Raw genomic sequence first — 72,089 nt, 5'->3', positions numbered from 1 at the left:
CTGGCGGGCTGCTCACACTGTAGGCTTACACACACACACACACACACACACACACACACACACACACACACACACACTGGCACTCAGCTGGACTGTCTTTCCCAGAACACAGGGGTAACCCGGGACTTGCTCTGTTCAGAATGAGGTATTCTGCTTCCTCTGACCCAGTAAAAGTCCTGGGTGTCTCCCACCCCACTCTGCTCACTAGGTGGCACAGGACCCAGATAGTCCTCTCTAAAAGATGAAATCACAAACAAGTAGCCACATACCAATCATTCGTACGCACAGGACTGTGAACTTGGAGAAAGTGAGAAATGAAGTTTTGTTTTCGTAAATTGTAAAGTTGAGGTTTTCTATTTATTTCGGTAGCTCTCAATGCATTCCCTGTTGCTACTCTTCTTTGTTTTGCCCCTCGGTCTCGCTCCTATTGTTTCTTATAATGAGTTCCTCACTCTGCCTCTGCCTCCCCGCCTCTCGTGTGTGTGTGTGTGTGCGCGCACACACCTGTGTGTGCGTGTGGTAACCAGAGGTTCCCTTATCACTCTCTCCATTCAGTTACCCTGACTGGCTAATGAGCTCCTGAGATCCGCCGGTCCCCATCCCTGGGACTGATTTCCAAATGTGCACCACTGTGCCTAGCGTTTACATGGGTGCAGGAACTCAGGTACAAATACTTCCATGTTAAGCATCTTACCCATGGGACCTCTCCCTAGACTGTAGTTCTTTCTTCATGACTAAATTACGGCATACGTTGGTGGATGTAGGATTAAAGCCTTCACTGTGTTAAAATGATAATCACACAGTTTAACCAATGAGACTTTTTACAAAGTTTACGATTTCAGTATTTGAGATAATTTTTTTGAATAGCTGCCTGAGCGGATAGGAACACAGACCATGTAATTCCCTTGTGGGGACAGGGAGAAAGGCGGCTATCTCCGCAATAATGACCCAGCAGGTGTGGATGTGACAACCCTTTGCTGATAAGCAAGAACACATGTTATGCTTTTGGTCCTTTAAGGGGCAAGCCACACCCATTCCTGGTGACTCCTGACCTCTCCCTGCCATCTTGGATCACACTCTTACTGTCCTCTCTTAGGGGTTGCCCACATCTCCCTGTTTTCTCTCTCTCTCCCCCTCTCTCTCTGCACCCCTTTCCCTTCCCCTCCATAACCCCCTGAATAAATATTTCAATCTCACTCTACATGTTGTGTCTGTCCACATCTCTGTCTTCCGCCCGCTTGCCATGTGTCTGCCTGCTGTCACATGGCCCGCTTGCCGGGATCTTGCAGGGACCCACAGCCAGTCTCGAATGTGCTGCAGGGATTTTTTAAAGTGTAAAAACACCAATATGCACGGACTTGCAGATCAATATTCATCTGAGCACTCTGCTGACTTTGAATGGCTGTGTGGCTTCTGGACCTTGTAGCTTGGTGTCAAGTTGTAAGTGCTGCCCAGAAAGACATCGGAACTGCTTAGGACTGGATGAGGCTCCCGAGTGAATTCAAGAAGGCAGAACAAATACCACTCCCAGCTAATGCTCCCCTGTGACCTGGCTTAAACCACATTCTTTCAGCTGTGGTGTGGCAGTTAACCCTTTCTCCTCTTGGCTTCTTGTCCCAAGCTGGTAGCTCTGTAATCGGATTCAAGGTAGTTCCAGCCAGAGGCTTTCCCACAAAGTGGGCCCCGGATTCAACTAGAAAACCTACATTTTGATGTGCCTTGAAAATTGCGTTTTATTTTTGTTTGAGAGTGGGGAGACCCCATGACCATACCATCTCGTTAGGTTTCATAAGAATACCGCACCAACGCCTAGACTCGGTCTCGCCCACAAGGAGTGATGTCCTTATCTGAATCTACAGCTCTTCACTTCCTGAGCCCCCACATGATCCCACTCACCTTCCACTGTCTTCACTTTCTGGATGTCTCATAGACACCTCCTCGGAGTATTCCTGGAACAGAGCACCTCACCCCGCCCACTCCTCCATCTTAACTGATGACATCACCATCTTCCCCATGACTTTGCATAAAACTCTGAACTGTGCTGACCTGTTATCTACTTCCTCTACATCTAGCCAGTCCTGTGTGTAAGCTGCCCTAATTAGCTCTTAATTATCTCTCCCTCTCCACCCCTACTGCCTCTGCCTTAGTGTGGGATCTGGTCATCAATCTTCATCCTCCATTACAAGACTCCAAGCAACTCTGACAGCCTGATGCCTGCCCTGACCGTTCCCTAACCTACAGAAGACTTTCTAGTACTTTCTATCTAATTGCAACTTGGTAGTTAACAAACTCCTTTCTCATACATTCTCACAGTTAAACTTCATAACACTCTATTTTTGGTTTTCTTTTTGAATATGATATTTTGTTGATTTTTGAAAATTCCATTTAATATATTATGATCACGCTCACTTTCCACTCCTCCCCCTAATTCTTCTGAGATCCACCCTATCTCCTGGAGTACAATGGGCTGTACCCTGCCACTTTCATTTTAAATAAACACTGATTGGTCAGTAGCCAGGAAGAAAGTATATGCGGAGCGACCAGGCAGGAAGTAGAGTCACGGCAACGAGAATTCTGGGAAGAGGGAAGTTTCAGTCTACAGTCGTTATCCAGACACAGAGCAAGCAAGATGTGACTGCCTTGCCAAAAAAGGTACCAAGCCACGTGGACTAACACAGATAAAAATTATGGGCTAATATTAGTTATGAGAGTTAATAAGAAGCCTGAGCTAATAGGCCAATCAGTTTATAATTATTGTAGACTTGTGTGTGTTTCTTTGGGGCTATACAACTGCGGGACCAGGAGGGACAGAACCTCAGTCAACTCCCATCGCTACTACTTGTTCTCTTTTGAAAATTAACCAAGTCAGTTTGTGCCAGGCCTCCAGGATGTGACCGACCTACCAGGGGTGACACTGACTCTCCCTCCCCTGGAAGCCATCCACTGTTCATGGCTTCTCAGAGAGGAGTGGGGGCTCATGATTCCCTCCCCAGCTCTAAACTAGAACGTCGAATGGCTTTATCTCCAGCACATCTATTACAGACAATCACGGTGCTGTGAGTTCATGAACATAGAGGTCCTGCTGTGTCCAGAATAAACTCTTTGGCTCAGGTCCTCCTCAGTTTTTGGCTCTTGCAATCCCTCTGTCCCCTCTCCTCTGATGGTCCCTGAGACATTGTGGAGGAAGGGTGTGATAGCAACGTAACCTTTGTGGCTGAGCACTCCCCGACTGACACTGTTTTCTGCACTTTGGCCAGCCGTGGTCTTCTGTATTAACCACATCTCTGGTGAGATCTGAGAGCTGCACCAGGCTATGTGCCCAGCAAATGGAACTCAGATGGAAGGTGGATAGCATGCTTCAGCAGAACGATAGTGAAAGGCTCACTCCAGGAGCCTGGAGCTCCCCAACCATTGTATGCTGGCTAGTAAATCTCACATTTTGTTAAGAAGTCATTGCTGTTATTCTAATTTAGACTGGGAAACTGAGGCGTAAATTATTACAGTGACCAAGGAGTCTTGTAAAGATACAGAGCTCCGAGATTTGAAGCCAATTCTGAAGACTCTGTGTGTGTCCACGACACTGAGCCACAGAGCCAAGCATGCATCACCATTTCCTTCAGGAGAATTCCAAAGTTTCCAGTCCAGAGAAGATCTTTACAACTGTGCCATAGAGCTTGAGTGGGAACTCACATTCTAGCATGAAACCTTGGATCAGTCACGCAAGCTCTCTCAGCCCCCACTCCTTAATCTGCAGAGGAAAGCTGGCAATATAGTGTATCCCCCCAGAATTGTCATGGGCCTTCAGGGAGTTAGGGCACACGATGCTCTCTGCGTTCTGCTTGCATTGACATGCTCAGTCCTGCTGCATGTTGGTTCTAATTTAACAGTCTCATTGTGTTGACTAGTTTTATGTCAACTTGACACAAACTAGAGACGCCTAAGAGGAGGGACCCTGAATTGAAAAAAAAAAAAACTGCTTGCATAAGATTAGACTGTAGGCAAACCTGTAGAGCAGCAGTTCTCAACCTGTGGGCCATGACTGCTTTGGGCACTGCATACCAGATATCTTGCACATGAGGTATTTACATTTCAATTGATAACAGTAGCAAAATTATGGTTATGAAGTTGCCATAAATAATTTTATGGTTGAAGGTCACCACAACACGAGGAACTGTGTTAAAGGGTTACAGCATCATGAAGGTTGACAACTACTGCTTTAGGATAGTCTTTTAATTGGTGATTGATGAAGGGGGGCCCAGTCCTTTGTAGGTGATGCCACACCTGAACTGGTGATCCTGGGCTCTATAAGAAAGCAGACTGAGCAAGTCGCAAGTAGCAAGTCGGTAAGCAGCACCTCTCCGTGGCCACTACATCAGCTCCTGCCTGTGGGTTTGAGTTCCTGCCTTGGCTCTCCTCAGCAGGCTGGGAAAATGCAAGCCAAATAAACCCTTTCCTCCTCAAGTTACTTTTGGACACAATGTTTCAACACAGCAACAGTAACCTTAATAAGCAAATCGTCTCACACCATTTCCTTTCCGTCTTCTACCTCCCAATCTGTTACTGTCTCTATGAAGCCTTAAAAATACCCTTGATGACCAGCTCTCCCCAACAACACCATATGTATCTACCTCTATAGTTAGATACATGGTCAGACAGCAAAGTCCTTAGGATCAGCATAGAATTTCTTTGGCGACTGCTCAATAAGTCTTCAGGAATGGTCCTGCCTAGAAGAGATCTGAACTGCTCTTCCTACAAGTGATTCCAGACTGGCTTGTTCTCATTTCTTTGGTCTTTCCACTGCCTTTCCTTGACTCCTCCTACTTCTGACCTCATGTTTGTCCTTGAGACTCTTTCTTGCCCCACGTTGCCAGTTCTGACTGTCTGGGCACAGTTCTCATACCTCAGCCCCAGGCCAGCACGCGTCTCCAGGCAAGGCTAGTGTGTCTGCCCTTACTCTGTCCGCTGCTCATAGGGTTTTTGCTGCTGACGATACCCAAGGACTGACCAACAATGGCTCCAGTAAGATGGTCTCAGTTTATCTCTGCTGTTATTTCTTTGTCTTTCTTGTCTGACAGCTGAACTCTCCCAGGACAAAGAGACCTCGTCCTTGATATCAGTAGCTCTTCCACAGTACCTGCCTTGGAATAAGCTTGTGCCGAGTGCTCGCTTATTGAATAGACAATTCCTTCCCAGCCTAGTGGTGGTGGCTCTGTGTTCTCCAGACCACAAGGAGGCATCTCCTGGCACAGGTGCTGCAACTTCAGTTACACGGCCAGGTTCAGACAAACGGAAAGAGCAGACAGCGATGGCGCTGGGGGCTTAGGATTTTCACCACAGTGCGGAAGTGCACTATCATCTTAACTATGGAAGGATTTTCTTACCCTTTCCCCTTATACCACTATACATCATTTCTATAGGCTTGGATGCTATCAGCATCCTATATTCATTTAACTGTATTATATATATTTCAGAATTAATGCTGTGCTCTTTACCAAAGTGATTTGTTAATATTAGTTTCCCACTCTTGTCTTGTCCATTAGTTCCCTGAAGTAACTCTTTTCTGGTTTTCCAGATGTGTGTGTGTGTGTGTCCCTGTTGAGTAGTCTATTGTGAGGTATGTATTATAAAACGTTGATTAAGTTGAAAGACACAGGGCCGTTTTCAGCAATAAGCCAACTTCATTTTCTGTTTGATTCAACAAGCATGGCTCTCACTGAATACGTTTTTCCATAATTATTTTTGACTCTACAACAATAGAGATGCCTAGACAATCACATTTCTTTTCACTTCCAAATGTTTGTGATGTGTGGTTCTGAGACTGAATTTAAGACCATGATGCCTCCTTGTTTCTGACGATCTCGGAACTAGTCAAAAGATTTTAAAATGCTATTATTTTACTAAAAGAAAGATGCACTTTGAAATTACTGATTGCTAAATTTCTAAGATCATCACGGGGCCATACCACTTCTTACCTACCCATCACTGAAAAATATGCATTATCATTATCACCTCAGTGAGATACTACAAGCTGCCTGCCTGGGTAAATTATTCTTGATGCTGAGTGACACTACTGGACGTCAGAGCTGAGGATGTAATCTGGTACAAGCTTTGCAGAAGGCAATTTGATCATCTATGCCACCACATTTAAAAGTGCATCTTTAAAAAACGCATGTGCCTTTTTAGTTGTTGTGATAGAATATTCTCCTAAGCGTATAGTTGATAGAGGGCTAAAGTTTTAGTTAGATGGTAGTCCTAGGAATTTAGAAGAGGGTACAAACTCATCACAGGGCTGTGGACTGGGGACTGGGAACATGGCTCGGTTGATAAAGGGTTTATAAGATGAACGTGGGGACTGAGCTCAGATGCTGGGCTCCCACATACGGAGCCGAGTCTGGTTTCGGTTGCGAACCTAGCCTTCAACAGATCTGGGGCTCTTTCCCTACTATTGGGTCGCCTCATCCAGCCTTGATATGAGATTTGTGCCTTGTCTTATTGAACATGTTATACCGTGTTTGGTTGAGATCCCTGGGAAGCCTGCTCTTTTCGTAAGGAAAACAGAGGAGAAGTGAGGAAATGGGAGGGATGGGGTGGGGAGGAGAGGTGGGGCGGGAAACTGAAGCTAGGTTATAATATATGAGAGGAAGAAAAGGAGAAGTCAAGTATGGCACCACATGGCTGTAATCACAGCCCTGAGGAGACAGGAGGGTCCATGCGGTCTTGTAAGCCCGTCCAGTACAACTCAGTAAGTTCCCAGTTCAGTGAGTGTCTGAAATACAAGGTGGGGAGCAATTGAGGAAGACAGTAGCCACCACGCGCAGGCACACACACGTGCACACAAATACCATGCAACACACCCGTAAGTGCATGTTTATACACACACACACACACACACACACACACACACACACACACACACAGAGGTGCACTGTAAAAGATCTGTGAATCGAATGAAGTAGCGTTTCTCAACGAAAGGATAAGATACTTAGGACTACTGCTCTCTAAATAGGGTGTGCCTCGGTCCATGATGGGCCAGAGATGCGCAAACACCTTTGGGGAAGTGTTTCAGGAAGGACCACTTTCCTGCTTCCTTCCCCAGCTTCGTTATAGGTCAAATTAGAGTCAGTTGGACATCTCATAATTTGAGTCAGTGGTCTGAAGAATAACTCGGATGGGGAGAAAATGAGGGGAGTTAAGAGGAACAAAAAGGCAGAAGGTGACAAAGGCGGTCTGGGCAAAGGTAGCCGCTTCCAGAGTAGTCAGATTCCAGCATTCCAAGGAAACTCTCTTGCGCCACCTACTGGGTATCACGTATAAATGCATCAAACAGAAAATTTTGTTCTCATGGCCTGTACTTCTCCTTTAGATGGTTAGTGGACAGCTAAGAGTTTAGAACAGCAAACAGGAAACAGGCTTATATCGCCTTCATTCTCATGGAAAAATGTGTAACATAAAAACTAATAAAAATAAATATTTTTACAGGTACTAATTTGCTTAAAATAAATTTCTGAAGGATATTCCATCATGTGGAATATGTTCCTTACTTAGTATTTTGAAAGGCAAGCTACAAAACAATATACGCAGCACATAATACTATTATGAAAAAAGTGTAAGTAAATGCATATGTTATATTTAATATAAAGAAAAATGGGGTATATGCTAAACCAAAATGTAATATTGGATAATCACGATATGTTTTTCTTTTTAGTTATGCTGTTTTGTATTTCCTAAAACTTCTACAGAGAATATGTACTATTTTGTAAGTTGAAGGATATTTAAATGTATATTGACTGCACTCAGACAGAAAACAGTGCGCTAAGGGTTAAAGGTCTCTAACTGTCCTAATGATATAGAAGAGACAGGGCCTCTTCCAAGGAATCACCTGACTTGGTGCAGCGCTTGGAGGGGTTCCAGAGTCTGATTTTTCTCCTCTAATGATCTGAACAGTAATTTCTTTAGCACCAAAGAAGGCTCCATCTTTTGACAATACAATCTAGCTTTCCTTATTTCCAGACAAACCTTACCAGGGTAACTAATATATGTTCGTATGTTTGCGTGTATTATTTACATATGACATAGACCCTCTAAGCCAGTGGTTCTCAACCTCTGGGTCTGATCCTTGGGGGGGGGGTCACATATCAGATATCATGCATGGCAAATATTTGCATTACGATTCATAACAGCAGTAAAATTACAGTTATGGAGTAGAAACAAAAAGAATCTTATGGTTGTGGGGTCACCAAAACATGAGGAACTATATTAAAGGGTCGCAGCATTCAGAAGCTTGAGTCTAAGCCATGTTTAGAGGAATTCTGGATCACACTGGCTGCAGTTGTTGAGTAGGAATACAGCCTAAATCACATCAGTCCTGAGGGAACTTTCCAGAGGAGGGCTGGCTGGTGACCTTGGACCTTCCACAGCACTGTTATCTGGGTCACAAATGAAAGGGGTCAGCGGCCACTGAATAGGCTTAATAAGTCCAGTGAATTAGGATATTGTGAAACAGACAGCGTCCTAAAAACAGAGTGGAGACTGATCTTTAACACTAAGAACGTTAATCCTACAGGGTTTCCAGAGAACGTCAGAAGCTGGGCAGTGGGAGAGATGAGACTGGCTTTCTGTTTGAGGCGTTCCTGGAGGGGGCTTGTGATGAGCTATGCGAAGGCTGTTCTGGAAGGACTCTCAATCTTTGTGGGTCTAGAAGCCCCTTTTTAAAGCTTTCTTAGGCTTTATGTAAATATTCTTGTCACATATTTGGTCTCCATTATGAAAATGGAGACTGCTTTTTTTGTTTCCCGGGTACCAAGACCTGAATAATCGCACAGAAACTATATTAATTACAGGACTGTTTGACCTATTAGTTCAGGCTCCTTATTAACTAACTCTTACATCTTAAATTAACCTATTTCTATTATTTTGCATTTTACCATGAGGCTTGTGGTTTGTTATCTCTTGCTCCTTGGGTGACTACATGACGTCTGCCTGACTCTGTCTTCTTTCCTCCTCTATCTCTGCTTAGATTTCCCGCCTCGCTATATTCTGCCCTGCCATAGGCCAAAGCAGGTTCTTTATTAACCAATGGAAATAAAACATTCACAGCATATAGAGGGACATCCCACATCAACTTAAGGCAAATTCACAGAGAAAGAAGGGAAAATGTAGCTCTGTCTATTTTTGAATGGGATGCAAATGTCTCTAGAAACTGTACCATAAAGTATATTCTACAACAGAACCTCAGCTCCTCCTAGGAAAAGCATTATAGTAGAGTAATGTCCTGATTGTTAATTGAACATCTGCTAAATCATTAATGTAGCCAACTCCATGTGATAAAAGTAAAGGAAAGTGTGAATTTACTAACCACCTAAAACTGTAAGATGCGTCTTAAGTGCTATAAAACAGGCATGTATATAATGCATGCACAATTTTAAGAGATTCTGGTATGGAAAAAGGCAAATAACCATAAAGCAACCAATGACACATGAATTTAGCGTGGAGTACCAGTTATAAAAAAAAGAGAACTTTGTTTTCCTTTTTAGAACTTAAATGTGGTTTTATGGGGTGGTAAATATAACTCTTAAAAGCATCATTCAAGAAAGTTCTAGTTGTTGCTGTCTTGGGCGCAGATGAATGTTCCTGAATTAAGCAGTGTTGCTTGAAGCAAGTTTAACTCAGTCCTGTAAGGAACATAGTAGATATTACTGCTTGTGTTATGACATTGTCCAAGGTGATAACAGTAACAATTTCTTTCTGGAATACAGTGAATGGCATGTTGTTAAATCAAGCTTTGAGACTAAGAAGTTTCTGAAAGAAAGGGTTGATTGACTTGTGAGAAATGATACATTGTCTCCAAGACATCAGTAGTCTGCAGAGAGCAGGTGGGAGAATGGCCTCTGGATCTAAGGGCCAGGGTGTTGTATCATGGGAGAAGAGGTGCACATGGTTGACCCTGATCCTACATAGACGCGTATGTAAGAGGGTCAGGACAGCACAAAGTGATCAAAGTCCTCGGCAGGTTCACACGGTGGGTTACAATGGACTTCTTTCACATCATTCATCCCTCTATTCTCTGGCCTGTAACTCAATTTGGGGCATCTCTGGATCCTCCTTCTAGAAAAAAGGAGGAGATACAAGGTACAGCAGGGAAAGCCACGGTTATTGAATATGAGAACTATACTGACCCCAGCCAGAAGCAAGCCTTTCCTCAACAGGATTGGCTCAGTGGCCTGGCCTATGAGATTTGATCTGGGTCTCTCACTTCTAGACAACGGTCTGTTACACCCATGTTGGGATGGCTTTGACGGAGGCTCCAGAAAAAGGTTCCAGCTACTCAGTGCGTTGAAGCACGTTTAACTAGCTACAAAATCCAACCTAAAACCGAGTCTCACTCTGTCTGCTGCAGTGGAGGCCAAAGGCACAGATAGTGGTGGGTAAAGCACCGGGGTGTTTGTTTGTTTGTTTTGAATTTTCTGCTTGATTCTGAGCAAATCCTTCCTCTGATGTCGCTCAGTGTCAAATGGTCCATCTGAGCCTCTGCAGACCTTTTCACACATTGTTCCTACTATAAGGAAACCTTCAACCTCATTTATATCCCATAATCCCTCAATTCTGCTCATCCTCTGTCTCAGAGTGTCTCGTTGTACCCCTTCCCAGACCACTCAAACTATTCGGAATGCTAATTTCATTTTTTATCATTATACTCTCTCCACAGATAGATTTCACTTCTGCTGGACAGAACATCCCTTCCCTTACAAAAATCGCCTACACCCTAAACCCAGAACCAGAGAATATACTCCAAAGTGACTTTGTAAATGTGATTAAGGATTCAGAATTAAATGTTGAGATGGGGAAATGTAGCATGATTAATAAAAACCCAGAGACAGAAATTGGGGTTTCAACCTGAACACCAGAAAAGCAAAGCAGCCAGCCACTAACTCTTACTTTTACCTCAGCTCAAAAATGGCGACCCTGCCTTCAGGAATCTCAGAATGAGACTGAATGAGAGCTGTCTCCTCCTATTTTATATTCCTCTCTAGGGCTGGGATTAGGGGCATGCTCCACCTAGTTTATACGGCAAACTAGTGTGGCTACTGGGATTAAAGGTGTGTGTCACCAGTGCCTGGTCTGTAAGGCTGATCAGTGCGGTTGTTTTACTCTCTGATCTTCACTCAGGCAAACTTTGTTAAAATGTGAGTGAACTATCCAGTGGGTGCAATATAGCCTTGGAAATCCTTCTAAGCGAAAGATTGAGGCAGTGGGTCAGGAGAGAGACCTGAGAAAACTGTGTTGAAAGAGATTCCATAATCACAAGGTTACACGATGTCCTGAGTTCTGAGGTCAAGGTTGTGCTGGGATTCTCTTCCTCAGTGGAAGATGATGGTGTAACCTAGGTCCGAAGAGCGTCGTGTGCTTGTTAGCTGAGCTGTCCAGCTGTCCAGCGCAGTAAGAAGAGAGCCAGCGGAAGCGAGGAGGGAGGCCAGGGGGTGAAGCTGTGGGCTGGAGGAGGCCGACTTCTATAGACTCTCTAGTTCAGCAAGCACCCTCTCCAAGCAACGGGAAAAAGCTCAGTGTGCTCTCTACTGCCACCTGCTGGGAGTCTTCGAACCTCTTAAATTTCACAAGAGTCAGGTTAAGATGGCTTTAATCATGAAAATAATATGAAAGTTCATTTGTTCTATACGGCTCTGACAGCACATGGTGCCATCTTGGTGGCGTCCTGGAGGTATCTTCTGGCTTTATTCTGCACTCAGTTCACTAACAAGAGTGCATCCCTTTCCAAGCCCTTATGCATAGGACTTGAATACAACCTACGCATATCTTCCCATAGACTTCAAATCCTCATTAGCTTACATATAGTACCTACTAATGTGTCATATAAATAGCTGTTATGCTGTATCTTTCAGGAAATCAGGATATCATCATCATGATAGGACATGACGATGTGCAGGCAGACATGGTGCCGGAGAGGGCGCTGAGAGTCCTACATCTTGATTCAAAGGCAACAGGGAGTGAACTGTGTCACTGGGTGTAGCTTGAGCATGGGCGACCTCAAAGCCCACCCCTCCAGTGGGACACTTCCTCCAACAGAGCCACTTCCTGACAGTGCCTTTCCCTATTAGTTCTGTGGGGACTGTAGTCAGAGACTGCTCATTCATTTCCGGCTGCTAAGACCTGAAAAATCACACAGAAACTATATTAATTATAACACTGCTTGGCCTATTAGCCCAGGCTTCTTACTATGACAATAATGGACTAAACCTCTGAAGTGTAAGTGAGCCACCCTAATTAAATGTTCCCTTTATAAGAGTTGCTGTGGTCATGGTGTCTCTTCACAGCAGCAGAAACCGTAACTGAGACAGCAACACATGAGCATCCTATTGGGATCTAGAAACAGAAGGGAGTGCACCATCAGAAGGATGCGCTGGCAGGGATGAGGGGCTTTATTTGCGATGTCCAACAAAAAAGCAGTGCGAGGCAGGGCAATTGGTTTAGGAAAGCATAGTTTGAGAAACTAGTCTCTATAATGTAGGCATGCTTCAACCTTATCTCACTAGTTCTAAGAACTGGCTCCAGGAGAAGCAGGAAAGGTTAAGATGCTGCAACATCCTAATACAATTAAAAAAAAATACAGAATATGTGTATTCTGTTCAAATCACCTGTGCCACCATAAATTGCTATGTGCTTCTTAGTAATATATTTGTTTCTTTGTTTTGGATGTACTTGATTTTTGGCTTGTCTTAAAATCTCACATCAAACACATCTTTTTTGAGGCCGAAGCCCTGATGATCCAGAGTTAATAGGTTTTCTGACGTCGTATGCTTGTGACTACAGCTGCACTTACTGGTTAATCTCTCCCTTTCTTCTACCAGCGAAAGGCAGGAAGTGAGAAGAGGTGCTTGAATGAATGAAGGAAGGAAAGAAATCCTCCCTATTCCAGAGACAGTACCCACACCCCTTTGTTCTTTACTCTGCATCAAGAACCAAATCTCCAGCACGGGGTGGCCACAGCTCCTTCCTTGCCACCCTTCACCTTGTGCTATGTGACTACTGGGGCCTTGTGAGGCTGGAAGAGTTGAAGGGGCCCAGGATCTGCAACAGTCACTTACTGAGACCGTTATAAAGATATTATGCAATTAATTCGTTAGCAAAACAGAATATATATTTTGAGATTTTTAAACTGATAGTAATAATAATTTAGGGCTAAAAATTAAGATCATCAAGACTCATAGGTTACTAGTTTAAGCGTTTTGCTTACTTTTGTGTGTGTGGTACTGCAGATCAGACCCAGAACGTCGGGAATATTACGTGTAATAGCTCTTCTAGATGGCCAACTTGACTACATCTGGGGTAACTAAAGCCTAAATGGTTGTGCACAGCTGTGAGGCTTCTTCTTCATCAGTTCAAGCGCGAAGACCCACTCCTAATGTGACTCTCTGAGAGGGGGAGATCCACCTTTAACCTGGACCACACCTTCGGCTGGTGGCCTAGATAAAGGACGCGGGACGATGAAGCTGGTTTCCTCTCTGCCCGCTTGCTCTTGCTCCCAGTCTCAATAGCAAGTCCACTCCTGGCAGTAAAGCCTGATTCCTCACTGCAGACCAGCTAAGACACCCAGACTTGTGTAAAGAACAACACTGGGTTCTTGGACCATTTCCTGGTAGACGGCCATTGTTGGACCAGCCGGACCAACACCTGTAAGCCATTCTAACATCCCTCCTCTCTCTATCCTCTGTCCTGTTCCTCTAGAGAAACCTAACACACCAGGCAAGTGTTCTGTCATCGAACTACATCCCAGAGTACTGTTGTGAGCATATCCTGATATGAATCAGTATCTTAATATGCTAATCTCTGGGACACCTCGAGTGGTGAGGAAAGGAAAGGGTACTAATCTCTGGGACACCCCGAGTGGTGAGGAAAGGGTACTAATCTCTGGGACACCCCGAGTGGTGAGGAAAGGACAGGGTACTAATCTCTGGGACACCCCGAGTGGTGAGGAAAGGAAAGGGTACTAATCTCTGGGACACTCCAAGTGGTGAGGAAAGGGTACTAATCTCTGGGACACCCCGAGTGGTGAGGAAAGGAAAGGGTACTAATCTCTGGGACACTCCAAGTGGTGAGGAAAGGGTACTAATCTCTGGGACACCCCAGTGGTGAGGAAAGGACAGGGTACTAATCTCTGGGACACCCCGAGTGGTGAGGAAAGGAAAGGGTACTAATCTCTGGGACACTCCGAGTGGTGAGGAAAGGGTACTAATCTCTGGGACACCCCGAGTGGTGAGGAAAGGACAGGGTACTAATCTCTGGGACACCCCGAGTGGTGAGGAAAGGACAGGGTACTAATCTCTGGGACACCCCAGTGGTGAGGAAAGGACAGGGTACTAATCTCTGGGACACCCCCAGTGGTGAGGAAAGGACACTATTTCTGGTAAAGATGGAGTAACTTCCTGGAGAGGGAAAGCCTCTTGCCTGAATTCACAGCTGCTTCTGCCAAATCCCGCACATCTTCATTAAGCCCCTCTGCTTACAGCTCTGTGACTTACTTTACTTCCCCTCAGATGATACTGGTTGATATTTACATACGGGAGAAAGACACAAGCTTCCTGCTTGAAAGGACTTCAGTTAAAAGTTAAAGGGAACGCATCCCCACTCGGGTTCCCAGCACGGTCTCCTCCAACAGCAGCAGCCTGTTTACACAGGGTTTTGGGGGATTGTCTATCTCTGAGAAGGATACAAAGTACACAATAGCTTAAAGGAGCCCCTAGGGCTGTTTCCCCGTGAGGGGACAGAGCGAAACTGTTACATGCTACAGAAATGAACAGAAGGAAACAGTTGAGGTGGGGCCCTGAGACCAGCGGCTGCCTCACTGTCAAACAGGGACACAGGACCTAACCAAGGTATTAAGTAACACAGAAAACCAATTCAGAGTGGATTTTAAAGTATTTCCCTTTCCAGTCTCAGCAGTGCAGAACCAGATCCTGTATTTTGAATTTATTTAAAGCATTTACCTTAGTAGTAACGATTTATTGTGGAGTGGGGGATGACATTGTGCTGTGTAGGTCGTTTTAAAACTATGCTGTGTCATGTATCACCTCTGTGGCTTTTATAAAGACATCCTGCTATGGGGTCCTTCAGAAACCACAGTCCCAACGATCCAACTCTTTCCTTCTTCCCTTTTCTGTTCAGTCATCCAAAAACTAAGGGAAAAGGAAAGATCCAGCTTGGGCGGCAGCTGGATCCCCTGCCCTGACACAGTGCATTCTTGAATGCTAGGTCTTCTGGTATACAAAAGTCAAAAAGGTAATAGAAATGTAAAATATTTTATTACACATTTTCCATTCATAAATATATACAGTATATACACAGTATTGCATTTAAGTAGTTACACGGCATCACTGTAGAAAGCAGTCCAAATGTTGGTTCTGGAATATGATAATTATCTAGCAGTGCCGGGGTCCTCTACGCATATGGTAGGACACAAAAAGAACTACCTAAGAGTATCTTGATTAACTATGTGGCTTCTATGTGGCTTAGAACTTATCTGAATTGTATTTGTTTTGTTTTCTGAGACAGGGTTTTTCTATATACCCCCAGCTGTCCTAGAACTCACTCTGTTCAGGCTGGCCTTGAACTCAGAGACCGTCTGTCCCCGACTTGTGAGTGCTGGGACTAAAGGTGTGCGCCACCACTGTCAGGCTACTTTAATTGTATTTTGAATCCATTTTTTTCCTTATTAAAAAATAAGATAGGAGCCTAGGTGGTGATGCCCACACACCTTTAATCCCAGCACTCGGGAGGCAGAGGCATGCAAATTCCTGAGTTTGAGGCTAGCCTGGTCTACAGAGTGAGTTCCAGGGTTACACAGGAAACTGTCTCCAAAAACAAAAAAACAAAACCAAAAAATAAACTACTGACTTATGAAGCCTAAATTTGCCTTCAAAAATTGGTCAATATAACGAGGTATATTTGCAGTCTGTTATTTATAGTATTTATTCATAACTGAAAAGCAGCACTTTGGAAGAGTACTCTTAAATATTAAAATGTGTGAAAAATCCTACGTTGGGAAAAAAATCAGTTTAATATGAAGGATGCTTTAAAAAAAATCCCACACTAGCTCAGAATTGAGAATAATAAATGGTTATTTATTTAGGGGTAGACTCACAAATCAATATCCTCTGCTTGAACGGAGAACAGTAACCGAATCACGCAGAGAGGCCACGCCCAAGTGGGCGGATAACTTACAGGCTACTGGCTGTAGGATTTCCTACAGCATCAGTAAATGTAAATAACATGAGAGCAGGCTTGCAGTGGGCTGTACTGCACGTCACACTGTCCTATAGGGAGCTGCCCACCCACAAACAGAGGTGACTGCAGCAGGAATAATACAAGCCAGAAACATTAAGTAAATTTGAAAGTATCTTTAAATGTTTATTTAATTATAAACATAAGTAAAACATGCAAATACTGAACTAAACGCTAGCTTTGAGCCTAGAATCAACTAGACTTGTAACTCTGAGAAAACGTAGGCCGTCATGTGTCCTGATGATACCAAGTGATGGCAGAGAGCTTGCCGTCACGTCTGACCACGGAAAACCGCAGGCTTCTCTTTCCTCCTTCCTTCCTTCTCTGTCTTATGGTCAGTGCTAATGTGATACTTAGTAAATTAAATACAATACACAATGGGGAAATAGTACTCTCTACTATATTTCATATTTACAAGCTATAAAAATAAGTTTTTCTGTATAAAAAAATGAAAGAACAATATGTATTGCAAGTTTTAAAAAGTATAACTTGACATCACGGCTCGTGCCACAATTATACCCAGGCCTTCAGTTCTGTAGGCACAGGTTAGATAAGAAATCTCTCATCCACTAGAGTTTTGGTTGCCAAATTCTTTTGTCCTACTGTATTGCGGATAAATCGAAAAATCTGGAAAAATAAAACAGTTGAGAAGCAAATTAAATATTCATAAAAATTAAATATGCAAACCAATTTTAAATATCTAAATTAGTCAATTTTCTCAACCCTTTCTTGTCATGAATGAGTATTTTAATTACTTGATACAATCATTTTGAAACTATAAAATATTAGGAAATACTTTTATGAATTAATATATACCTCTCATATTCACAAGAACATACTTGTAAATACTTAAGGAAATTTTTTAACTGTCTAAAACTACAGAAACATCAAAAGCATCTCTTTGGTAAAGACAGAGTTTGTGCCTGATTGTAGACCTCTATCCAGGGATAATAAACCAAGCCCTAGGGCAAGCCTTCCTTCGTGCAGGCGGTATTGGGGCTACAATAACGGCATCTCAGGAGCAGCTGCCTTTTCTTGAACTGTCCATCTCAGAGGTTTTAGCCACTCAGTTAGTTACTGCACACAGGTGAGGTTGTGTGAGCTGGGTACAGCCCTGAATGGCGTCTCTAGGCCTTGCTGTTTTGTCTGTATGGGACTCTAATAAAAACTAGCGCTCACTTTTGGCATGTAGGAGACGGGTAGCTAAGGACAAGTGGATCCTGGCATTTCACTGTCCCCAGGGAAAGAGTGCAGGGTGTGGTCTCCTGAACGGCTCCTCCTTTCTTTGGCAGGGCTGATCACATTCCAAACATGCCTGAAACCTGGTCATACACTCCTTAAGAATATAAATACCAGAGGAAGGAGGGCTTATATGGGCAGAGGGGTCAAGACCATGATGGGGAAACCCACAGAGACAGCGACCCGAGCTAGTGGGAGCTCACGGACTCTGGACTGTCAGCTGGGGAACCATAGGATAGAACCAGGCCCTCTGAAGGTGGTTAACGGTTCTGTGGCAGTGGAACCAGTATTTACCCCTAGGGCATGAACTGGCTCTTTGGAGCCCATTCCCTGTGGAGGGACACCTTGCTTAGCCCTGATACAGTGGGGAGGAGCTTGGTCCTGCCTCAACCTGATATGAAGACTTTGTCGACTCGACTCCCCATGGGAGGCCCTTTCTGAGGTTGAGTGGGGGGGAAGGTGTGGGGAGAGCGGGATAAGGGGGAGGGAAGGGGAACTGTGGTTGGTATATGTAAAATGAAAAAAAGAAAGATACCCACACTTCTCACACTCTGCTCTAGAGGAACCCAGGATATGTGTGTAGATTTACCTCTTGTTGCAGGTACGTGAGGAAGGACGCTAAAACAAAATTCTGGCAAGCCAAGTCCACAACACAGAAGAACAACAGATCAAAGATAAGGAGCGTGGCCTCGTTTCCATAATACAGCACGCTGCTGAAAGAATGGCCTTCGTCTACAAAACCACGTATAAGATACAGAGTCAAGTTAAAGTCCCTCTCCTGGCACCTACCCTACTCCCCTCTCCTGGCACCTACCCTACTCCCCTCTCCTGGCACCTACCCTACTCCCCTCTCTTGGCACCTACCCATATTCCGCTTTAGGCTCTTTATATGTGAAAATTCCGAAAACCCTTTAGAAGGTCACACTAAGTTTAGAGCGAAAGGGATTTAAATGTTCAGAAAGGTTAAACAACACTTTGAAGTTCACAAAGCTAGCAAGTGTCGAGTTGGGTTTTAACCTAAGGCAGAAGACTCTGAAGCGATATTCCTAGTGCCTGGCTCATTTCTTTAACTCAGCCTGCACCATGCTCCAGAGTATAACACATTCACAGACTTCAGTGGCCATGCTCACGAGCAGTGGCTTCTAAACTGCCTTCACCACGTGCCTCTCCAAAACAAAATGGAACACAGAAACGACTATAGTCCCATGAGGCTGAGCTAACAAAGTTCTCTTGTTTCTATAAAATTACAAAAATCAGTAAGAAAACGACTTCAAGACCCCTCCGCCTCCCCCAAACGTGCACGCAGGACTCGGGCTCAGCAGGGCTGCGGAGTCACCGTTGTAGAAGATGCTCCTCTCCATGGGCTCCATGAACTCCATCCCCAGGATCCGCTCCAGAAGCAGCTTATCCTTTATAAAGTAATCCATTTCCTTGTGAACCTGGTTTGAGAAGACAGCCATGAAAAAACTGTAATGAAATAAGTGCTTTCCAATGAACGCAAAATGAGAAGCAGAAAAAAATGAGGAATGAATGATATATATGAGAAATTTCTGTAAAATAAATCACTACAGTAGTATTTACAATAAAAGTATTTTTAGAAAAGTTTTAAATCTTAAATTCTGTGAATATATTTAAGGCTAGAGATACTCAAAATTGATTTATAAGATGCCTTTAAGAATACAATCATAGTGTAAGCATTTCAATGAGTAATAAATAACATTTTGGTGACATAAAATTCTAGTACAGACACATTTAAGAGGACCATAATTTGCTAATGGGCACATTAAATTCACATCTTTTATACACTCTTTCTCTTGAAACCATACATTGTTAGTGACTATAAATGTCTTTTAAAATATTATTTGTAAGTATTAAATGAGTCAGAAAACAAAAACAGTAAGAGGTTTCCTGACACGGCTGAAACTATAACAGAACCCCCATTTAACTTTTCAAAAGCAGCAGACGACCCTTGCTTATAGAGACACCAGCAAACATACATACATGATCAATGAAAGAGCCAAGGAACTTATTCATCGCGTGGTACGCTTTTATACTTTGTTCAAAAGTGCTTGCTGATGAACTCAGTAACCTGGCGGGGCCATTTCTCTAAAATGAAAAAGAGAAATATATAAATATAACACACTTTGTGCTGCGGAAACACACGTGAGCAAACTTTACAAACCCTTGTCAGCGTTTCGTGGATTCTGTCGTAGTGCTGTCTCATCTGATCAGACACTGCGATCTGAAAAGTCTGCCCGTCCGTGTTGGGCACCAAACCTCTTTGGCTGCACAAATTTTCCTGAAAAATTTAAAGGATTTACATTAAGGTAGAAATGACTGCAAAAGGCCTTTCTTAGAAAGAGAAGCACACCATTTTCTTTAGCTAGTGTCACATGTTACAAGACTGATGAACCTGGTGGAATTTGGCTGATACTGCACAAAGATTCTAATGTTACTCAAGGTTCCCCCATCCCTCCAGATTTGGCCATGTTCCCTGCACTCTTATCCCAGCTCCCCTGTAGGTCTCCACGGTGACTCCTCTACTCTGCTACCTACACTACCCAGTTCACCTTGTATTTGGTATTCTTAGCTCACTGTGATCAACCTTACTGCTTTTAATGTTTGTGAGAAAAGATGCAGCGGCGAGTGTTATGGACAGGCTGTCTTCTCCCAAGACTGAAGACTGACAATCACAAGCACGTGCTTTGTGTGAGCTCGCGGTCGCGCTGGTTTCCACTGGTGGCTCAAGGGTTCGTCAGACTCTGGCTCTGTGACACCCACTCTCCCACCTCAGAACTCAGAACTCTGAGCCATCAGCAAACAGCACAGCACTTGGTTCCCACAAATTTAAAGTAAGAATATATGCAATGAGCTTCTATATTTTACGTGAAAATTTCAAATAAAAGAGTACAGATAATTGTGGAGAATGTCTAAACTCTGAAGAAATATTTCAAACATCTGGACTAAAGGTATTTAAAGGACTTCATTTCAAGACTTCTACGTCCTAACACTTGGTCAACAACAATATAGGATCACAATGACTCCTTCTTTTGTCCATCATCATATCCTGAGCGATTTTCATGTCATTACATACTCTATAAGCCAACTGTGGTGTGTGTGGAAGGGGAGATGAAAAGTGGCATCGTAGAAATGGTACCCAGGTCCAGTCTGACAGCTCTGCCCAGTCAGAGATGATGGAGCCACACCCCCATCCTCACAGCTTCCTCCTAATGATGGGGATCTTTCAGGGCTTGAGTTCCTTCGTGGGGCTGGGCCTGCTTCCCTCCCTTGTGCTACCATCGCTGGGCACACATCATGATCGGCAGCGCTCTGGGGCCCAGCACGTGGACTCGCAGACCTTGGTCATGGTGGAGGGAGATTCACTTCTAGTTGGCCTGTGGATGCTCTCCAGGGAGGAAGACTCTATATTCTCCCGATTCTCCTCTGAGGCATCTTACAAGTCATCTAGGCCTTCATCTTTCTCCACATCTTCAAAGTCATTGCTATTGAAACTGTCCTCATTGTCTGACATGACGCCCTCATCACATGAACCATGCACCACAGCCTCCTAAGGCACCACACATGGGCTCATTGTCTGACATGACGCCCTCATGGCAGACCCAGGAACCATGTACCACAGCTGCCTAAGCACCACACATGGGCTCCCATTTTTAATAGAAAATATTTCAGCACCTACTTCAGAGATATTTTATTGTAAAGATAAACTAACTTATATAATAACCTCCAACTTTTACATGTTTTCTTCTTAAAATCTAGAATCTAATTAGCTACTCATATTTAGAATTTTCATTGAGTTAAATACACATAAGCAGTTAAAGAATAAAAAGTCCTAAGAAGCTCCTGGTGTATATTAATCAAAACATTTTCCATTTGTAAAAGTTTATTCTGATAACAATTGCTTTATGGACACCCATTCTTTAATGCTGTTAACTATTAGCTTCAAAAAGTACAGTAAGTTAAAGAGGGAAAACCATGTTTTTGGATATCAATACTGCTAACATATCTGTTATAAGCACTTTACCCCAGTTTGCTGTCTTATTTGTTACTGATACATGTGTACTAAAGTAAAGTCAATTTTTACTGCTTCTTAAGGCTTTCTGTTCATTGTGCTTTAATGCCCTTCTTCAGCCGACACAGGCTTTAGGGGCTTATGGTTTAAATGATTACAGCTAACTGTCCGACTCTCATTTCTGAGAGCTAAGAGAGTGGGTCAGCTCCTGAGTTCTCACAAGTCACAGATACAGGCCCGGTCACCCCTAAGGCTTTCTTCTTAAGCGTTCCTACTTTTGTTTTTTTGAGGAAGGGTATATAGCAGAAAGAACACCAGATCAGTCCCCCTCAGGTTTCAACATGACCAACATTTAACTCATCTTTGTCTCATTTATCTCCCCAAATTCCTTTTTTCCTTAGAGTATTTTAGAGCAGACTTCAGATCCTGTCATTTCACCTGTGGATCTCAAAAAGGACTTAATAAAACAACTACCATTGTCATTTTTATACCTAACAAAATGAATCATTGTTTAATATAAGCTAACATTGAAACCATTAAATCAGATTTTTCCTGAAGACAGAATCAGGATCCAAAGTCCGTATCCTGAGCTTCACTGCTCTGTTTCCCAGGCTTCCCTCAGCACACAGCAGCTGTCTCCCACACCGCTCCACTTCTCCCCTTCCGTCACTGGTGTGTCTCCCACACCGCCCCACTTCTCCCTTTCCGTCACTGGTGTGTCTGAAAACAGCCATTTGTTCTGTGGCATTCCGCACTGGATCTGCTAGGCAGTTCCTGCAGTCTCTGTCATTTCCTAGAAAACTGTGATGAGATCTAGAGGTTTGATTACAGTCAGGCTCAATTTTTACATCATATCAGGAAGTGTACAATGTCAGCTTGCCTCATTTTTAACTTGTTGAAAAGGAGGAGCCAGTGTGTCCCAACTATGTCCTGACTCTCCGTTCCCTGCTCCCCAACATGCACCCGTGATGGCGTCCACTGTGACGGGAGCACACGCTCACTCATGTATTAGTCACTGTAAAATAGTGATCTCATAACTTAAATGCTCGTTTTCTTCCCGGCTGAGGAAGAACTTTCTTGCTTTACTTGATACTCTGAAAAGCAATTCACACGGGAACTACAAGACAAAACTGACTCTCTTATATTCAGGGTCATGAATGGTATCCCTGCAGCTCTCAGAAGTCACCTGTGAGCATTTCAGGTTCACTTTAACATGGGGAAGACGTGGACTGTATTCCTACCGCTTCTCTTTTGAGGTTCATATTCATCTCCTCCATGTTCGTGTCTGCGTGTCCGTGCACTGACCTCCCGTGGATGTAATACCCGAAACACCGGTGTGACAGCAGAAACACGGACACCTACAGAAGGAGAAGAAATCAGAGGCTCATCTACAAAACGCCAAACCAAGTTTTTGTTAAAATCATTCCCCTCTCCAAAAGAATAAGTACTGACTGTTTAGGAAGTACATAAAATGGAAAACAAGGTAGTGATGATAATAAAGGTTTTGTTTTGTTATTATAGATGGAAAGAACACAGGACTTGTTTTCTAAGAAAGGAAGACATTCTAAAATATAAATATATTTCAGGGGCTGTAGGATCAATGAATTATTAATTATTCATAATTAAGGACTGTGGATAAAAAAGAGAAAAGCTAAGGCAGGAATATTAACTTGTGGAACATTGTATCTATTCTTCAGATTAAAAGCTGGTTGAAAATTAGATTAATAACCCATCACAAACCAACTTGTTAAACTGCAAAAGCACCGCTTTGTCAGATGTGCACACACATGGGCAGTGCATCTGTAAACACACCGTGTCTGTTAGATGTGCACACACATTGGCAGTGCATCTGTAAACACACCGTGTCTGTTAGATGTGCACACACATGGGCAGTGCATCTGTAAACACACCGTGTCTGTTAGATGTGCACACACTGCAGTCATCTGTAAACACACCATGTCTGTTAGATGTGCACACACTGCAGTCATCTGTAAACACACCGTGTCTGTTAGATGTGCACACACTGCAGTCATCTGTAAACACACCGTGTCTGTTAGATGTGCACACACTGCAGTCATCTGTAAACACACTGCGTCTGTTAGATGCGCACACACTGCAGTCCTCTGTAAACACACTGTGTCTGTTAGATGCGCACACACTGCAGTCTGTTAGATATGTACACACACTGCAGTCATCTGTAAACACACCGTGTCTGTTAGATATGTACACACACTGCAGTCATCTGTAAACACACTGCGTCTGTTAGATGTGCACACACTGCCGTCTGTTAGATGTGTACACACACTGCAGCCATCTGTAAACACACCGCATCTTTGCAGATGGACACCCACAGCTGCAGACGGTCGGAAGGTACTCACGTTGCTCATGGAGCACAGGTCAACGAACTGCCGGATTTTGTCCTCTACAAATCGCTCATAAAAGGCCCCAAAGAAGAAAACCTGAAACAGTCAGTCAGGCCATGAGTGTTTGCCAACCACAGTGCAGCATTTTAAGAAAAACAAAACAAAACAAAAAACCAAGCATACGGTGGCTCTAAAGGTTTCCACGGGATAACATCCCACTTGTCAGTTCTGACTCTAATCTCAAAGGAAGGGAGATTCAGAATTATGTCAGGAGTTACTGAGTGAGTCCATTTTGAATTTTAAAAACTTATCTTGCTAACTAAACAAGGGAAGACAAAGGTGGGAAGAAAGTGACTTACAAAGTTAGTATATACTAGTACTGCGCAGAGGGCTCAGTATATAAGAGCTTGCTGCACATGTGTGAGGCCCTGAGTCAGGATCCCCAGCAGCCACATCAGAAGCCTGCTGTGGAGGCATGCAGCTAACCTCAGCACGAGGGTGGAGATGGGCGGGTCCCCCACTCACTGAGAGACCTTCAAGAAGTATAGTGGAGTAGCTGAAAGAGACACTGGATGTTGATATCCGGCTTACACATGTACACACATACAGACGTACACCTACACGTACATGTGCACACGCTTATACAAATAGGTATGTATACCACCCACTCACACATTTGAATAAGGCAATGTATTGCTGGTCAAGATACTTTTCCAATTTTTCTCAAATTTTTTGAGAAATTGTGAATTTCAAAAGCCATTAAAAACTTTATGGATTTTAAATTAATTCTGAACAGAATAGCATATAAAAACATATTTAACATTAAATTTTAACTATTGATAATATATTAACTTTCAAATGAAATACTTTTAAGTGTTTAATTATATAGATTTAATAGCAATACAAAGTAAGGACATTTTATGAATTAACGTTTCAATTACAGACCTTTCAGGATGTTCCAGAGAAACCTATTTCCTAACTGCCCTACTCAGAGCTACCCCCCTGCTCCCTCATGCTGAGCTCATCCCTGCTGACTATCTCACATCCTGTCAGATACCGTCACAGCAACGCCTCACACGCCCTCGGTAGCTCTTGTGGGAGCATGCCCACGTCTTCAACACAAGGTCTACTATAGAAACCATGCTGAAGTCTAAGAATGGACTTGACCCTACGGCAGCTGACTTCTAGTACTCACCAAACAATAATGGCAGCAATAACAAGTCAATGACACACACGTACACACATGCACACACACACACACATACACACGCGCACATACGTGCACACATACATGCACACACAAAGAACATGAAAACGACAACAGTCACAGTCTTAACATGTGGAAGGCGTGGGCGCTAATGCCTAACTGTCACAACGCAGAGCGGTCAGATGCACACGAGAAGCCGTGACTCCCTGACAAATGGCCTCAGAACACCGCGATGGAGAGAAAGGCTCTCTGACTGGCCTGAGAGTGAGAGCACAGAACGCGGTTAGGTGGCGGCAAGCCTGCCAATTACTGTCCCCTTTCTTCTTAGCCACAGATCTGTCTGTTGGGCAGGCACACAGATGCCTCACCAAAGGGCATTAGCAGTTAGGTGTGGCCACATGACTAAGTCTGAGTCCAGAGATACTGAATGGTACCTCACAAAGACTCTTTTTTTTCTTTAAAAAAGCTTTTACTTTGAAGTGTGTGTGTCTGCTGGTGAATACATATATGTGCATGCAGACATCTACAGAGGCAGAGAGGTCACTGGGTGCTCCAGAGCCGGAGTTACAGCTGTGAGCACACAGGTTGAGTCCTTGGAACTAAATTCTGGTCCCCTGCAAGAGTGCCCAGTGCTGTTAGAGCTAGTTTAAATCACTAAGTCAAACTATGATATGGCCGAGTCACCTGAGAAAGGAGTTTCAGACTGGCCTTCGGGCATGTCTGCTGGGGACTACCTTGGTTATTATTGATGCAGGCGAGCCCAGTTACCTGTGGGCGACACCACTCTGTGGGCAGGCGGTCCTGTGCTGCATGAGAAACCTACTGGAGCACGAGCCTGTAGCCAATCCAGCGAGCAGCCTTGTCCGTGGGAAGACTCAGCTTCCTGATTGATTTTCCGCCCTGACACCCTCCATGGTCACCTATGACCCCCAGTTGTTTTGTCTTGGCTGTGTGTCATAAAGATAAAAGGAGAGTGGAGCACTCCTAAGTAGCCATTTCTCTAGCCCCAAGACTTAACAAGGGACCAGGAAACCAGACTCCCAGCTCCCTCCTGCAAACCATCAGTCATTATGGAGCAGGAGATGAACTCAGGGACAGAGTTCCACCCGACAGAGAAGAACAGGTTTCTGGGTCCTGATGACACCAAGTCACCTCTTCAGCCTGTATTTCCGACCTCCACTCTTCTTTTTCATGAGAAAAAGGTGGAAGGGAATAGCTTGTCCCTCCCCCTTCCTGGTTTGCTTTGTTGTTACATTTAATTAAATGGGCAATTTTCAGATGGTATTCTGTGAAATCCTCTCCAACAAGGCTACTGTAAGATCAGAGGGAGTGGGTATGGTCACAAGACACAGCACACTCTCCAAATCCTAGCTCCTGTGTGTCGTCCTCTCCTGGTGGCCATTCTCTAACTCTCACCAGCCCAGCTCTGCAGCTTCAACTCTGAGCAGTGTTAAAATGCAAAGAAGTGTGGATTCCTACAGCCAGTTCTCAGCTGGGGGCGTGGTTCAGAGTAGAGCGCTTGCTGGCATATGTAAGGCCCTGCGCTCAGTTCCCAGCTCTGGGGGAAAAGCCCATTCTCAGTTATGGAATGCCATTTGAATCCAATGGAAAGGAAAATGACAATTTAAACAGACATAGGTAAAGAAAACACTGTCTAAATAAAGATAAACAACAAGAAAAAGAAAATACCCAAAGTATAGAAGTATATATGGCTCCTTAGTTACATTTAAACCAGAGTCTGACCTGGATCTGCATCTCCAAAAGACACTTCAGAGAATAGGAAGTAACTGTGAAACCAAACTGCCTAGGTTAATCCCTGTGCTGCCAACTCTAACTGTGAGACTTAAAGCATTCAGCTCTCCAGAGCCTCAGGACTCTTTGCTTGTTAACCCATCTCTGAAGGCTAAAGTGCAGACTAAGTAGTTAGTGTGTGTAAAGCCATGGATCTCCCAGTGCCCGGATCATGATACAGTACAAATAGTCATTATTATTGCCTTTGTCACCTTCTTTCTGCTGTAGCACTCAGCATTTTGAGAGACACTGGTATATAGGCAGGGCTATAAACAGGCATTGTACCTACAGTACAGTCTCGTTACCTGTATTATCCCAATCACCAGCCAGACAGCAGTAGCCACAGCATATCTCAAGATGCGGCTGTAAGGGGCCATGTAGTCAGACAGGTTTCTAGAAAGGCTAGAGGATGGATCCATCAAAGCTAAGTTTTTGAATCCCACAACCTGAAGCAAAAGGAAAAGTTTTAAATTTTTAAAACTTTTAAACAGAATTTAAACAGACATAGGTAAAGAAAACCCTTCCAGACTGAAAATGAAATAAATACTCTTCTTTATTCGCCTTGAAAAACTAAAACACCCAAGGTTGGAAACATCAGGAAAACCAAGACACAAATTACAAACCTAAAACTACCAATAAGTTAAACAAATAACTAGCAATTTATAAGTATTTAACATGTAGTGCTAGTACGCTAAATACTTTCTGTATTTCAAAACAATACATTCCAAAACGTCTTCCAAGGAATGTCCCTTCTTGGACGAAATGAAGCCACAGTTAGGGAGGTTTGATGGGTCTGTCACACTGACTGTCATGGCTCTTCTCCTTGGAAAACAAGGGCCTGAGAATTTTTACAGCAAGGTTTCTATACAATTCTATTTTCTCTAGTGTTTTGCAAAGTTAATTGCAGAAACATGCAATACCTTTTCAAGTTCATCAAATATTCAAACCCTTTTTACTATTTTGGAGTTTGAAGTAGGCTCTTCTTGGCTTAGGCTAGGTTGGAACTTGCTATGCACATGACCTTGAATTCTTTTTTTAAAAAAATATTTATTTATTTATTATGTATACAATATTCTGTCTGTGTGTATATATCTGCAGATTGGAAGAGGGCACCAGACCTCATTGCAGATGGTTGTGAGCCACCTCCACCTCTGGAGAGCTGGTTTACAGTCCTGAACTACCACACCTGGCTTCATCCAAACAGTATCAAAAAACAAACACTGCTTTATCAAAAAGTAGGATGCAAGGGACTAGAAGTGCTGTTGAATCCAGCCACCCCACTATATATGCGGACACTGACAAACTATGCTGTAGGTAAAAACATACTCTGTGTGGAGGGGACACGCCAGAGAGTAACCGAGGGCCTCATGGATGCTAGTAACTGCTGTATTATTGAGCGATAGCCTCCTGCACCCCCTTTCCTAGAACTGCTTGGAGAAAAGGCCTTGGCAGCTGTCCAGACTAGCCTTGAACTTACTCTGAAGCCCAAGCAGGACTTGACTTTGTGAGCCTCCCACCCCAAATTCCCAAGTAGCTGGGATATAGCAAACATACAATAGTGGTTGGTTCTGGGGCAGGGGTGGGAATATGGGTCATTCAGAAGGAAGATTTTTGAAAATACACAGATGGGATTACCTAAAAGCTACCAAAAATTAAAATCTATAATGATAATGTACACGGGTATTTTATACAAGTTCATCAGGGAATCTGCTGCAGACCACTGGTACAAAAGCTACCCCTAGAAACCCAGAGTGTTCAAATCCATGAGCCACGAAGAGGAAGGGTGGGGACCTGGGGCTGCAGAGATGAGGAGAGAGTGACTGACTGCAGGACCAATGCACGGCTGCAGCAGAAGGAAGAGTCTGGGCTTTGCAGAGGAGGAGCTCAGGAGGCGGACGTGGTGAGTCCGTCACACAGTGTGGACGCTCCCACAGCACTGCCCTGTGCACTTCAGAGGCCCCGACAGCGCACCTTCCAGGGACTCATCACAACTGAGCCAGTTTTCCTTTTGTTTTATAGAAAGGATAAAGGGGGAAAATAAGGACATCTGCCAGAGAACAAGCTCCACCGTCTGAGAACTTACTTGCGATCAGAGTAACACTGTGAAGGGCTAATAAGCTGCACTCAGCCGCATCAAATGCCCACAGTACACAGTTTATACCTCCAAAAAGAAGAGTGTGGTGAGCACTTGGAAGAGAGGATTGATTTTCCTCACAGTCTGAATCTCATTCCATTCATTTGCTACAAAGTATGTCCTCCATATGCTCACGGGAACAGTGGCGCTCCGGACACCGCCCTCACCTGTGGGGAGAGGAAACGGTAAACACTGTTCTCCTTCACCCCGCAAGGCAGCAGCAGGACTCGGGCACAAACATTGACTTCAGTTACCTTCCACAGCTTTAAGAACTTTTCCTTTGGGCCGCTCCCAATCAATAAAGAATATATCTATGGTAATCTGGGAGATGAGCTTGTGCAAAAATTGTAGAGTCTAAAAAAAGCACACAACAAAACACCTGAAAATATCAGTATTTAAGACTGATCACAAAAACGACAGCGCAATCACAGGAGGCACCAATCTATCCATTCACCTCTTTTCCTTCTGTCCTTAAAACAGGAGCATGAAAAAGACAGCTGTCCTTCCGCCCCTCCCTACAGGCCCCTTGTTTAAATGGTGCCCTTCCTCCAGGCTCTGTACATTATCTGACTTCTCTATGAGCAGGGTGGCTGCAAAGCCATGTGAAGGCAGCGGACGCCCCTATGTCTTCTCTCTCTGGGACCGAGATGGGAAGCAGACTGTTGCTGACACAGTTCTCTCCTTTGCAGGCGTGGTCAGTTTAGACCCAGTCTCATTCCTGTGGCATTACTGACTGAAGGACAAAAGCCAAGCAAGGACGGTAGCGTCCTGAAGAGTTACTTTCTCAGTGGGTAAAGCAGATGGGATGAAGCCCCGGAGGAGGACACGCTGCTGCCACAGGAAGAGGAGGAGGAAAGACTGACAACAGCTTCTACAATCCCAGCGCTTCGTCAGCGTTGGCTTTCACTCCTCATTAACAGAGAAAATCCATGATGGAAGGTTGTTTGTCCCATTGTGAGCACATTCCAGATTTTAAAGGAAAAATTCAATACTGAAATATCATTTTATCAAATTAACTATAACATAATTTCTCAGGCATATTTATAATTTCTTTGAAAAAATGATTTAAGGCATAACTTCAAAAGGAATATTATAAGTAAAGGAACATTTCCTATGTAAAATAAAAAGATTGATGCTTTCTTTCAAAACCAAACAAAATTTATGCCAAAAATCATAAAAGCATCTCAATTTGAAAGAAGCACTAGCTTCTTAGCAGGCTTCTGAAACCGAGTTCCCTGTCCTTTGACACATACCTTCATAGCAAAGGCACACCCCACATAGGTAACAAAACGTTCTTCCTGAATTGGCATCGGCAGCAAAACAGAGACAGACTTCTGTGCCTGAAACAACAATCACACCAGGCTGTCAGGACACAATTTACAAGCCAGAGGAAGCAAGTGTGGGAACATGGGCAGCCTCAACGAACAGCACACCAGCAGGTGGGGGCTTAGTGGCCGCGGTGAGCTTCTACAGAAATATCCCCAAACAAAAGCAGTTCTATTACTAAAGCAGTTTACCAGTTATTTGGAGATGACATTCAGGAAAAATTCAGAAATTGACTCACTTTGAAGAAAATAAGCCAATAGAGACCAGTTCCCACTGTGACGATAAAGAATACATTGGCCAGATCACCAGCATAGTACACCAAGAATTTCATAACTGTCTGCAATTTAACAAGAATTACAATAGTTAGAGGTTCCATTTATTAGCTGTTTATTATATTTATTTCTGCTCAGGATTCGCTCTACTTTACTTTTATCATATGTAAAATGGGAATACAAAAGTACTATTTCTATTTTAAGGATGTAAAGTATAAAAACACTTTCTTCCCACTGTGTGTGCATGGTCTGGGTGTGCAAGTGCTGACTACTATGGAAGGTATTTAAACGTCAGAGGACGATTTTGTAGAGCTGGGCTTCTCCTACCCTTATTTGGGTTTCAGGTCTAGAACCCAGGTCTGACGGCTTGTGTGGCACGTGCCTTTACTTTACTGAGCTGTCTTATTCATTTACTGTTTTAGAATTGTGCATATATGTAGGCAAACACCCACTTGTGAGTGCAAAAGAGGGCAGATCCCCTGCCAGTGGAGTTACTGGTGCTGTGAGCTGTCAGACACGGGTGCTGGAACTGAGGTTGGGTCCTGAACAAGGCAAGTACACTCTTAATTGCCAGCCCTCTCCAGCTACCGAGTATGCCTTCTAATAATACTAACATACTGGCCATCTGTACCCACACACCACCAGCTACAAAGGCCCACTGAGCTCGCCTGCTTTCTCTCTCCTGACTCCTCCCCATTCCGTTCCTCTTCCATCCATCTCACCTTTCGCCTTATGACAAAGTGGAAGCTATTTCCAAATTCCCTAAGTTGGGAATCACTACCCAAATCTATCTCATATATTTTCACGGTTATTATGAAGTGTTATTATTTGTTGTGCAAAAGGACTGATGCCTGCTCACACTAGGTATATACATCTCTGGACCCTAGTGAGCTTTCTCGAATGTAAATTAGATGACGTCACTTTTGTTCTTAGAAACCTACAATGACTACTCACTAAGTTGTTGACCCACAAGGTCCTTCTAGGACAGACCAAAGGCAGAATCCTATTGGCTCCTGAGCTAGTTCCAAGCACGCTGATGCTGCCCACTTCACAGGCCCATCTCAGTTCTTTGTGGAAAGCAATGGCCGTAGTTTGTCAACCACTCTTCCCTCTCTCTGTCAGGAACTCTGAGGGCAGGCTCTGTTGTATTCGTGCCTGGAGTGTCCCCCAGCACTTGGCACTCTACCACAGACGCTGGCGACCCCTGTGGAATGAACATCTTAACTTTCACCTGTAGGAAAGGCCTTCTTTGTCCTGAACAGGAGCACAAGCCCTTCGCCCTGACTCCCTGTCACACACCGGCTTTGGAGTCAGGAGGACGCCCTGGCGAAACAAATTACTACAGAACCTCTCAGGCTCCTGGTTTGCAAAGTAGAAATAACACCTGCTGCTGAGTTACTACAGACATTAAGCAAAAAAAAAAAAAAAAAAATTTAAGCTCTATTTCCCTTCTATCATATATAAAATGGGAAGAATAATAGTGCTCTACTACATAGAGCTATGTGAAGATTAAGTAAATTATACATCTAAAGCTTAAAAATGTGCATAGAAAATATTCAATAATGTTAGTCAAATGTTAAAAATTTTAAAGATTAAATAAGAAGTAAACTATAAAGCTAATGGAGTAAAATTTTCTTTGGTGTTGAGATGGGCAAGTTTTCCTAAACGAAAGAACATAATAACATTATGGACATATATATATATATATATATCCATCCTAAATTCAAGTGACAGTGTGGAAATTAACTAGATGTTAAATGCTAATTATATACTGAAAGTTAAAAGCATAGATAATAAGCAGTTCATAAATTTGTACAACCTTTCAACATGAAAACAGAAATGGATTTAATATTTTGAAAAGATACTTCCTTCATATTGAATATGAAAAACAAGAACCCTAATAAAAAAGTGAGCAAGAGAGATCTAAACAGTTCACAAAAAAAAGGGAGTCTAAACCTTTAAAAAGTATATAAAGGGCTGGAGAGATGGCTTAGTGGTTAAGAACACATCTGTTCTTCCAGATGTTCGATCCCCAGCATCCACATGGCCTCTCACAACCATCTGTAACTCCAGCTCCAGTGGATCTGACGCCTTTTCTGATTTCTATGGGCAGAAGGTACGTAGTACACAGGAATACATGGGAGCAAAACACCAGACATGTAAAATTAAACTTTTAAAGTATGTGAATAATAAAACAAAATAAAACAAAATCCATAATGACATCTTAGTATGTGCCACTCTATGGTACAAACATGCTAATGTAGAAAAATATCAAGTACTGGCAAAGACAAGAATAAAACTGGTCGTGGGAATGTGGGCAGACCTTGGATCCTGGGAAGAAAGTGAACTGCATTTGTTCTATGACCTCAAAATAAGCTTTCTAACTTATACTCCAAAAAAATAAGACAACGTTCTTTACTCATCTTCTAGCTGTATCTTATGGAAAAGATCCAGAATAGCCAAACATGAAAAACCTCATTTAAGAACTGAGTGTACCTGTAAATCAATCATGGGACTCCCAATGCGCCTTTTCCACCCTGCTGTCTTCAAAAGAGACGACAACACAGCCAGCCCACCCAACACACCCAATGAAATCTGGAAAAGGAACAGAACAGAACAGAAAACAGTTTAGAACAAACATAATTCCTCTCATTGCTCCTAAAACCCACTGTGGAAGTGAAATTACTCAGAAATTGGTGGGGAGCAGTTGAAAGGACATGGAAGCCGAGCAGTGAGAAACCCCAGGGGCTAAATTCGGGGAAAATTGTGCAAGAAAATGAATAGTAATGAATTACAAAATCACCTAAATTAAATATCCATGAGGTCATAGTGACTTAAATAAATAGCTGAATAAATATTGATGAGGGCAAAAGGGAAAGCTTCGCCTTATAATAAAGTTCCAATTTACAAATTTAGAAGAAAAGAAGGAAATAATAATAATAAAAAAGCCAACATCAGGCAAACACCACAGTGGTACTTTCTGCAGACAGTACCACCAGTGGGCAGCTGCAGTAGAGGACAGCAGCTGTAGAGGCCGTTCAGGCAGCAAGCGCTTGCTGCACATCAAAAGGACGCTAGCTGGATCCCCCGAACATGTAACACCCACCCACATAAAAAGCCTGGCGCAGGAGCCTGCAATCCCAAGGATGCAGAGGAATAGGCTGAGAGTCCCTAGAGCTTGCTGGCCAGCCAAATCCATGAGCTTAGTGAGAGGCACTGTCTTAAAAAAGTAAGGTAGAAACATATAGAGGACGATATCTAAAGTTGATCTCTGTGAACATTTATGTATACACACTCACACATACACACATGCACATACATATACACACACACTTGATGTGGGATTCCCCTCTGTATGCTGTGAATACTATTGGCTAATAAAGGAACTGCTTTGGGCCTATAGCAGAGCTATAGGGAAATAGATGGGGGGGGGGAACGGGACACGACACGGACACTAAACTGAATGCTGGGAGAAGGAAGGTGGAGAGAAGCCATGTAGCCCTGCCAGAGACGAATGCCAGAACTTTAGCCGGTAAGTCACAGCCATGTGGCGATACACAGATTAATAGAAATGGGTTAAATTAATATGTAAGAGTTAGCCAATAAGAAGCTAGAGCTAATGGGCCAAGTAGTGATTTAAATAATACAGTGTCTGTGTGATTATTTTGGTTGTGGGCGGCCAGGATAAACAAGCAGCCCCATCCAACACACGCTCACATGCACGTACACACTCACACACTCTCATACACACACGTGTGCACACACATGCACACTCACACGTGCACACACACGCACTCACACACACACACACGTGGGCACACACATGCACACTCCTGACCCCATGCACTGAGAAGGGCCTGGTGCACTCCTGCGGCAATCTCTAATAAAAGCACACAAACTCAATTTAAACATTGAAAACCTGTAGAGAAACCCAAATTGATGGCCAAAAAGGCTACCTAACCAATGCTAGCAGAGGATCATGGCCATGGAAGACAAAGGAATAGTGGACACTGACACAGACTGGCGGACACACAGAAGGCGTGACAACCGGAAGCAATGCGGAATCTGAAAACCGATGGAGAAACCCTGCACTTCCCGAACAGGATGCGGGTCCGCTGAGAGCACTGCACTCACACTCATTTCCCGTGACCATGGCTGTACCGTGGGCCAGCGCAAGAGTATAGGGCCAATCTATTTTCACAGTTTTATTTACATTCCAAAATTTTAAATCAAAAGTGTAGTGTAAATATTTTAACAAGTCCAAAGGTACTCACATCTGTCTGGACAAACGCGTCTCCTTGATTCATCTCATATTTGACCGAGAAGGAAATCTAGTATTTAAAAGAGAACGTTCAGTCATGAATTAGTAGTTAGTCTAACACTAAAATTAGACACCTTACACCTCCTTTCATAAGAGTAAATCTGCATCTGGATTGTGCTGTGTGCTGTTTCTGAGCAATCACTGCCATGGATGCTGGCACCCAGAGGTGCTGTCTGAGAACTCTCCACCGCACTAAGTCCTCGAACACACACGGAAGGGGAGAGAGTTTGTTAGGAACTAAGGTCATCGACAGCAGTTCAAGCCAAACCAATCCTACTTTATCTTCAGATAGGTTTCTGTCACTGAGAAAGATGATTGTCTTTGTATCAAAATTATTAATTAGCTACAAAACCATATCCTAAGAAGGCAGAAAATGCAAACATCTGAACAGGACACCTGGGGACATTATGGTATTAAGGCACACACATGCCATGGCACCCGTGTGAAAGCCAGAGGACAGCCCTGTCCAGTCAGGAGGTCCCAGGACGGAGGCCCTGCCCAGCCCTGCCGTGCACTCTCACCGCTAAGCAGCCACTGCGCTGCTCTTTCTTCCTTATGCTTTGGTTTCTCCACACTTGGCTTGCAAGTTGTGGACAAGGATACTATTTGAAGAAAGGAGTGCCTGCATCAAAAGAGAGGCTTTAGGAGGTTTAAGGCCAGGCGCCTTTTCTGTTGCTATTTAGCATCTGGTAATGAAAGCCACATGGATCTACTGTGATTTCTGAGTTCCTGGTTTAATCAGGCAAGGAAACGAAAAGCAAAATGCTCAGAAAACACAGATCCAGACACTGTGTGTCTCTGCGTACTTAGCCACTGACAATCCTTCCACTGACAGTCCTTACCCACTCTTGGGGCTGGAAGGATGGGTCAGTGATCAGGAGTCCAGACTGCTCTTCACAGGACCTGAGCTGAGTTCAATCCCCAGATCCCAGTGAGCGAGCCATCCTTAGTTCCAGCTCAACTCCAGCTCAGTTCCAGGGGATCTGATGGCTCCGACCTCCGTGGGAGCCTGAGCTCACATGTACATAGCTGCTCCATCCCACTACACAATGCACACGATTAAAAATAATAATTTCATTCATCCCTGCCTTTTAATACTCAGGCTCCATAAGAGCTCAGCTTCTTTCTTCTATTAGCCACTCCTGATTAAGATTTGAATATATAAAGAGATCTGTATAAGTGATATCAGCTGATATTAATACGTACAATGACAGGGGCTCACCTTCACAGACTGGCTGTTAGCGTCTCTGATATCAACGTCACTGTAGGCGATGGTCAGTAAGGGAGTGTATATGTTTCCATTCTTTGTGTTGGGTACAAGGCGTATGCTGTTAAAAGAAAATATACTCAAAATTATAAATGCATTTAACCCCTTAAGCATATATTTATCTCTTTTGAATTTCATATAGACTGTCCTTGTATTTTACACTCAGTTAGTACGGGCTAAGGAGGCTCACTATAAACTAGGGGTTAAACCGCAGTTCATCCTCACTGGCTAAACCCTTCAACACTGACGTGCGCTGCGGGACACAAGCTTGAAGCTCCGCTGCTGTAGGCTCTGACTCCCAGTGAGGTCACTGGACACTGGAGCTGTCTTTAAGGAACAGCTCGAAGAGCTGCGCTACCTGACACCTACAGACTGGAAGGCAACATGAGGAGGAGGAAGAGGAAGTTTCACTACAACGCTTGTTACATCTAGTTTGCTTCAGGCACCATTTGGCAAGTATAATGTATAAGTATCATACAGTTAGTGAGCCCCAAAAGAAAAATGCTAGCATAGCCTAACCAACAAGTCTACCCTAATTAGGTCTGATTTCATTTTATTAGGAATTCCACACTGGCAGGTTGAGCAGATGTCAGAACACAGTCCACACAGATGTCATCACGACGTATGAGAAAACTCTCACAGTGCCCGATTCATGAAATTGCCACAAGAACCCAAACGCATAGTGGGAAAATGGTAGGCTGCATGGCGGCACTCTAAGCTGGGTCAGTCATGGGATCTGCCATGGAAGGAAATGGGGATGAGGAGGCTGAACTCTCAGTCGGCTCTCAGTTCTTATTCAAGAATCCATCCTAGCAACTGGTATTAACTTCCTTCCTCTTCCTCTACAACCTACTGCCATCCACCAGGTACAGAGTGACCTAGAACGTGAGCCTGGGAAAACTCCTGAGGTCCTTCTGACGTCAGTTCCCCCCTTTATCCCTTAACCTCTACTGGTCTATGTCAACCTAGACATATCTAAGAAAACCTGATGTATCATTTCCGTTCAGGTCTCCTTACTGCTTCAGTCTGGTCATTCCTGGTACACACCCTCCTCGTGGTCCTCATGGCATGGTTTCAGACACTCCCAAGTCTACCTTAGTCAGTAGGCATTTGCTTACTTACCTCAGTGATATCTGGGTAGCAATTCGAACTACTCTTGGCTGACTTCCCAGGTCATTTTCTCGTCCACTGACTGCATCCACTAAGAAGATGCGCCGAGTAAGAAGCCACTTGCTGGAGCTGCTGTCTTTATCATAAAAAGGGAAAAATGGCATTGGGAAAACTGCTTTCAAACGGCTTAAGATGGCCCCCACAACATCTACTGACAAACCAAGATTAACGTTTAGTACTTTGCTCTGAGTAAGACGGCGACAAAGAGCTGCTCCCGTCAGAAATGATGTCTTCTCTGCTCCCTACCTGGGCCACATTTTAAAGCATGGACAACAACAAAAGAAATTAGCTTGTCCCAAAGAGGGGCGAGAGGGCGGAGGAAAAGTCAGTTCGCAGTTCCAGTCATTTTCCTCAGGACATTCTTTAGCAAGGGTATGATTCATAACGTTCTGAAAATGAAATTTGTAAACAGGCCCAAACACAGCAGCCACACTACTGCTTTATCGTGCCTTGGGGCACACTATATAAAACCATATCTGAGGAGGACCCTCACTACCGCCATCACTGGTCTACACCTACAGAGTTCGGCCATGAGAGAACAGAGGTCTTACCTTGATTCACAAACATCTTATTGTGTTGGAGATTTAGGTTTAATACAGGGATAGCCCACACATAATGGTGATCATCTTTGTCAGTGTACTCTAGATAGACATCATAAAATATAGGACTGGGAAAGTCAGCCAGGATTTTAGAGAGAGAGATTTCACACTGGGAAGTAAAACAAAAATAAAAGCGTCACAACTCAGAATTAGAAAGAATATTACCATTAAACATTTTATAATTTTGTGAAGAGTCTTTAAAAATAGCATTTGCATGTACTTCCAAGAGAATTCCATAAGGAAATCAGGAATTCTTAAAAGCTCCACTCAAAAAAAAAAAAAAATCCACGAGGAGATCAGATTTTTCTTTGAATACTAAGTGCACATCAAAGAAGAGGCCTAACAGCTGCTGCTGCCCTACAGGACGTGCAAATGACGCATATGACTGGCCGGCTCCCCTCACAAAGGCTCAGTGCATCTCTCTCTGTTCCCTATGGTCTATGGTCATCCATTACACTAATCTGCACACCAGGCCATCCTGACTTCCCAACATTGCGAATGTGGGTTCTGCATTAATTCCCTTCTGACCATGAGATAACTTGAGCATCACTGCCTCTCCAGTCTTCCTGTGTTTCCCTGGGAACTGGTATCTACATATTGACACACATGTACACATATCTACAATACAGTACTTGGACAGTCTCTCTGCCATTCTCTGTCTACATAGGTATTTGTTTACTGAGCTGTGTGAACTTCTATGATTGACAACCAGCTACACTGCAGTCATCATGGGTTAAACCCTCTCTGGGGCAGCACCTGGAGTAATCAGCTAATACCACTGGCCCCTGCCGGAGCAGATGCCAAGTGCCTCTCACCTTGTTTAGGACTGAATGGCTCAGCATCAGACTCCGGCTAGCTATTGACTCCCCCTGCTCACTGTGGTTCGTGTTGACTCTCCCTGCTCACTGTGGTTCGTGTTGTTAGAAAAGGATGATGGCATATGACCTTATAAGTCATGTTTATGGTAGAAAATTTGGAAATTATAAGAAATAAAACAAAAATCATCTCTGGCACAACTGTCCAAACTAATCAATAAAACTGTCTCTCTTCTCCCAACTGGCTGTCCGTGCTGCAGACTGTCTAACAGAGACAGAGACACTCACGTTTTGCTGGTAGGTGGTTCCAAAAGAATAAGCTGCATCCAGTCTTGTCTCTGTGTCTGGACAAAGCTTTAGCAGAAGAGTACAACTGATGAGCATCTCTCGCACATGATTTCTTTACTGAAAAGTTCTTGGGCTCCCTTATGAACATCTGTTCTATTTTCTACTACTTTAATATGTAAAGGCCATAAAAAGTTAAGAGAGGCCAGGCAGTGGTGGCACACGCCTTTAATACCAGCACTTAGGAAGCAGAGGTAGACAGATCTCTGTGAATTCGAGGCCAGCCTGGTCTACAGAGTGAGTTCCAGGATAGCCAGGGCTGTACAGAGAAACCCTCAAAAAACAAAAGAAAATAAAAAAGTTAAGGGACTATTTTTTTTGTTATAAATTAACGTTATAACTTGAAAACCAGTTTTAAGAAATTCCAATGTGGTGCTGGCAAGATGGCTCAGCAGGTAAAGGCACACTCCCCACCAGGCTTCAGCCCCAGCAGAGGCCACCACGGTAGAAAAAAGGGAACTGACTCCCACAGCCTTGCTGTTATCCTGCACACACCACTGGTAATCGTGAACACACACACATACTGTCATTTAAAAATTCTAATTTAACATGCACACCACGTAACATGCACACCACGTAACAGATTCTCTTCAAAAACCACTCTAGCCTGTTCCTTTTGTCCTTGCCACAGACAGAAAATGAAATATACAGTAACGTTTTAGCTAGAACCACACTTACCTGTAAAACACCGCCTTCTAAAGTTTGCCATTTGATAAAATTTCCTCTTATGTCATAGGAAGCAGCAACAAACTTCAGCTTGATGTTTTGGTTAAAGAAAACAATAGTAAAAGAATGTCAAATACTCTATGAAGGGTACTTTTATTACCGACTATTTTTCAATGTTAACACTATTTTTGCTGAAAAATTAAATTCAACTAAATTTATTTGAGCGTGAATTACTCCCATTATCGGTACATTTAAACACACCGTAAGACAGGACTGGTGTTTTACAGACGTATATTTGAAAACCACATGCAGGTGCCTTCCTCTTAGACCTGTTACGTGAGAGGACTGTGGACGGATGGTACAGTATACCATTCTGGAAAGTTCAACACCTAGAGGTGAGAACTAGGAGCTGTGGGGTGTGGAGATGCTGCAGAGCCTCGGGCAGTTCTGTTGCTGTCTTAAGTGAGGGCGTGAGTTTGCATCTGGTGATGACACCATGCTTCTCAGCCCTCCAAATGCCACCAATCCAGAATGCAGACATCACGTCAGACAGCCCAGCTCCACACTATGCTGTTTCCACAGCAGTTGATATCTATACAGCTGAATCTGTAAACTTCTAGAAATAATCTTGGAAATTAAGAAATGTGACTAGTAACTGTCTCTTCTGAAGTCAGGGCCTTGTGCACGTCAAATAAGCCCATCACCCCTGAGCTGCATCCCCTTCAGTCATTTCTTATCTCAAGGCAGCAGCTCACATGTGGTTATTCCTCTAGAGATGTGGAGACCTGTACCTGGTTCTGTCCTTTAAAACTGAAGTTTGTAGGAAGAGGGGTGGTACCGAGAACTTGCGGGGCCAATCCTGGCTGGTCTCCATAGAACAACCAAGGAAGGTTCTGCCTCCTGTGAACAACCAGACTTGTCGTAATGAAAGAAAGAAGTGGTGGTTTACTAACATCTGTGAAAACATCTGCTCTGAGTTCATCTCAGAATGCTTCAACAACCAAAATCACCTTACCAGAACGGGACAGAATGAACGCTGCTCAATCCAGCAGTGCTTTCAAAGATGTAATGGAACAGGCGGCATGCATCAAAGGTGGTAGAGTCATAGGAGTTCATGTTCATCACACATATATTTCCAAGAGCCTGGCAAGATGTCAGGTTAGCATGAACCTGCAGAAGGGAGGGGGGCAACAGTAGAGACGTGAGGTTAGCATGAACCTGCAGAAGGGAGGGGGCAACAATAGCAGGGCAAACAAAAGGTGACAGGAAAGTTATGTGGACAACTGGGTAGACAAGGAACTTCTCATCACTTTTACTCATGTGTCTGTGGATTTGCCTGCATGGGTCTCTGCACCACGTGCATGTCTCATTCCAGCAGAGACTGGAAGAGTGCTTCGGTTTCCCTGGGGCTGGAGCTACAGACGGTCGTGAGCCACCATGCGGGTCCTTTGCAGGAGCAGCTGTTAATTGCTGAGCCATATTCCCAGCCCCAGAAAATAAATTCTTAATACATGAAGATGAATAATAAGAATAATTTAATTATAAATTTTGGGCAAAATATTAGCACAAGCACCTGGAAGAAGTGAAAATACAGAGAATGATATTTAAAATAAAACCATCAAAGAGAATAGTTTTAGTTTAAGGAATACCATGGTTTATTCCACTTTGATTTATTTCACTTTGCTTGAGTAATTTATTTTTATGAACAATAAAATCAAATCATTAGCTGAGTTTAACCTCTCAACTTCCTTTCCCAGTTTTCTCTACTTGAAAAACGCAACTCCACTTTGGTACTTGAGTAGAAAGCTTCAGAAAGAACTTGCCTCCCGTCCCCCATGGACAGCCTGCTGGTGACTCTCCAGCCACACCCGTGCTCTCCCTCACGCAGTGTGACAGAACTCGAAGTCATCTACATGCTCCTGGTGTTGCCAACACATCTATTCTTCATGCCACAGCAATACTTGTGAAACCCGCAATCAGACAGTGCCCCTTGGCTCTGTGATCTTTATTCCTGTGGTGGTCTCCTCTTCAGACGCTCTTCCCCCTCATACTTCCATGGCGTACTAGCACTTCTTTCTGTTTTTGCTCAAATATCACTCCCTAAGACATGCATGGCTTCACCATTCTAGATGAGACAGCACAGGCCAGGCATGCTGGAGCAGCGATCTAATCTCAGTACTCAGGAGGCGGAGACGGGTGGATCTCTGTCAGTTTGGGCCAGTCTGGTTTCCATAGTGAGTTTCAGACCAGTCAAAGCTTCATAATGAGATCCTGTCTTAACAACTACTTCAACATAACAACTTAAAAAACCAAAACCCAACCAACCAAAACCCTAAAATCCTGAGCATACACAGACACACACTTACTTTCTTTGTTCTTTATTCTGACTTATTGCCTTCACACACTATTAATAACCTGGCAATTATTTAGACCAAATGTAAGGAGGGATGATAAGTACATTTTAATTACTTACACGAGGGAGGTTTTTCCTGTCTTCTGAATATAGAAGCTGAGAACAGGCCTGGCACATACCATATCACCGTGAGACTCTGCCTAAGTGACATTCAGTTTCTCCAGACAGCAAATCACAACTGTGGTGGTCTGAATGAGAATTGTCCCCACAGGCTCTTCTGTTTGAACACTTGGGCCCAGTGGGTGAACTGCTTAGGCAGGGTTGGGAGGAGGTGTGGGTGTCTTGAGGCTTCAAAATATTCCTTGGCATTCCCAGTGTTCCCTCTCCTTCTGCTTGTGGATTAAGATGTGAGTTCTCCGCTGTCTCTGCCACCACAGCTGCTCTGCAGTCAGGGACACTGTCCTTCTAAACTGTGAGCCCAGCAATCAGGGACTCTCACCTTCTGAACTGTGAGCCCAGCAATCAGGGACTCTTACCTTCTGAACTGTGAGCCCAGCAATCAGGGACTCTCACCTTCTGAACTGTGAGCCCAGCAATCAGGGACTCTCACCTTCTGAACTGTGAGCTCACTCAAATGCTCTCTTCCATAGGCTGTCACCTGGTGGGTTGTCACAGCAACTGAACAGTGACTAAGGAACCACCAAACGATCCTGGAGACACCATATGCGTGAACTGCACAATAGTCTACAGACTCTACCTCAACCCAACAGAAAGCCTTTACTCTTTTCAGAGACTATGACTAAAGAGATGATCCACTCAGAGAACTTTAAACTCACCCAGCATGCAGTCGCCGCCGCCTGCAAGTGCCTGGCAAACCATTCTGAGTTTAATGACATACCCTATAAACAGAAAGATGAAGATAGGTTTAAATTCAAAGGAAGATTCCTTAATCCTATGTCTTAGGAAGACATTAATACATATATTAACTGAGAAATGAACAATACTATTTTCTTACTGTTATTATAAAAATTTTTAAAAATGTTGATGAGTGCCGTCTACTACAATTGAAGCTGTGTGACCAAACAACGACACTGAGACAAAGGGTGACAGAATATGGACACACACCTAAAACACCGAGACAAAGGGTGACAGTGTGTACACACTCCTAAAACACCGAGACAAAGGGTGACAGTGTGTACACACTCCTAAAACACCGAGACAAAGGGTGACAGAGTGTGTACATACTCCTAAAACACCAAGACAAAGGGTGACAGTGTGTGTACACACTCCTAAAACACCGAGACAAAGGGTGACAGTGTGTACACAATCCTAAAACACCAAGACAAAGGGTGACAGAGTGTGTACATACTCCTAAAACACCAAGACAAAGGGTGACAGAGTGTGTACACACTCCTAAAACACCGAGACAAAGGGTGACAGTGTGTACGCACTCCTAAAACACCGAGACAAAGGGTGACAGAGTGTGTACGCACTCCTAAAACACCGAGACAAAGGGTGACAGAGTGTGTACACACTCCTAAAACACCGAGACAAAGGGTGACAGAGTATGTACACACTCCTAAAACACTGAGACAAAGGGTGACAGAGTGTTACACACCCCTAAAACACCAAGACAAAGGGTGACAGAGTGTGTTCACACTCCTAAAACACCGAGACAAAGGGTGACAGTGTGTGTACACACTCCTAAAACACCGAGACAAAGGGTGACAGTATGTACACACTCTTAAAACACCGAGACAAAGGGTGACAGAGTGTGTACACACTCCTAAAACACTGAGACAAAGGGTGACAGAGTGTGTACACACTCCTAAAACACTGATGCTAATTTTACTAATGAAAAATAAAGCGGCAAAAAGAAAAATGATAGCACCTAAGTATCCGATGGTCAGTATGTGCTGACTTAGTATTATTTTAAGTGTACCAAATTGATGAGCACTAAGGAATAAGGAGAACAATTGCTACACAATGGGAAGGTTGGAGCTACAGAGTAATATCTGACATCTCCTAAACAGTGCTTTGTAAACAACAAAGGACATCAGAATAACCCCTGGAAAGTCCTAAAACCAAAGGTACCCGATTTAACCAAAGACAACCAGAACAACCAGGAGACCAGGGCAGCATACATTTCTGCTGCTGCTGTTGTTATTTTATTCAGACTGGTTTCATGCAGCCCAGATTGGTCTCAAACTCACTACACAGTCAGCTGTGACCTTGAACTCCTGATCCCCCTGCCTCCACTTTCAAGTGCCAGGACCACAGAAGTGTGTCATCAAACTCATTTCGTAACTGAATTCTGAGAAGGATAGGTATAAAGCTCAGGTCGAAAGCTGAGACTCTGAGGTCACAAAGTGAGTTATAGATTAACAGAGGAGCTCCAACCAAACCACCTAGAACGCCATCACGCCACCAGACACATGAAAACACAACCGTGAGGCACTGTGGGAGCCCTTCGAATGGCAAAAGCCTTGAATAAGGTTGAAGAAAACACACACGGGCACAGTGACACTCTCACACACATCCACACGTGCGCAAATGTTCTTTATGATAAATAGTGCCCATGAATAAACGTGGAAGGCCGCTAAAGGAGAGAATCACAAAAGGAGATTAGCTAGAATGCTAAAAAATTCTCCCCACACCATCGATGGTCACACCACCCTGACTGCCTCATCTCAGAAGCTAAGTAGGGCTGGGCCAAGACAGTTCTTAGATGGGGGTTCTCCTCAAAACAGTAGTTTTCAACTGCTAAGGAGGATGCTGAGTGTAAGGTGCTCATGGCAACCTCATGGCAGGGGTTCATGGACAGTATTAGCAGAGATGGGACAGGCAGACGGACACTGTATGTGTGACAGACGTAAAGTACTGAGTTGAGCACACCGTTTTCTCTTTAATGGCTTTCCAACAAGCACACGTTGAATGTGACAAGTCAGGACAGATGCAGGCTGGGTTACCCACAGGCGGTAAGCCCTGGAACCTGAACTGTCAAGTCCATGAGGGACAGGGAGAGACTGAAGACTGTCTCACGCTAGAAAACAAAAGAGGGCATAACTGCTAAAGCCTGGCAGTTTCAGGAAAAAAAGACATCGTTGTGGCTTTTTAGAAATATTATTTCCTTTGCTTTCCCTCCAAGACAGGGTTTCTCTGTGTAGTCCTAGCTGTCTGGAACTCACTGTGTAGACCAGACTGGCCTCAAATTCTCAGAGATCCTCCTGCCTCTACCTTCTGAGTGTTGGGATTAAAAGTGTGCACCACCACCTCCTAGATATTTCAGTTTTAACTATGTAAAAAGTAAATGCATGTATACTAAAGGGACGGGCTAGGGTACAGCAGAGAGGACACTTCCAGAACACAGTGCCAAGCTATCAGACTCCTGTCTTAGCTGTTTGCATTTTAAAGGGATTTACACATAAAACTTTTTCAGTTTGTCTGAATTATGCAAAGGGAGAAATGCAGGACAACCTTTCTCAATCAAGCAAAAAAAGAATCAAAAATACTCACAAGCTCTCCATAGCGTGCCGTGGAAATTACATGCTGCCGGAAATTCCCTGTGTTGCTGAAACACAGCCCACCTGTCTTCACAAATTAATCAGAGAGAAGTGTCAAATTACAGAAAGGTATTATCTATTGAAGTAAAATATATATTTCATCCTCTGATTGTCCTTACCAAAATGAGAGGTTCTGAACATGTACAAGACCTGCTGGTATTTATGAACGTTGGTTCACAGTGAACACACCTGGTCAATATAATAAAAATCGTTTTTAAAATGTTAATGAATGACACTGAGACTAATTTAACTGAGAACTTATCTTCCCTAAATGGTACATTAGAACACAGTAAGTCAACTAAGTGATTAATTACATAAGCTGAAAACATTAGACTTGAAAGGGTTTTATGCCATTATTATAAGGCAAAGTATAAATGAAACTGGCTAATCATACAGGACCATTTTCTTAACTACATACATGAAAATATACAGCATGAGTAACACTAAACAGTGAAGATTATAAAATCATGGACCAACAACAGAGCCCAACAAACTCATGTCAATTGCCCTAAATCAATCTGCACAAGTAGGTGTATCAGATGCACCTTCTCAGTGAGCTGAGAACACAAGCATGTGTAGCCTGTCATCACATCTGTAAGAACACGTTTAGTCTATGACCTCTGTTACTAAGGAATGAGATGGAGAGAGTGGTCTGGACTAGTGGGGATCGAGACGGGCGGACATGGACATCAGTTGTCTATGAGATAGACAGGTTAAGACGCAGGCTACAGCATGGCATGTAACTCAGAACAGGCTGGAGAGGCATCAGAGGGAAACTTATAAATCAGCCGGGAGAGGATTCCGGAAGTTTTAGCTTGACTCAGTCCGAGAGGAAAAACTCTGTTGCTAAGTTTCACAGGGAGATGTGCTATTTTCTACAATAAACTCAGAAATGTAAGAGAAAAGCAGTACCAACAGGCAAGTGATCAATGAACACTTGCAGAGATACTGAGAATGCGGGGCTCGGTAGGATCTGTTTACACCAGAGGCGTGTGTGAAGAAGAAGAGGTAGTTGTGAATTTATGAGCAGGTACTGAATGCATACATGAAAAGGGAACAGAAGCAATATAAAATTGGGCTACCAATCAGTGTACTTGAGTTATGACAACATTTATTAATGTTCCCTTGTGTTGGTTTGAATGAGAACGGCCCCTATAGGCTCTTACATTTGAATGCATAGTCATCAGGGAGTGGAACTGTCTGGGAAGGATTAGAGGTGTGGCCCTGTTGGAGAAGGTGTGTCGCTGGGGTAAAGTTTCAAAATCCCAGGCCAGGCCCAGCATCTCTCTTTGCCTGTTGCCGAAGATATGGATGTAAAGCTCTCAGCTTTTACCCAGTGCCATGCCTGTCTGCTCCCCACTGTGAAAAACATGGGCTAAGCCTCTAAAGCTGTAAGCAAGGCCCAATTAATGCTTTCTTTTATCAGCATTATCATGGTCATGGTACCTCTTCACAGGAAAAAAATGTAAGCAAGACACCTTGTATATGACCTTGTAATATAAAATGGTTTCCGAATCATATGCTCTATATACTATTCTATAACTTATGTACAACTTACATAATAATGAACAAAAATAACTGTCTTTTGCTAAGAAATTACTACAACATTATGTTAAGACCTCTGCATGTTTATTTTGAGGCAGGACAGCTTATGAAACCTATGAAGGGAAGAATGCATTTCCATTCTAAACACAAGAGATTACGACTACCTAACATCAAATAGTAGAAGGCTAATAGAAGACGTGAACACACTTTATCATGGATTCTGGGGCTTAGCTCCTTTGCTGTCTAGACATATTCTCCCTTGGGAAATACTGAGGGAACATACAAACAGGGTGATATGAATGGAGTCAGCTTTTAGTACACCACTGACCTGGTTCCTAGAGCATCGGCTTTTGTGAACGAGTTTTCGTTTCCATCACAGAGTTCGCAGGTGGCTTGGGATAACAGAGATCCATTAACATTTCTTTCCACTGTGCAAGACACAAGTTAACAGTGAATGCTAAACTATATACTCTAAAATACGCATGTAAATGTACAATTATAACAATCTCAAAGCAGCATCATTTGGTTAAAAGGCATGTCAACCACCTATATAATGAAGCATACAAGAAAAATATTTTCATTCCAACTGAAAACATATAGAAACCAGTTTTCTAAGTGATTATAACAGTAAATCAATATTTTTCCTAAACAAAATTTTTTAATGTCTTTCCTGTCATACTGGGATGAGGAAACATTATCTTCATAGATTGCTGGCCAGTTTCCAGAAATGGGAGGGCTTTTAATAACCTCCAAACACAAACACCCCACCCAGCACTAACCCTCATGTGCAGACACAGAACTACAGAAGCACCTGCACTGGAACATTCTGGGTTATATGGTATTTGGTGGAGCAGAATCAAAATGTCTAAAATAGCAGAATGGTGATATACCTATGATTAACTTGTTTCAAGATGTAACAAATTTAATCTCTGAACTTTGTGGGTTTTGACTATTTTAAAAATTATAAGCCACAGGCAAGACGGCACATGCCCATCATGCCAGCACTTGGGAAATAGAGGCAGGGGCATCAGGAATTCAGGACATCTGTGACTACACAGTGAGTCCGCCAGCCTGGTGTAGCACAATTAATAAAAATTCAGAGACAGAAATCGAGGTTCAACCTGAAGGTCAGGAAAGCAAAACAACCAGCCACTGGCTCTTGCTCTGCCTCAGTCTGAAATGGTGATCCTACCTCCATGAATCTCAGAATGAGACTGTGACTGAGAGCTGTCTCCTTCCTCCCATTTTATATTCCTCTCTAGCGCTGGGATTAACAGTGTGCACCAATACCGCCTATCACAAGCTAGTGTGGCTCCTGGGATTAAAGGTGTGTGTCATTACTACCTGTAAGGCTGGCCAGTGTGGCTGCTTTACTTTTCTGGTCTTCAGGAAAGCTTTATTTATTAAAACACAAATGAAACACTACTACAGTCTGGTCTTCATGAGACATTACCTCGATAGAAACAAGATATTCCACATCTCATATGTAGGGAGGAGTGAGGCAAGAGAGATAAAAGAGGGTGGCGGCTGAGAATACATTATAATACACATATGAAATTGTCGATCAACAAATTTAACTAATAAAAAGTAAGATTATATTTCTTACTCAATAATTTGTAGGATGATTCTTATATTTATTGAGGAACTTGGACCTCTAACTGTTGTCCACATTATGAAAATTTCTTTAGTCTGCAATTTGGTTTAAGGTACTTCTCTGTATATCTGTAGGTAGGCGTGACTATGCATGGGTGTGTGAAGGGCAAAGGTCAATGGATGTCTTCTTCTATAATGTTCTACCTATTGTTTGAGACAAAGTCTCAACAAGCATGAAGATTCTGGGATCCAATCTGCTACACACAGACACACATGCACGCATGCACACACGTGCGCCTCCTGGTGCTGGCATTACAGATCTACATACATGTCTGGCTTTCACATGAGTTCTAAACTCAGATCCACATGTGTGCCTGCAGTACTTAAATTAACCCACTGAGTCATCTCTTTAGTTGTTGGTTGTTGGGACTTCCATTTTATGACATTTAAATTTTTTATACAATCAAATTTATCAATTTTCCTTCCCAGGGCTTTGAAGTTGTTGTTTTTCTATTCTTAGAAAGACTTACATACAAAGAATGTAAGTCTGTCTTTAAGAATTTTCATACTTTATAGTAAATATTTAAGCATTGGATTTACTTGGAATTTAGGGATTGAGGTAGAAACCCAATTGAATGATTTCTTAATACCATCAGCCATTACTGATAATTCCAGTTTTCACACCACACTGGGTGGTGCATACCACAGGGCTGGACTCGCTTCGATTCTGTCTTGGGTTCCACACATGCTGCTGTTGAAAGCATAAACCACACACTATCTGACAGTATGGCTCCTCCTCCAGAACTCTCATGCATTTTGTGAGCAAACTTGAGAATCTGTGTATCATCAGGGACAAACAAACCCTGGTAGATTTTATTATTAATACCATTCCTTAATATATAGGCCAGCTAACAGTTTTTATATGTAATCTTCTCAGCCAAATATGAAGAGTCTATTTTTATTATGAAAGCTTGCTTCTGGCAGTCTCCCCACAGCTGCCACGATGCTCAGCTGACCCACAGCCTTCCCTTCATCTCTTTTCTGTCTGTTTTCTATGATGCTGGCCAGAGCCACATGGCTGACCTCAAGTCATGTTGGAGTCCACAAGACTACACATGTATACAGTAAATGAACATCTGACAGACCAACAGACAGACCCACGGGAAGTACATACATCCACGTCCACATGGAACAACCCATTCTGCGGAGCTGCAGGAGCACTGGTCTTTTGGAAAGGTCGCTGTCATACCTGTGGAAACCTTGTGAGGCCATGATTCTCCCTTCAAAATGGGATTCATTCCCAAAACACCTCAGCAGTGTAACTTCTCCTGCACAAGCAACAGAATGACCTTTCCAATCCCTCACATCATGAGGCCTTAGAGCAATAACATCCACTCTTTGTTCTAACAGTCAAATTTACAGAAGAGTCAATCCCACAAAACTACCTGCTAACAGGCCACATAGAAATGTCTAAAGAAGACAGGCACTGAGCAGGAAGGCAGCATGCCCCACCTTTGCTAACAAACAAATCTGGGCATCCCCAAAGCTGGTTATCACCAAAGAGATTGGATGAGGAGAATGGGGGAATCCAGGATTCAGGGATGTTTAGTAACTTTATCCAATGGTTTGGAATATCAGGTCCTTCCCCTTGAACGCTGGCTCTTCCCTGGGTCGTGGCTCCTGTTCCCGTGTGCAGCTTTGTCAGGCTCTACCTGCCCTTTTTGTGATTTCGATATGCAAATTATCATTGCCCTTGCCTATGGAATTTTCCAACTATGTGTGTAAAAACCAGAAACCTCGTGGCGATCACCTCTTATTCTCCTTCTTCCCTTATTCTTTTTCTCTGTGCCCCTTCACTTCATTTTTCTCCTCACCCCAAAAATAAAAAACACACAGAGGTAATGTGCTTGCATTAATTTTTTACCCTCGGATCCTCACTTGCCATAGACATCCAAATCTGAGCCTTGAGAGGGTACTGAGGCTGGTACTCAGGTCTCCACCCCTGCCTCCCCCCAAAGTCAACTCAGCAGCAGTCAGCATGGCTTCCCTCTTCCTTCCTCAATTCTCCTCTGGGCAGCAGCCGGGACTCACAACTCACTCACCCTCAGGTGCTGTTACTTTAAACTCTAATGAAAATAGCCCTTAGCTTAAAAAAAAAAAAAAAGCCTCTTTCACATATACTCCTCAATTAATTTATCTTGTACATCTCTTCTAAAGTTTGTTCCACTTTGTATTTTCTTACATCACATTTTCTAGTGACTTGTTTTTTACACAGAATAGACTTTTTAAACATTAACACTGTAACTTAAGAAACTCTGTGTTACAGGAATTTTTAAGGATTTCCTTGGGTTTTCCAAACATCCAGTAACTTTATATTCAAGTAACGACTTTTAAAAAACCTTTCTTTCCTATGAATACATTCAATGCTTACTGAGTCCAACAATTTCTGTTCTTTCCCAAGGACTGCCATTAACAGACATGCTCACTACTCTTCCCCTTAGGAATTACTGTCAAGTCTGGTGCTGCACACCTTTAAACCTAGCTCTGGGGAGACAGAAGCAAAAGACCTATGTGAGTCCAAGGCCAGCTGGTAAGAGGGTTTGGAGCACGGATTGGGCACACCTGAGGCCCAGGCGGGGCGGGGAGAACTGACTTCTGCAAGTTGTCCTCTGAGCTCCATGCGAGCATGCACTACACAGGTGCACACCTCAGTGCTCTATGTGCACATGCACACACATAATTAAATAAATTCAATTTTAAAAATGAAAAAAATCATATCGGCTTTTGAGTTGAGATACAGGTATCCTGTTTGATTAAGGAAATACCCATCTAATGTTGAATTGGGAAGAATTCTTAAAAATTTTCTTCTCAGTGTTTGCTATGTTAAGCATCATAAAATTTTGTACAATGATTTCTTTTACACAATGACAAAGCCATTTAAAATGATGTCCTTTACAAAATAAACACAAATAAAAATTCATCACCACTGTTGTGATCTGCTGGCCTGGTCTGTCACCTTAAGAGACAAGCACCACCCACTCCCAACTCCCCACCCCCACCTAAGCTAGTGGCTCTCCCACCTCCTCTCCAGTCCTCTCTTCCTCCCTCCCTCTCTCTGTCCTGGAAAGGCAGCTTCTGCCTCTCTCTCCTTCCCCTCCTCCCCTTCTCCTTCCTTTTCCCTCTATAACCCACTAAATAAACTCTATACCCAAACTCTCTCTGCATGGTGTATCTGTCTGCCTGCCTCGCACAGAGGCCTCAGGCGACCCTCCGCCACCCTTCACGGGACGGTTCCCCACTACTGCTCTATAAATGATAACAACCACTATTTTATACACACTGTTCTTACCTAGTATATGACCAGTGGGACACTGGCATTTTCCTTCAGCTGTTAAGCTACCAGGGCAAGAAATACAGTCCCAGCCATCTTTGGTAACACCTTTCTACAGTTAAAAAAACAAAAACAAAGAGATTTTCTTCTTAATTAACAATTCAAAATTAACTGCCAGCTTTGCATTCACAAATATAAAACACAACAAAACTCATGAGAATTTAATAAATAAAAATCTAGTTATCAGTTTACTCTTGCTTGTTCCACAATATCCTATTTAAATATTCAAGTTTATAGGTTTTTAAAATTTGTTATGATTCCAAGTGGGTTTATATCACATGAATTATACAGTTATTAATTTGATTTAAGCGAATTCACTAGAACACTGATATAGTAAGGTGGACTGGCAGAGGTTTAATAGAATCTGACATCACGAGGATACCTTTTCATGTCACATGGTTTAGGACAAACCAGAAATGACAGTCACGAAATAGTTAGGACCGAACTCAGCAGAGACTAATGTCAAAAACAACAACAAAAAGACACAAACTAGGCGTGGTTGAAAAGACTGGACTTATTAGTAAATGTTTCTATGTAAGGTCCGCTGTGTAACACGGAAAACTACAATAGCTTCAATAATATCTCTGGAAAATAAACTTGCCCCGAAACTATGTTCTATCCACAGCTCTCATTACCAGCCATTTAGCTACAAGTGGTTCTTCCAGAACACGAACTAAATATAAACATGGCGTTCAGATCCACAGGACCATAGTTCGGAGGATAACAGATTCTCAGACTAACAGAATAGGAAACATGCCATAAAACTCAGAACCAAACAGACTGAAAAGGAAATTAGATTTCAGTCCACTGAAAATTAGCCTATGTAGCAACTACTAATCAACTAAATTTCCCTAAACATGTATGGAATAAAGAGACTAACAAACTGTAAAGCATATTTAAATTTTTATTGATGCAACGGGCATTGGATAAACACATTGCACTTTGCATGGCACTATGAGTATGGATCACCATGTGAGACCACACACGTACACACGGAGGTCCATCTATGAGTATTGATCACCGTGTGAGACCACAGACCCCGTAGGTCCACCTGTCTCAGAGTATCTGCCCTGGGATGCTCTACGTGTGTACCGCACACCTTCCCTTCCTTCTGTCTCAGAGTATCCGCCCTGGGTGCCTCTATGTGTGTAAGGCGCGCCTTCCCTTCCTGACACCTGAGTTACTCTATGAGGAAAACAGGACCAAGTTTTCACCGCACTGACTCTAGGATATCTAAATCAAACAATTCCATAACAAAATGGATCTCTGTTTTCCCCCTCAAGTTCTCATGCACTTTTAGTGATCTCTCAAATTGTACAATAATAAAGTTAGTTTAATAACTTTAAAGTTTGTGAAGAAATGGGAAAGATTATATTAAAGTTTGAGAGAGAGAGACATTTATTAGTTTTCCCCCCAAAGTTATTTCAAACTAAGTTCTTCATACCATGTTTTCTGGACACTTTTTACAAACAATGGACGGTCCTCCATTGTTAGAGATCATGTGATATCCTGGCAGACACACACAGGAAGTTCCTGAAAAGACAAAAGCCAATTTCTGTCCTTAGTGAATACAATTTCAAGACAGGGAAACCTAACACTTCTTACGATCTTGAAGCTTGAAGTGGTGGCGAATGCTTGGGACCCCAACACTTGGGAGGAAGAGGCAGGAAAATCAGGCAGGAGTTCAAGGTTATCCTCGCCCATATAGGGAGTGGGAGGCCAGCCTGGGCATTGTGTGTGCGTGCGTGTGTGTGTGTGCGTGTGTGTGTGATGCACATGAGCACATGTGCTCGCATGGGGAACACTGACTGGATCACTGAACTTTATATACCTTGGCTTCTTGCTTGGTAAAACAGAGAAAGTAACAGTACATACCTAATAAGGTCAAGACTTAGAAATGTCTGGTATTATGTTGCCGCTATTTAAATTGTAACTATTACTAAACTATGAAAACTATTTTCTTGTATTAAACTGTGTGTGTGTGTTTAATGAATTTTGCTAATATGTTATTAAAAATTCCTTTCAGCCAACACATCATTGTCACTCTGTGTAGAGAGACAATAAATACGGCATGGTTCTTACTATGCAACGCTGCTGGATAATTAAGTAGAAATAGCACCCGCAGGAGCCTATGCACAACACACACATTTTCCTTTATAACCACGGAACAAATACAACCTAAACACGTTTTCTCTCATGCTTCCTCTCCTGACACTCTGATCGGCACTGCTCACTGACTGAAGTGAGATCTAAAGACGACGGAGTTAACCAAATGGAGATGCAAAGCATTTGGAGCTTAGTAAACAGAAAAAGACTTAGTTTGGGGAGTTTCAGTGAGAACTAGACCCATTAATGCAATTTGGGGGAAAAATTCACCTAAGTCTAAAGAGGAGTAAACAGTAACAATCAACAATAAATGGGGTAGGTCCGAAGGAAATCTGTTACAGACGCACAGGTGTGCGTTGCGGGCAAACAGACAAGAGTTCTCCTAGCTTCCAGTGTACGTCATACGGATGTCACATCTGGGCTTTAATTTCCTTATGTGCACAGCGCACAGAATCTGATCATAGTTAAGGTCGCCTCCAGCCCTCAATTTCTTGAATTTAGGAGCAGGATTACAAAAAAATAAAAAATAAAAAAATCGCGTTTTCTCCCTTTCTTTCCTGCCAGGGTGCTTCCCTCGTCACCCCGGGTTACTCCTTCACTATTTCTACTCTGCTCTTGTTGGGAGGCTTTCCGGTACTATCCTGAGGATTCCCTTGCAGGGACCGACCCCTGGAAATGAGCTCCTGGCTAAGGTGGGGTGGTGGGCCCGGGGTTCCCGATCTCATTCCGGAGCCAGTTCCAGGAACCCTTTCCTTAGGCGTGGCGGCTGTGAGTTTTCGGAAATAACATTCTAAGTGTGTCACTTAGGTCAGGGTCCTCCACCCCAAAGCGCCTCACCTAGGGAGTCCCGCCTCTGGTTGGCGCCACAGGGCTCGCAGGAGAGCGCAGAGATGTCGAAGTACTGATGGAGGCCGCACGACTCGGGCCGCCGGAAAGGGAAGGAGACGATCTGGGCCCACGAAACTTCGCCGAGGACCAAGAGAAGGAACGCGGCACCGGCCGGGACTGGAGAGCCAGGTTTGGCCATCATGGCCACCGCAGGCCCGGCACGCGTCACCATGGCACCCGCCGTCCGCTGGCGCCGGCTCCCAGCAGCCTCTGCGAGGACGCTAGCGCATTCGCTGAGCTGATTGGACAGCCGGGCCCCGCCTGGTTGCTAGGTTACCACGCAAGCGCGCGGAAGGATGGCTCTGGCACAAACTGAAGTGGCGGCGGCTATTTCGAATGTATTTAATACATGTGTTATTTAAACATAATAATAATGTAAACTGCATTTAAAATGTATTCTGGGACACAGTTAATTTAGACTATCTGGAAAAAATACGACAGCAACAGAAAATATCTGGTTACAACACTTAAAAGTAAGTATTGTTTCATGAAGTTGGCAATGACACACACACACGAGAATTTATTCAGGTAATATACTTTTAACAGTAGAGGAGATATGGCACGTATTTTTAAAATCTCACTGAGGTAGTGGTTTTTTCAGGGCATGGGCTTGATCTTCGGCAAAATCCTTATTAATTTCCTATGCGACATGAGAATATCTCTATGACAGAGGACTGGAGAAAACCCTTGCCGACTAAATCTTGGTTTTGTACTTTTCCTGTTTTGTACACAGAGGACCATTCATGTAAAGCTCATCTTAGTTGTTTTGAAAATCAAATTTATGCATACTTGTGTCTTTCAAAGTAGACACCATTGTGGACTGATAGCTCAAAGATATTTTGGCATTACATTTATAGCTCATTTTTGGGTTCTAAGACAAAAATGGTTCTTGATAAATTTTAATTCTATCTTGCTGTACTTTTTGTTTGTTTTATCTGTTTATCCTGATCTCTCTAATAAAATCATCTGGTAAACTCTTTTTTTTTTTTTTTAATCAGTGGAAGCTTGCTCTGTTTTGTGTTTTCCCAGAAAAGGTAAAGTTTTGTAATAAAAGTGGTGTCTGACCTAACAGTCGAGGTACATGCCTGTAATCCCAGTGCTCGGGAGGCAGAGGCAGGCAGACCTCTCTAAGTTTGAGACCATCCTGGTCTACAGAGCCAGTTCCAGGACAGGCTCCAAAGCCACAGAGAAACCCTGTCTTGGAAGAACAAAAACAAGCAAACAGAAGAGGTGTTGTGCCCTCATAAGGAGGGTATTTCTATTCTCAATGCCTATGGGAGATGCATCTAAGGAAGCTAGGTAACTCTTAAGTTACCATTGTGTCTTTCTCAAAAGACTAACATTGGATCTGGTTTCTAGAATGTATGACTAAAGAGTTGTGTTCTCCTAAGCAGTTCCCCAAAGAGAAAAATCTTTTGGGTCATTATTTTATTGACCTGTAAATAGCTTATTTGGATACATTTAAAAGCACCTGTTCATATAATCTTTCAATCTCTTTTAAGCCACCTGAGCAAGCATTATCTTCATTTACAAGGTTTAGAGGTATGCCCAACATTACCCAGTTAAGATATAGAAATTGTTCATGAAAGTGTCAGAAACTAGGGGAATGTGGCTTAATGACAGCTTAGAGAGAAATATATCAGAGAAAGATTGGATTTGGAGAGAATATTGACTATGATGTAGGAACCAAATTATGCTCTCTTTATAATATTAATGTTATTAATATAGTTAATATTAATATTAATCTGTTGTATCTTTATGGAAATCATCATTTCTCTATTAAATGTAGACAAGAATGAGAGATTTAAAACAAATTCTCTGCTTGCAATTTGCAGAAACAAACTTTGAATTCTGTAAATAAATTTCAGGAGTTATTTAACCAAAATGTGCCCCCTAACAATATAAATGCTGCAAAGGGGGTTAAAATAGAGAAAATAGTCTTTGAAACTAGAAACTGAATGGTCATGTCTTTCCTCTAAGAGTATAATTTTGAAGGAGCAGAAGAAACTCCATTTTGAGAAAGAACTCCATTTTAAACAGGACCTAACTAGTGGGGTGGGGGTGCATGCAGCCCAGCAAGTCATAAATATTCCCTAGAAACTGTGCCTGCCCTGGTCAAAATGGCCCACCAGGTTGTCCAAACAACATCTTGTAGTTTTCTGATTAACCAATGTTTTGAAATTCTTATTTGCTGACAGTTGCTGTTTTGAAATTCCTCTATACCCCCAACCAATGAATTCAAAAGTTGTATATTTTACCCAATCCTGAAACATCAAGGCTGTGCCATCCTGCTGTGGTCTTTCCCTGTGAAAACCCCTTACCCTGAAGCCTTGGGGCAATCTGCCCCACAGGCTTTGTCAGAGTGTGGGATTCCAGGCTGAGCCAGTCAACTTGTGATCAACAAAGCTCAGTGCATTTGCATCAGATACTGTGCATAGGGCAAAACAGCTGCAACGAAGCTTTGACAACAACCAAGTCATTCTGAGGTGTTTTTGTTAAATAGCTTTTGGGTGGGGAAAAAAACAAGAAGGCAACCTAAAGTTTTAGAAAGGCACAGAGTTGAATGAGAACTTAACACAGAGTTAAGGTCAGGGAACAAGAACAAAGAGCCCAATTATTGTTGGATGATGTACCTTTCTTGCTAGGATTGACTGATGACCAAAGGTTAATTCCTTATATCCACTGCTGCCTTCAGTCTCCTGATTAAAAAAAAAAAAACTATTAATGAGTAGATATGTACTCTAAAGATTTAAATTAGAGCTGATTGATTATTTTTCATATATAAATGTTTAGGTTTGTGATTCCCTTAAGATTCCTTATGAGATTATCTTTCAAGTTAAGTAATAAAATAATTGACCCTTTCTTTGTAACTACAAAATGCAGCCTGCCAGTAAAAGACCTGAGAAGAACACCTTCCTTGCCACACAGTTAATCTATAAGAAGTTGCTTGGGTATGAATGTATGTGGGTTCCTGTGATAATTTGTTTTTTACCTGTAGTATGTAAAATGTTTAATCATGTAAGGAATATGGAAAACATGCTGTTTGTTTTTTATTCATTATAATCATTCACTTGAAAAACAGAATGTGACCACATTGTAATTCCTATCCTTCCTGAAAAACATTGCTGGGGTATATAAACTGTAGGGGGAAAAGTAGACAGAGAGAACACAGAACAAGGGAGTACAGAGAATAAAGAATGAAGGCCTCGCGAGAGTATGTGTGATGACAGACGCTTAAAAGAAACCCCACACTAGCTCAGAACTGAGGATAGCAGAGGGGTATTTATTTAGGGGTAGACTCACATATCACAGTCCTCTGCTGGAACGGGAACAGCTATCGAATCCTGCAGCCGGAAAAGAGGCTGGATGTGCACTTTGCATCAGCATACGTAGTATGTAGTGTAAGAGGCCACGCCCAAGTGGGCGGGTATCTTAAAGGCTACTGGTGGTAGGAATTCCTACAGCGTTTGTGTGTGTGTGTGTGTGTGTGTGTGTGTGTGTGTGTGTGTGTGTGTTTTCCCTAAACCACCTCAGATAGAGAAGTCTTAGCTATGGTGACTCCATGAATTCCTTCCAAAGCCCTGTGCTGCTCCAGTCTGGCCCCCAGGAAATAATACAACTCTATGGATAACAGAAAACAAAAACCAATGACTGTTTTCCTCATTGATTTCTTCAAGGTCTAAATACTTCTAGAAGTCATATGTTCATTCTGATGTTTACCCTAGGCACAATGAAAACAGCTATTTGGTTCAAATGTTTATTCTCGCTGCCATGCTTCTATTAGAGTTTCTCTACATGCTTTCTCAGAGCCCCCCAAATCAGAAATGAAGCCCAGAGTGGAGACGAGAGAAATCAAGCGTGATCACTTTTCTAAGAAAGGAGCATGACAACGGTACAAACTACTTTGAAATGACGTGGTGATTGGAAGGGAAATTGCTTCTAGATTTAAAAAATGGCTGTATTCTACAATGCAAGAGTAAATTGTTTTGGCATAGGGGTAGCCAGAGGATGAAGTGGTGAATGTAGGGTAAACAGGCCAGCAAAGAAACCCATTGTGGTCTGAGCCTAGGGCCAGTGAAAGAAACACACCCTGGATCTGAATCCTGAGCCAGGGAAAGAAACATTTTATCCACCAACCCAGGACCAAAGAGAAAGACCCTGACTCTGAAACCAGAGCCAAAGAAACAAACTTTGGCCTTGGAACCAGAAACAGTGGAAGAAATATGCCTTGGCCTCCAAACTAGAGCCGAAAGGCTAAAAAGATCCAGTGAAAGAACCAGAGCCAGCTCTGCCCCGACCAACTGAAACATTAAGCCAACCAATCCCTGAGCAGGAAAACCAACCAATGCCTGACCAGGAAACCAACTAATTCCTGAACATCCTGGCTTAGGTTTCAGATACAGGGTGGGTTTCTTTCCATAGCTCTGGTTTCAGAGCCAGGGCTGGCTTCTCTGACTGTCCCCCTTTCCCTACAGTGAGTCCGAGAGTAGAGGTGAACAGTATAGGGAGAAAATGGGGTAGTTTGCTTACTTGCTAAGACAGGGAGGGATGGCAGAAATGGGTGTAGACCGGGTCTAGAGTTTGGTGAAGAGGTTGAAAGTGTAGTTAGGGATGTTCACAAGGTTAAAGTGAATTGAGACATAAATTACCTAAAACCAGAGCCTACCTGACAACTCAGTCACTTAGCCTTGGAGGTACAATCAATATTTTGAGACATCCATTTAGCATTTCTGTGATTTGTTCCTAAATGTCTGGAAAGACCAAAGACTTTCCATAGTTCAGCATGGTTATTATAGTGATATTTCATTTGCATTTTAATAAATAAAGCTTGCCTGAAGATCAGAAACTAAAACAGACACACTGTTCAGCCATACAGACCAGGCAGTGGTGGCACATACTTTAATCCCAGTAACCACACTAGTTAGTCATAGAGGTTGGGTGGTAGTGGTGCAGGCCTTTAATCCCAGCACTAGAGAGGAATATAAGATGGGAGGAGACAGGTCTCAGCTCAGTTTCATTCTGAGGATTCATGGAAGCAGGATCGCCATTTCAGTGAGGTGGAGGTAAGAGCCACTGACTGGCTGCCTTGCTTTCCTCACCTTCAGGTTGAATCCCCAATATCTTTCTCTGAGTTTTTGTTATTGGTGCTACAATTGACATTCAACATTTGGGATACAAATTCACAAAAAATCCACTGGCACAGGCCAGACTTACACACAGGGCTCCAGCCCCACCAAGTTATGGTTTCTTTTCTTTTCTCTCTGAGCCTCTGAGCAAATTTGGGATTTTTCAGTTGCATCCTTTAGGTAGCTTCCCAGCACATGTGTGTTTTTCAGACAGACAGCTGGATCTCTGTCTCCCTCCCCCATCAAACACACACACACACACACACACACACACACACACACACACACACTTTCAACTGTGGGTTGCAGGCTCTTCCTGAACAACTTTCCTGGGCTGCTGCCAAACTAGGCTGTGCCTTGAAATCCAGTCAGGCTTTTACTGTTCTACGCAGCAGTATTAAGTCTCACATCTTCATCAACATCTTTGGTAGATTTGGCAAGACAGTTGGGAATTCTTTTATTTATTTATCTTTTTGTTTTTCGAGACAGGTTTCTCTGTATAAGAGCCTTAAATGTCCTGGAACTAGCTCTTGTAGATCAGGCTGACCTTAAACCCACAGAGATCTGTCTGCCTCTGCCTCCCGAGTGCTGGGATTAAAGGTGTGCCACCACCATGACTGACAATTGAAAATTCTTAAAGGGAGAAATTAAAAAAGTTTTTTCCCACATTAAAAAATTGGAAAAACCATTACAGTGAAAGGATTTGGGTCTCTGTATGATAATATGATATACAGTTTGAAAATGGAATGATTAAATGTCAGGATATCTAATTCAGATGGGATTTATGTGATGTCAATTGTACACATTATTAGCTGCATCATTTTTGTCTTGTCACTAAAAAAGTTTCTTAGTATGAGTGCTTAAATAAAAGCCTTAGAAAAATCTAGTAAAACAGATTAAAGAGATACTCAAATCCAGACAGAAGAATTTAATGGAGAGCCAATTTCACATTGCTTTATAAGATTAGAGAGGAACAGTTTTTCAGACCATCAACTTTAATAAATCCAGTAACCTCACAGGAATTGCCAAATGACAGAGGCTCTGTTACAGCTATCTAAACTCCTGTGCCAATGTTAGATTTAAGATTTAAGGAAGCGATAGTCTCATATGACATGCATCCACCTTTTGTGAAGCAAATGTTAAACATGTGGTCAGTTTGTAATATAATTATCCCTAATGATTGGATAGAATTGGTTAAAGGTGTTTTAGAGTCTGGTTCTCAATTACAATGGAGTACCTGGTTCAGAGAGGAGACTAAAATCATTGAGTGGAGTAAAGCTAGACGTAGGGAAATCTCCCAAGATCAACTTTTTGGAGAGGGAGAATATGCTACTATAGAAAGGCATGCTGTATATGATAACCACACCCTGGATTTACGCCATGCAGCAGTTTTGAATGCTTGAGACAGAATTGGAGAAATAGAAAAGAAAATTGAGTCATTTACCAAAGTTATACAGGGCCCAAAGGAAGACTGTGGATTTCTTACAAAGATTGACTTCAACAATAAATACATTGATACCAAATTTAGATACTAGACAAATAATAATTGAATCTCTTGGCTTTTAAAAATGTCAGTTTTCTATGCAAAAAGATAATTAGGCCTTTAAAGGCAAGGTCCATTGGAGGAATGGATCTGAGATACAGTTAATATTGAATCTCATGACCATGATTATGCATGCAAAGGGGATGTGATTTATAGAGGCTTGGGGAAAAATGTCAAATGTAATTGTGGCAAACAAGGTCACCTTAAAGGAGACACTAGACAGGGAATTCCTAGAAACAATGTTTGTTTTAAGAATAATCCATTCAGAACACCCCTCCCTTCTGGATTATGCAGAAGGTGTGGCAAAGGCAGGCATTTCACTAATGAATGTAGGTCAAAGAAGAATATTCGAGGTAATCTTTTGCCATTGGGAAACTCCATGAGGGACCTCTCACAGCCCCTATGCCAAATTCGGTCTCTATGCCAAATCTGGTTCAGTTGTTTCCTGCCATCGTAGAGGAAACTCCTTCCCAGAGCAATTAAAGAACCTAATGTCTTTTGTAAGAAACCATACTGCTCTGGATAAGAGAACAGCTATAGAAAAGAGAACAAAAATGATGTGGGATTTCCCTCTGTATGCCGTGATTACCATTAATGAATAAAGAACTGCTTTGAGCCTATAGCAGAGCAGGGTGGAGCAGAGCAGAGCTAGGCAGGGAGGACTGAACTGAATGCTGGGAGAAAGAAGGGTAGAGTCAGAGAGAAACCATGAAGCCACTGGAGACAGAAGCTGGGAACTTTACCCGGTAATACACAGATTAATAGAAATGGATTAAATTAATATACGAGTTAGCCAATAAGACACTAGAGCTAATGGGCCAAGCAGTGATTTAGTTAATATCATTTCTGTGTGATTATTTTGGGTCTAAGCTAGCTGGCCAGCTGGGAACCAACAAGCAGCCTTCCTTCTCCAACAAAAAACTTCAGGAGAAAACATAAAGTGAGTATTTTGGCAAACTTCTATAAATGAACAAAGACAAAATTAGAAATATGAATAAATGACATTGTCATTGAAGTCTTGTAGACACAGGTACAGATGTAGCAATAATTTCATCAAAATCTTGGCATCCAAATTGGCTTCTTCAGGATATAAATGTTCAGTTTTTAGGGATTGGAACTTTAACTTGCTTAAAACAGAGGGCAAGATGGGCTGAATGTATAGGGCCAGAAAGACAGGAGAGGAAAATTAAAGCCATATGTGGCTAACATAGCAAGAATTTGTGGGGTGTTATTTGTTACAGCAATGGAATACTCAGATTAACATTTCCCCAATCTTAGAAACAAACCATAGATTAATATTCTGGGGAAAATATTAGAAGGTTTTATAAAGAACACTCACCAACCATTCAGGTTGTACAAGAACAGGGCCAACAGCTGCTGCTATTTCAAAGGCACCAACAGCCCTGCCTTTAAAATGGTTGACAGACAAACCTGCTTGGGTTAGACAATGACCTTTAACAACAGAGAAACTGCAGGCTTTAGAACAGCTGGTACAGGAGCATCTCAATACTCAGCATATTGAAAAATCAGCCAGGCCTTGGAATTCTCCTGTATTTGTTGTTAAAAAAGAAATCTGGAAAATGGAGAATGGTGACAGATTTAAGAGCTGTTAATAAAGCGATCCAGCCAATGAGCTCTCTACAGTCTGGAATTCTTCTGCCTTCTCTATTGTCTAAAAGATAGACTCTTATAGCTATTGATTTAAAAGATCGTTTCTTCAATATACCTTTGTAAGAAAAGACAGAAAAATTTGCCTTCACAATGCCTACTTGTAATAATTCTCAGCCTGCTAGAAGATATCAATGAGAGGTTCCCTCACAGGGAAAGTTAAATAAGCTCACCCTGTGCCAATATTTTGTAAGTCACCCATTGGAAATGATACATAAGCAATTTCCTTAATCTATAGTTTACCATTACATGAATGACATTTTGCTATCTGATTCAAATGTAGATACTTTGTAAAAAATGTTTGAAGAAGTCAATTTAACCTTGTTGGGGATTACAAATTATTCCTGAAAAATACAAAGATGAGATTCTATTAATTATTTAGGCTATAAATAGGTTTGCAAAAAAATAGACCCCCAAATTTGTAAATTAGAAGAGATCAATTGCAGACTCTCTTTAATTTTTAATTTTATTTTTAAAACAATCTTGTTTTACATACCCATCCCGTTTTTCTCTCCCTCCCTTCCACCTATTCTCCCATCTTCTCCCCAACCCACCATCATTCACTCTTCAGAGAGCGTGAGGCCTCCCATGGGGAGTCAACAAAGTCTGTCACATCCCTTGAGGTAGGACCAAGGTCCTCCCCTCTGTGTCCCCACTGAGCAAAGTGTCCCTCCATAGGGAATGGGCTCCAAAGAGCCAGTTCATGCACTAGGGATAAAAAAATGGTTCTACTGCTAGTGACCCATAAACTACCCAAGCCACACAACTGTCACCACGTTCAGAGGACCTAGTTCAGTCTTATGCTGGTTCCCCAGCTGTCAGTCAGCTGTTTTTGTGGGTTTCCCCATCATAGTTTTGGCCCCTTTGCTTATAATATCGCTCCTTCTCTATGACTGGATTCCAGAAGTTCAGCCCAGTGCTTAGCTGTGGATCTCTGCATTTGCTTCCATCAGATTCTGGATGAAGGTTCTATGACGACAATTAAGGTAGTCATCAACCTGACTACAGGTGAAGGGCATTTTAGTTACATTTTCCATTATTGATTAGATTCTTAGCTGGGGTCATCCTCGTGGGTTCCTGGGAATTTCCCTAGTGCCTGGTTTCTTGCTAACCCCTTAATGGCTCCCTCTTTTAAGGTATCTCTTTCCTTGCTCTCCCTCTCTGTCCTTCACCCAACTCCATCTTTCTGATCTCTCATGTTCTTCCCTCCCCTCCATGCTCCCCTTCTTCCCCACCACTCCCTTACCACCTCCCTGTCCCTCCGACCTCCTACATTACTAAAGAGCTCTTGTCTACTTACCCTTCGCAGGGGGAATCCATGAATGCCTCTTTAGGCTTTCCTTGTTTCCTGTCTTCTCTGGGGTTGTGGACTGTAGGTTTTTTATCTTTTGCTTTATGGCTAATATCCATTCATGGGTGAGTACATACAGCATTTGTCTTTCTATGTCTAGGTTACCTCACTCAGGATAATTTTTTTTTCTAGTTCCATACATTTGCCTGTAAACTCAAGATTTCATTGTTTTCTACTGCTTAGTACTCCATTGTGTAAATGTACCACATTTTCTTTAACTAGCCTTCAGTTGAGGGGCATTGAGGGTGTTTCCAGGTTCTGGCTATTATGAATACTACAATTATGAACATAGATGAGCAGATGTCTCTCTCATATGGGTCTTCATTCTTTGGGCATATGCAAATAGAGCCATATCTATCCCCATGGACAAAACTCAAGTCAAAGACCTCAATAAAAATTCAGCCACACTGAATCTCATAGAACAGAAAATAGCATTGAATGCATTGGCACAGGTGCTTCCTAAATATAACCTCAGCATCACAGACACTGAGATCGATAATTAATAAATGGGACATCCTGAAACTGAGAAGCTTCTGTAAGGCAAAGGACACGGGTAATAAGACAAAGTGGCAATCTACAGAATGGGAAAAATATCTTCATCAACTCCACATTGGACAGAGGGCTGGTCTCCAAAATATACAAAGAACTCAAGAAACTAGATATCAAAATATCAAATAAAACAATTAGAAATGGGGTAGATCTAAATAGAGAATTCTCAACAGAGGAATCTTAAGGAACTGCTCAACATCTTTAGCCATCAAGGAAATGCACCTTGCACCAGTCAGAACAGCTAAGATCAAAAACACTGGTGGTAGCTATGCTGGAGAGGATGTGGAGTAAGGAGAACACTCCTCCATTGCGGGTGGAAGTGCAAACCTGTCCAGCCACTTTGGAAACCAGTATGGTGATTGCAGACTCTCAATGACTTCCAAAGATTGATAGGAGACATTGCTCATGTATGGTACTCTCCTGAGACAGGTCCTGATGACCTCATTTATTTAAACAAAACCCTAGACGGTGACAAGGACGTAAATAGTCCCAGGGATTATCAGCTGAAGCTGGACGAGAATTGATTTTGATTGAAGAGAAACTACAGAAGGCACAAATGGATGTGTGGGTCTGAATCTTAACTGATTTCTGGTCATATTAACCATAAAGCATTCCCCTAGAGGAATTTCTATGCAGAGGGAAGATATTATCTTAGAGTGACTCTTTTTATCACATAAGCTGAGTAAAAAAAAAAATAAAAACTTATGTGTACAAGGTCTCTGGGTTAATTCTAAAGGAAAATGGAGACTTAGTCAATTAGCAGGAATAGACCCAGCAGAAATTACAGTACCTCTTAATAATGTTGAAATTGACAAATTATGGGAAGAAAGTGAACCCTGGTGAAGAGATTTTAGTAATTTTGGGAAGAGATTAGTAACAACTATCCAAAAAGCAATAGAATTCAACTTTAAAGAGAACCAATTAGATCCTTCCTCACACTGAATAGGACACATCAATAATTGGAGCCCCTACATTCTATACTGATGCAAATAAATCAGGAAAGGCAGGTTACAGATCAGAAAATTTAAGTGAAGTGGAACTAAGCCTTTATGATTATGTCCAAAAGTCAGAATTATATGTTATTCTCATGAATCTAAGGGATTTTAAAGAAACTCTCAACATAGTTACTGATTCACAATATACAGAAAGAGTTGTTTTGCATATTGAAACCACGGAATTTATAGAAGATCATATATAATTGACTTCACTATTTATTCAGTTACAAGATATAATTATCATCCCATATACATAACACACATTCGAACCCATATGGATTTGCCAGGTCCTCTAGAAAAGGTAATGCAGAAATCGATCAATTATTGATTGGAAATGTGCTGAAGGCCTCAGAATTTTACAAAAACAACATGTCAATAGCAAAGGTTTAAAAAAGACTTTTCCATCATGTGGCAACAAGCTAAGAAAATTATAAGGACATGTCCTATGTGTTTTTTAAACAACCAAAAACTACTACCTGTAGAAAGTAACCCAAAGGGAACTCAAAGGAATAAAATCTCACAGATGGATGTGTTCCATTTGGTAGAACTTGGAAAACTATGTACATCATACCATTGATACCTATGAGCAACTGCTTTGAGTTTGGAAAAGGCTGATTCAGTAATCACACATTTGCTATAAGTTATGGCCATCATGGGTATACCTGCACAAATAAAGACAGATAATGGTCCAGCATATGTCTCTAAGAAAATGAAACAGTTTTTTGTTTAATATAATATAAAGCATATTAAAGGTATACCACTCAATCATACAGGGTAGGCAGTTATAAAAAGATCAAACCAAAATCTAAAGGACTTGTTAAATAAACAGAAAGTGATGATAAATACCGCAGAAATAGATTGCATAAGGCTTTATTAACTTTGAATCTTCTAAATGCTAATGAGGAAGGAACTGCAAAGATACATTGGATAGTAGGAAAAAAAACTACGGAATTCAGTCAGTCAATATACTTTAAAGATTCTGATCTCAGAAGGGAAACCAGGAATGTGTTATGCCAGGGAAGGGGTTTTGCTTTTTTTTCCACAGTAGAAGAAAAGCTATGGATATAATGAAAATTGATAAAGAGTTGACTTGAACAAGAGACACCTCAATTAGAAGAGATGATAGTTCATTAAGCACCATGGCTGTTTAATTTAAACTAACCTGTAAAACTAAGAAAAGCTTTTCATTTGATCAGTTATAACTTGACAACAGAGATCTCCCCAAAATTAGAGTAGGGGAAGGGTTTTGTTTTTGTCTTCAGGAGAATAAAGACATCCAGCTAAGGAATCTGAAGACCACTGAACTAATGATACATCTGAGGAAAAAGGACAATTCATCCAGAAAAAAATGTCTCAAGAAAAAGAGTAAATTGGCCTATTGTTATATCACATTTCCAACAGTGTAAAATTTCATAAATCTTCCCAAGTGTTTGTTTCTGCTGTTCTCTACAGACATACAATACAAATGGCCTTTTTGTAGTCCCAGTACAGTTGAAGATTAAAACTGCCTTTGGAGCTGGAGTGTGGCCTCTCTCCTTCTCTAAACCCAAGTATGCTTATTAAAGTGAAATTCATAATACCTGTCTCATGTCATAAGAGCCACCTGATATGGGATAAAATAAAGAATAAAACAAACAAAACTAATTATATATACTTTTGTCATGATATTAATAGTCATATAGAGTACTAACTAATTCTAGAAAAGGTTTCATCTACCTTCCTGTACATGATTTCTGGTTTGAGTCTCTCAGTTTTTTTCAGTGAATCATGAGCATGCCTAAGAGTGACCTTTGAAGTCTGCAAAAGGAGGACAGAGCCCCACAGCCATGATTTCTCCAGAACTATGATAACTCCTGAAAAACACCACCTAAAGATTGGCTTTGGACTACACACTGCTCAATACAACTTCTAGGTGGCTAGCTGAGATGATCCAGCCTAAAAAACTACTCTAGCCAGGGCTTGAGACAAGCCCCACACTTTCCCATTAAAGAAAGCCTGGACAATAAATGATACAGCTACCCCTCCCAGGATTTAATAATTAACCCAAATTTTTCTTTTCAGTATCCCCTAAAGATAGTGTCACTCCCAGACAGCAGGAAGTAAATTTAAGAATACAATGCCCACATTTCCAAGAGGTGGGATGGGTGTTTTTGGTCATTCTGTGGGTTATGGATATCTGTCATTGTTTATGGGGATTGTGAAGCACGATTTATAAAAGCTCAGAGAGAGAGAAAAAAATTGGAGTTCAGCCTGAAGATCCGAAGAGCGAAACAGTCAGCCACTGGCTCTTACCTCGACCTCAGTCTGAAATGGCAATCCTGCTTCCAGGAATCTCAGAATGAGACTGTCTTTTAAGAGCTGTTTCCTCACATTTTATAATCCTCTCTCAGACTAGAATTAAAGGTGTGTACCACTGGGATTAAAGGCATGCACCACCCGATTTCTATGGCAACTAGTATGGCTCCTGGGATTAAAGGTGCATGTCATTGTGGCTACTGGGATTAAAGGTGTGTGCTACCATAACCTGGTCTGTAAGGCTGACCAGTGGGACTGTTTTACTCTCAGATCTTCAGGCGGTCTTTATTTATAAAAATACAATTGAAATGCCACTACAGGATTGGTTATAAGTTGTTATTAATAATGGTCATGAAAAAAGCTAAACAAAGAAAATTAGATTCAAGTTCCTTGTTTTGAAAAGAAAAAAAAGGGGATATAGATAGGATAGGATAAAAGGGTAGATTATTGAATCTACCTTTAAAAAACAACTACTAGTTTTAAATGTTTTACATTTAAAACATTTGGATTTTTGTATATTGATACAAATTTGAGATTAATTTAGTTAGAACAAACTGTACATATGTTTCTACTCCTGCTCAAGGTATTGTACATATTTAACAATGTAATGCAAATTTCTAGTCCTTGAAAATTATTCTTACCAACTGTTTTGAATAATAAGGAAATGCAAGTTAGTAGTTAATCACGTAATATAATTGAACCTGTAGTCACATTAAGAATGTTTTCAAGGTCAAACAAAGATATATTTTAAATAGATACATCATCTTCAAACACTTCACAGATCTACAGAATATGGCATTTAAGATGTTTTAATAACATAGTCTTTTTTCCATTTTTTATGACAAAGAGACATGTCCGCTCCTGGCAGCACCAGGCTACTTCAGAGAAGATGATGGGCATTGAAGAAACATCACATGGAGTTTGCTTTCTTTGTGGCAAAAGTAAGACATTGGGCAAAAAATGCCCCTGCCTCAACTACTGACAGTATGCTGTCCTAATGGGACAAGCAGGACACAAAAGAAAGCGACTGCCAACCTTGCCCAGACAAGGTGGGACAGCCTTTCACAAACCCTGCTATTTAATAGAAAAGTCTATCAGATATTCTAGGCTTATATGCCAAAGATGGATGCCCCAACATTGCAGAGAAACTTCGGGGGACTGTCCAGGCAGCCAGCTGTTTCTGTCATTTCTCACAATTTTCAGAAGTCACCCACTTGCACTTTTTACTGCCTACTCAGTTAATTTCTCCTTCTTGGGTCTCTGAGGGAGTTGAAGACTGGATAGTTATAGTTTTCCTTGTTTGCCTGATGCAGAAAGCAAGTTATGATAGGAAGTAAATTAGGTAAAAAACTTTGGACTCACCAAGATAGGATAGATATGGAGTATTTTCTCTGAATTTATGAAATGCAAATGGACTAGACATTGTTGGTGTATTTAATACCTGTACATATTGTATATAGTCATTGTATTTATTGTATATAGTTTTTCTTATAATAGTTATAGCCTTTTAAATTTTAGACCAAAAAAAGGGTTAATGTAGTGATATTTCATTTGTATTTTAATAAATAAAGCTTGCCTGAAGATCAGAGAGTGAAACAGCCCCACTGGTCAGCCTTACAGACCAGACAGTGGTGACACACACCTTTAGTCCCAGCAGCGACACAGTTAGCCAGAGAGGCTGAGTGGTAGTGGTGCAGGCCTTTAACCCCAGCACTAGGGAGGAATATACGATGGGAAGAGACAGCTCTCAGTGCAGTCTCAATCTGGAATTCCTGGAGGCAGGATCGCCATTTCAGATTGAGGTAGAGGTAAGAGCCAGTGGCTGGCTGTTTTGCTTTACTGTTCTTCAGGTTGAATCCCAATTTCTGTCTCTGGGTTTTTATGATTCATGCTACCAGTTACTTTATTTTATGGTCTATGTTTTGCTGTTCTGGAAACTATGTTTTCTGTTTGTAAAAGTATTTAGGATCAATGAGAACACCATGTGGCATTACCTTGACAAGAACTTTCATTTTCATATGCTAATGGTTATTATTATTTGAGACAAGCAGAAGAACTAGAAATACAGACATTTACTCTAGCGTCCTATTTGGGGAAAGTCTGTGTGAACTGAAGTGGGATGTCAGCCCAGAGCAATGAGGGACGTGGTTGGAGGCTGACAATGCCTATCATGTATGTTGAGCATTCTTGTCCAGCTGAGTTCAATCCTCATGACATCCTGTCTGAAATTTTTGTAAATGTGCATGAAGATCACAAGTAGCCTCACCTGAGAGCCACACATCCATCCTCTAGTCTTCCCTTGTTCCCTCCCACCTGCCTGTGGTTTCCTTTCTCTTCCCTAGTAGGCCTTTTTCTACATGTCTTTCTACATGTTTTTCACATGTCTTTCTAACAGACTCACATTTAAAAATGTGTGTGTGTGTGTGTGTGTGTGTAGGGTACACACATGAAGGTCAGAAGACAACATTGTGGAGTGGGTTTTCTTTCATGTATGTGGGTTCTGGGAGTTGACCTGAGGTCGTTGGGCTTCTCGGAAAGTCCTGTCCCCACCGAGCTGTGCCACCACATGTTGGGCCGTGTTCTCAGGTGTTCCTGTACCATTCCCATTTCTAGCGACAGTTGTCTCATCAGCTGACTTCATGAAGAAAACACAAAAAGCATAGAGCTGATGTCAGCTTCGCTTTACCAGTCTTCGTTCTTTTTACTGAGCATCACCACCTGGACCACCAATTGTCTGTGCTTGTTCTAAGGGAACATGTCTTTAGAGTCCAGAACCCTCTCCGTAGTGCTCTCTGAAGTAAATCCCTAGGGCTCAACTCCTGGATTTATCTTTTATTATTTATATTATTGTAGTGGTTTGAAAGAGAATGGAAATGCACTCCATAGGCATTGTTGGAAGAAGAGGTCACTGGGGGGTGGGCTTTGAGGTCTCAAGCCACAACCAGTATAACAGCTCACTTCTGGTAGGTAAGGACGCAGAACTCTCAGCTCCTCCAGCACCATTTCTGCCTGCAAGCCACCATGCTTCCAGCCATATAATAGACAATCTCTGAACTGCAAGCCAGCTCCAATTAAACATTTTCCTTTATAAGAGTTGCTGTAGTCATGGTGTCTATTCACAGCAATAAAACCCTAAGACAATTACCTTGCAGAGGCTGTGTAATTACCTATGTTCCATTTCCACTTCTAAAATAAGAAAATTATAGTATTTACATTTGAACAACATTCTGAAATTAAATGTGTCGGAGTCTCACACTGGGGTGACATCTGTCAGGGTCCAGCCCT

At 42.4% G+C, this 72,089-nt stretch overlaps 1 protein-coding gene and 1 long non-coding RNA gene across 2 annotated transcripts in view; both read right to left on the bottom strand.

Annotated features, from left to right (window-relative positions):
- The window catches only part of LOC146891373 (uncharacterized), a 4,210-nt gene extending 2,199 nt beyond the window's left edge, over positions 1–2,011 (bottom strand). The window contains exon 1 of the long non-coding RNA XR_014997428.2: positions 1,897–2,011. This is a non-coding gene — a long non-coding RNA (uncharacterized LOC146891373). The remainder of the gene's footprint in view (positions 1–1,896) is intronic.
- A 14,383-nt stretch (positions 2,012–16,394) lies between these two features.
- On the bottom strand, positions 16,395–55,475 carry Tmem67 (transmembrane protein 67). The gene is made up of 28 exons (XM_048420161.3): positions 55,227–55,475; positions 53,728–53,816; positions 52,242–52,335; positions 47,628–47,727; positions 45,874–45,943; positions 45,708–45,782; positions 43,028–43,090; positions 40,854–41,008; positions 40,630–40,738; positions 39,851–39,928; positions 39,116–39,181; positions 37,965–38,121; positions 37,366–37,489; positions 36,199–36,304; positions 34,930–34,986; positions 33,152–33,250; positions 30,622–30,720; positions 30,311–30,397; positions 29,312–29,411; positions 29,085–29,224; positions 27,229–27,369; positions 23,941–24,021; positions 22,804–22,920; positions 19,715–19,831; positions 19,534–19,638; positions 18,869–18,971; positions 18,122–18,264; positions 16,395–16,920 (listed from the first exon to the last, which is right to left on the bottom strand). Exons 1-28 carry the CDS (start codon positions 55,447–55,449, stop codon positions 16,840–16,842), a joined length of 2,979 nt encoding a protein of 992 aa, XP_048276118.3. The 5' UTR covers positions 55,450–55,475; the 3' UTR covers positions 16,395–16,839.
- Positions 55,476–72,089: the final 16,614 nt, after the last annotated feature.

The sequence above is a fragment of the Myodes glareolus genome, chromosome 16 (assembly GCF_982192425.1).
Source record: "Myodes glareolus chromosome 16, mMyoGla1.1, whole genome shotgun sequence".
Taxonomy (NCBI): Eukaryota; Metazoa; Chordata; class Mammalia; order Rodentia; family Cricetidae; genus Myodes; species Myodes glareolus.
This window is presented reverse-complemented; position numbering and strand designations above follow the sequence as displayed.

Coding starts and splice junctions, on each gene's coding strand:
- Tmem67 (XM_048420161.3), bottom strand. CDS start 55,449: ATGGTGACGCGTGCCGGGCCTGCGGTGGCCATGATGGCCAAACCTGGC. Junction 43,091..45,707: donor CGGCACGCTATGGAGAGCTT/GTGAGTATTTTT, acceptor TTCTGTTTATAG/GGTATGTCATTAAACTCAGA. Junction 19,832..22,803: donor TGAACCTCAAAAGAGAAGCG/GTAGGAATACAG, acceptor TAAATTTTTCAG/GAAAATTTGTGCAGCCAAAG.